Below are 72,089 nucleotides of genomic sequence, written 5' to 3'. Positions count from 1 at the left end.
CCCACCACTTTAATCATATCTTAGATCTTGTTCTGACTTATGGTATGGAAATAGAAGACTTAACAGTATTCCCTGAAAACTCCCTTCTGTCTGATCATTTCTTAATAACATTTACATTTACTCTGATGGACTACCCAGCAGTGGGGAATAAGTTTCATTACACTAGAAGTCTTTCAGAAAGCGCTGTAACTAGGTTTAAGGATATGATTCCTTCTTTATGTTCTCTAATGCCATATACCAACACAGTGCAGAGTAGCTACCTAAACTCTGTAAGTGAGATAGAGTATCTCGTCAATAGTTTTACATCCTCATTGAAGACAACTTTGGATGCTGTAGCTCCTCTAAAAAAGAGAGCTTTAAATCAGAAGTGCCTGACTCCGTGGTATAACTCACAAACTCGTAGCTTAAAGCAGATAACCCGTAAGTTGGAGAGGAAATGGCGTCTCACTAATTTAGAAGATCTTCACTTAGCCTGGAAAAAGAGTCTGTTGCTCTATAAAAAAGCCCTCCGTAAAGCTAGGACATCTTTCTACTCATCACTAATTGAAGAAAATAAGAACAACCCCAGGTTTCTTTTCAGCACTGTAGCCAGGCTGACAAAGAGTCAGAGCTCTATTGAGCTGAGTATTCCATTAACTTTAACTAGTAATGACTTCATGGCTTTCTTTGCTAACAAAATTTTAACTATTAGAGAAAAAATTACTCATAACCATCCCAAAGACGTATCGTTATCTTTGGCTGCTTTCAGTGATGCCTGTATTTGGTTAGACTCTTTCTCTCCGATTGTTCTGTCTGAGTTATTTTCATTAGTTACTTCATCCAAACCATCAACATGTTTATTAGACCCCATTCCTACCAGGCTGCTCAAGGAAGCCCTACCATTATTTAATGCTTCGATCTTAAATATGATCAATCTATCTTTGTTAGTTGGCTATGTACCACAGGCTTTTAAGGTGGCAGTAATTAAACCATTACTTAAAAAGCCATCACTTGACCCAGCTATCTTAGCTAATTATAGGCCAATCTCCAACCTTCCTTTTCTCTCAAAAATTCTTGAAAGGGTAGTTGTAAAACAGCTAACTGATCATCTGCAGAGGAATGGTCTATTTGAAGAGTTTCAGTCAGGTTTTAGAATTCATCATAGTACAGAAACAGCATTAGTGAAGGTTACAAATGATCTTCTTATGGCCTCGGACAGTGGACTCATCTCTGTGCTTGTTCTGTTAGACCTCAGTGCTGCTTTTGATACTGTTGACCATAAAATTTTATTACAGAGATTAGAGCATGCCATAGGTATTAAAGGCACTGCGCTGCGGTGGTTTGAATCATATTTGTCTAATAGATTACAATTTGTTCATGTAAATGGGGAATCTTCTTCACAGACTAAAGTTAATTATGGAGTTCCACAAGGTTCTGTGCTAGGACCAATTTTATTCACTTTATACATGCTTCCCTTAGGCAGTATTATTAGACGGTATTGCTTAAATTTTCATTGTTATGCAGATGATACCCAGCTTTATCTATCCATGAAGCCAGAGGACACACACCAATTAGCTAAACTGCAGGATTGTCTTACAGACATAAAGACATGGATGACCTCTAATTTCCTGCTTTTAAACTCAGATAAAACTGAAGTTATTGTACTTGGCCCCACAAATCTTAGAAACATGGTGTCTAACCAGATCCTTACTGTGGATGGCATTACCCTGACCTCTAGTAATACTGTGAGAAATCTTGGAGTCATTTTTCATCAGGATATGTCATTCAAAGCACATATTAAACAAATATGTAGGACTGCTTTTTTGCATTTACGCAATATCTCTAAAATGAGAAAGGTCTTGTCTCAGAGTGATGCTGAAAAACTAATTCATGCATTTATTTCCTCTAGGCTGGACTATTGTAATTCATTATTATCAGGTTGTCCTAAATGTTCCCTAAAAAGCCTTCAGTTAATTCAAAATGCTGCAGCTAGAGTACTGACGGGGACTAGAAGGAGAGAGCATATCTCACCCATATTGGCCTCTCTTCATTGGCTTCCTGTTAATTCTAGAATAGAATTTAAAATTCTTCTTCTTACTTATAAGGTTTTGAATAATCAGGTCCCATCTTATCTTAGGGACCTCGTAGTACCATATCACCCCAATAGAGCGCTTCGCTCTCAGACTGCAGGCTTACTTGTAGTTCCTAGGGTTTGTAAGAGTAGAATGGGAGGCAGAGCCTTCAGCTTTCAGGCTCCTCTCCTGTGGAACCAGCTCCCAATTCAGATCAGGGAGACAGACACCCTCTCTACTTTTAAGATTAGGCTTAAAACTTTCCTTTTTGCTAAAGCTTATAGTTAGGGCTGGATCAGGTGACCCTGAACCATCCCTTAGTTATGCTGCTATAGACGTAGACTGCTGGGGGGTTCCCATGATGCACTGTTTCTTTCTCTTTTTGCTCTGTATGCACCACTCTGCATTTAATCATTAGTGATCGATCTCTGCTCCCCTCCACAGCATGTCTTTTTCCTGGTTCTCTCCCTCAGCCCCAACCAGTCCCAGCAGAAGACTGCCCCTCCCTGAGCCTGGTTCTGCTGGAGGTTTCTTCCTGTTAAAAGGGAGTTTTTCCTTCCTTTGCCAAGTGCTTGCTCACAGGGGGTCGTTTTGACCGTTGGGGTTTTACATAATTATTGTATGGCCTTGCCTTACAATATAAAGCGCCTTGGGGCAACTGTTTGTTGTGATTTGGCGCTATATAAAAAAATTGATTGATTGATTGACCCCTCACAAAGTCTGCAAGAGGAAACAAATATTTCCTCACTGTCACATGTGACTTCACCAAATGGCTGGAATGTCTACCGGCTCCGAACGATACAGCCTTGACGATAGTCTATTTGTTGATGAATCACATCTTTTCACGATTTGGACTACCTATCCGCATAAACTCGGATAGAGGCACCCACTTCACCAGCGAAGTCATGCAACAGCTCTGGCAAGTGCTGGGGGTGAAGGCGAACTTCCACATCAGCCACCACCCTCAGTCATCAGGACAGGTGGAAAGGGCCAACCGAACTGTGGTGACCATCCTGCGCAAATATGTGGTAGACAACCACAGAGACTGGGATGTGAAACTTCCCCTGGTCCTCATGGCCATCCGGGCGACTCCTCACGAATCGACGGGATTCTCCCCTTTTCAAATGATGACAGGCCATCAAATGACGCTCCCCCTCCACCTGCTATACCAGCCAGGGGAGGCAAACATTGCGACAGCGTATACGGCTCAACAATACATGAATGACCTGACTGAACATCTGAAAGCCACCTTCTCCTTTGCTCAAAAACACTTGAACAAAAGCGCAGAAGGTCGAAAAGCCTACTATGACCAGAAGGCATCCCACCATGAGATACAAGTGGGGGACAAGGTTTGGTACTACTCATTCGGGCAACCCAGCCAGAAAACAACCAGGTTAACTCGCAGGTTGGACCGGACCATATTTGGTGACTGACAAACTCTCTGCCGTCGCATACCAAATCAAGGTCTAATCAATTAATGAATGTTTAAACTAAAAAGTACTTATACTTTGAAATAAGTGGTGCCCCGAGAAAAAATTATCCACAAGTGATAATTTTCAATATTCCAAAACATTATTATATTCATCCTGTGACTCTGTTCCCTACACGTCATATCGCATATCGGCAATTTGTGCGGTTGTGTTGGGGACATTTGGGAAGGCACAGAAGGGTGCCACTACCAGCTTGTGTTTTATCCAAAATAAGGAGTACTTTTCCATCACCATCATCCGACTACACTGGCTTCCAGTTTCCTCCTCTGGAGTGAGGGGTTGGGCTCATCGGTGGTACCTGGTCCGCTTGACAGCATCAGCCTCAGCTTTGTCCATTCACGTTGGCTGCTCAGTGGAGGAGGATCACTGTGGGGATTTCTGGTCGGTTTGGTGTTTTGCAGATCTGAAGAACCTCTTTTGTCACTCATACAGACTGAATAAAATGTTTTTTAACAAATTGTAAAACACTTCTCATTTGAATGAAACAATGTTAAACTTATGGAAAATTGTATTTTTATTAATTTTATCATGCTATATAAAAATATACAAATAACAATGTTTTTTTTTTTTTCTTCATTTTCCACATATCACATGTTGGATATGTGGCTAACTTTCTCACTGTGAATCCTCCTCTTTTCCACTAAGGAATATTCTGAACCTTGGTCTCTAATGCGTTGTCTGCTTTTGTTGTCTCCCTACATTTTCATTAAAATGAAGGGTTGCCACCAAAGTCCTAAAACAGAAGTTAAAACAACATTAATAAAAACATTGCTTATATACATTAAAAAATGCTGTTTGAAAGTTAGGGTGTTATTGAGATAACATAGACAACTTACCTGCAAAACTGACCCTGATATGAGAAGGAGACTCGATCACGAGTGGCATCGACTGACTGTGTTCACATGACACCTGAAAAACAAACAAACAAACAAACAGAACATTGACATTTTTGTGTTTTCCAAATATACGAGGGCTGTCAATAAAGTAACGGTCCTTTTTATTTTTTTCAAAAACTATATGGATTTCATTCATATGTTTTTACGTCAGACATGCTTGAACCCTCGTGCGCATGCGTGAGTTTTTCCACGCCTGTCGGTGACGTCATTCGCCTGTAAGCACTCCTTGTGGGAGGAGTCGTCCAGCCCCTCGTCGGAATTCCTTTGTCTGAGAAGTTGCTGAGAGACTGGCGCGTTGTTTGATCAAAATTTTTTCTAAACCTGTGAGACACATCGAAGTGGACACGGTTCGAAAAATTAAGCTGGTTTTCAGTGAAAATTTTAACGGCTGATGAGAGATTTTGAGGTGATTCTGTCGCTTTAAGGACTTCCCACGGTGCGAGACGTCGCTCAGCGCTCTCAGCCGCCGTCGTCAGCCTGTTCAAGCTGAAAACCTCCACATTTCAGGCTCTATTGATCCAGGACGTCGTGAGAGAACAGAGAAGTTTCAGAAGAAGTCAGTTTCAGCATTTTATCCGGATATTCCACTGTTAAAGGAGATTTTTTTAATGAAAGACGTGCGGACGGGTCCGCGCGTCGGCACGCGACGCTCCGCCACAGGAAAAACACCTCTGTTGAAAGCCTTAAGGACAAGTTGGAACATGTCCTGCTGTTAAACAATTTCTCATATACTCACTCCACTGAAAGCCATCAAAAGCCGCCTGGATTTACAACACAAAACACAAATGGTTATCAACACAGAGGTGTTTTTCCTGTGCCGCCGCACCGCGTCGGCTGCGTCCCGACGCGCGGATCCGTCCGCACGTCTTTCATTAAAAAAATCTCCTTTAACCGTGGAATATCCGGATAAAATGCTGAAACTGACTTCTTCTGAAACTTCTCTGTTCTCTCATGACATCCTGGATCAATAGAGCCTGAAATGTGGAGGTTTTCAGCTTGAACAGGCTGACGACGGCGGCTGAGAGCGCTGAGCGACGTCTCGCACCGTGGGAAGTCCTTAAAGCGACAGTATCACCTCAAAATCTCTCATCAGCCGTTAAAATTTTCACTGAAAACCAGCTTAATTTTTCGAACCGTGTCCACTTCGATGTGTCTCACAGGTTTAGAAAAAATTTTGATCAAACAAAGCGCCAGTCTCTCAGCAACTTCTCAGACAAAGGAATTCCGACGAGGGGCTGGACGACTCCTCCCACAAGGAGTGCTCACAGGCGAATGACGTCACCGACAGGCGTGGAAAAACTCACGCATGCGCACGAGGGTTCAAGCATGTCTGACGTAAAAACATATGAATGATATCCATATAGTTTTTGAAAAAAATAAAAAGGACCGTTGCTTTATTGACAGACCTCGTACATATTCATGTAAACTGAACAGCCTGTTTTTTGTTCAGACTTCTGTTTATTCAAATTAGATTAGATGTGATACAATATATGATTACAGATGTTCTGTATGTGTATTTTAGACAGGAAAGTCTCCATTCAGCATGAACATTTTTCTACAATATTATGCCCAGTGGTGGGCAAAGATAACCAAAAAATTAACTTCGATAACAGATAATCAGATAAATGAAAAGTTATCTTTGATAAAGATAAAATGATAAACCACCCAAAAATGTATCGGAAGTTACAAATAACCAATAACGTCCAGTATTGTCTCCAGTATCGTTGCAACTACTAATTTTTTTTCAATTTATTTCAATTTATTTTCATTTATATAGCGCCAAATCACAACAGAGTTGCCTCAAAGCGCTTCACACAGGTAAGGTCTAACCTTACCAACCCCCAGAGCAACAGTGGTAAGGAAAAACTCCCTCTGAGGAAGAAACCTCAAGCAGACCAGACTCAAAGGGGTGACCCTCTGCTTGGGCCATGCTACAAAACATAAATTACAGAACAATTCACAGAACAATTCACGGATGAATATACAAGAAATGCTATTGGCGCACAGGACAGGAGGATCGCCAACACGAACACAAATCCTATCTCTGAAACAGAGAAAAACAGAATCAGGCATCAGAAAGACAAGAAATACTGTATAATTTGTCAGCATTAAACAACAAGAAAAACAGAGAAATACTAAGGTGATCGCCAGCCACTAGCCCTAAACTTCACTAAAAGACCCAGAATTTAGGTAAAGTTGAGGCCGCGGCCTGCTCCAATTACTAATAAAATTAATTAAAAGAGTAAAAAGCGTAAAACAAAACTGTACCAGTATACTAGCCATATGAAAGGGAAAATAAGTGCGTCTTAAGTCTGGACTTGAAAGTCTCCACAGAATCTGACTGTTTTATTGACGCAGGGAGATCATTCCACAGAACAGGGGCACGATAAGAGAAAGCTCTGTGACCCGCAGACTTCTTATTCACCTTAGGGACACAAAGTAGACCTGCACCCTGAGAACGTAAAGTCCGGGCCGGTACGTAAGGTTTAATTAGGTCAGCTAGGTAGGAGGGTGCCAGTCCAGGAATAATTTTATAGGTTAGTAGCAGAACCTTAAAATCTGATCTCACTGGGACAGGAAGCCAGTGAAGGGATGCCAAAATGGGTGTAATGTGGTCGAACCTTCTGCTTCGTGTCAAAAGTCTGGCTGCAGCATTTCCAACCAATTGGATACCCCTCATGCTAGACTGTGGTAAACCAAAAAATAGAACATTGCAGTAGTCCAATCTAGAAGAGATAAATGCATGGATCAGGATCTCAGCATCAGCCATAGACAGGATGGGACGAATCTTCGCTATATTTTGCAGGTGGAAGAAAGCAGTCCTAGTAATATTTCTAATGTGGAGGCCAAAGGACAACGAAGGATCAAAAATTACCCCAAGGTTCCTCACTTTGTCAGTGTGATGTATGACACACGAGCCGAGGCTGAGCATTAACTGGTGAAATTGATGCCAATGTCTCACTGGACCAAGAACCATCATTTCAGTCTTACCAGAGTTTAAAAGTAGGAAGTTTCTAGACATCCAACTTCTCACTGCTGCAAGGCAATCTTCTAAGGATTTTATGTGAACAAGATTACCAGCAGTTATCGACATGTATAACTGAGTATCATCTGCATAGCAGTGAAAGGTAATCCCAAAATGCCGCAATATGTGCCCAAGGGGTGCTATATAAAGGGAGAAAAGCAGGGGGCCTAAGACAGACCCCTGTGGAACCCCAAATTTCATGTCACTACGTTTAGAGGTAGTGTTACTGTACAAAACACGACTGGTCAAGTATGACGTCAGCCATGCAAGGGCACTCCCAGTAATCCAAAAATGATTTTCCAGCCTATCAAGTAGAATATGATGATCCACTGTATCAAATGCAGCACTGAGATCTAACAGCAACAGAACCGTACTGGTGTCCGAATCCATTGTAAGCAGAAGATCATTCACTACTTTAGTGAGAGCCGTCTCTGTGGAATGATATTTTCTAAAAGCAGACTGCAGTAAGAGATTATTATCAGTAAGATAGTCTACGAGCTGCCGTGACACCACTTTTTCCAGAATTTTAGAGAAAAATGACAGATTTGATATCGGCCGATAGTTTGTCAATACACTAGGGTCAAGATTAGGTTTCTTAAGTAATGGTTTAATCACTGCAGATTTGAAGCATTTAAGAACAGATTCAGAAGTTAAAGAAAGATTAATCATTTCCAGCACAGTCGGCCCAAGCGTGGGCCACAGGTCCTTAAACAGTTTTGTTGGTATAGGATCAAATAAACAGGTTGTGCTTGTTGTTGACATTACGAGTTTTGTCAGCATGCCTAGTGAGATACTGTCAAATTCTGTAAATCTAGGTAATACCTCAGTAGTGGCGCCCACATCAACAGCAGGGTGTAGTGGCTAGATTAAGGCATGCCGGGATATGTTTAACCTGATGTCTTCCATTTTCTTCCCAAGGTAATCCAGGAAATCTTGTGCTGTAAAAGGAGAGCTAACTACAGGTGGTTGTCCATGCAAACGTGTTGCCACCGTGTCGAACAAGAACTTTGAGTTATGCTTGTTTTTGTTCATCAAATCAGAGTAGTAAGTCCGCTTTGTAGCCAATAATGCATGCTTATAGTCTAAGATAGCATCACGCCACGCAAGGTGAAATACTTCTAATTTTGAATGACGCCATTTCCGTTCTAGACCTCTTGCTTTATGCTTGAGGTCACGCAGATAATCACTGAACCAAGGTGACTGTGATTTGGGGGAGTGCGGTTTTAACACAGGTGGTGCAATCATGTCGAGTGTAGTTTTGAGCACTGAGTTTATCCACAAGTCTGTCTACTGACTTGTGGATAATAATGTGATGTAATAATGTAGATAATATTTGTCAAATGTGAAGCTAAGACATCAGGCATTCTAGCTTCGAGTTCAGTCTTAGTTGAGGAGTTGATGCATCGCCGTAAAGATATATAAGGTTGTTGTTCCACTAAACACGGCAGCGAAACTGTAAACTTAAGTGAGTGATCAGACACTGCTGATGTAAGAGGCATGATGTCAATATTCGTGACAGCAATACCACGTGCGAGAACCAGATCCAGGGTGTTTCCACTAATGTGCGTCGAATCCCGAATGCATTGCCAAAATCCTAATGCATCCACAATTTCCATAAATGATTTGCAAAGGGGATCAGAAGGCTTATTTATATGAATGTTAAAGTCACCAATGATCAGAATGTTATCTATACTAGTTGACAAGTTAGAGATGATGCACCAAATTCATCTAAGAATTCAGAATATGGGCCAGGAGGCCTATATACAGTGACAAGGTAATACGACTGATTTTTATTCTTCTGACCTTGGCAATGTGTAATATCCTGAGCAGAGCGGAGTATCAGATGCTCAAATGAGTGATATTTGTAACCCCTAACAGCTAATAAGCTAAACCTAGATTTATAAATAAGAGCAACACCCCCGCCTTGCTTCACATCACGAGGGACGTGACTAAATGTATATGCTGGTGGGCAGGCCTCATTTAAGGGGAGGACAGCTGTAGGTTTAAGCCAGGTTTCACATAGCCCAATCATATCTAAGTGGTGATCAATAATTAGATCATTGATCAACAATGATTTTGAGGACAGTGATCTTATGTTAATGAGACCCAGTCTAAGGACTTCAGTGGGGTTGACAGTTGAACTGTTTGGGTTTAGGGGTGGTTCCAGAGTAGCATATATAAGATGCCTTGAAGTAGGTTTAGGTTTAAGACATTCCACGTGCGTTGTCGGTAGCAGACACGAAATCTTTGCTATTGCTGGAACAACCACTGGGCCATCCTCAATTTCAACATCATCCAATATAGTTATGGGTATTAAGTTTGGAAAGCATATCCCTCTATGATTTTTATGGACACGACTACGGAAGCAGGCCACAGTCTCAACTTGTTGAATTTCCCAATCAGTACTTTTGTCTTTCAGCATCATACTCCCTGCTGAAAGCTCCAGTTTACTACATGGTTTCCAGCACAGATGCAACTGAAAGTAGTTTTTTTTAAAAAACAAAACAAAACAAAAAAAGCTCAACTCTCTTCCATCAGGCGGAGGTCTTGGAAAATAAAGCCCTGCTGAGTTATGGTTTGGTGTATAAATAAAATGAATACTGATAGAATAACTCCATTAATATCAATTCTGTCATTTGTACAAAGTTAAGATATAACATACGAGGTCTGTCAATAAAGTATAGGTCCTTTTTATTTTTTTCAAAAACTATATGGATTTCATTCATATGTTTTTACGTCAGACATGCTTGAACCCTCGTGCGCATGCGTGAGTTTTTCCACGCCTGTCTGTGACGTCATTCGCCTGTGAGCACTCCTTGTGGGAGGAGTCGTCCAGCCCCTCGTCGGAATTCCTTTGTCTGAGAAGTTGCTGAGAGACTGGTGCTTTGTTTGATCAAAATTTTTTCTAAACCTGTGAGACACATCGAAGTGGATACGGTTCGAAAAAGTAAGCTGGTTTTCAGGGAAAATTTTAACGGCTGATGAGAGATTTTCCCCTTCCCTTAGGCAGTATTATTAGACGGCATTACTTAAATTTTCATTATTACGCAGATGATACCCAGCTTTATCTATCCATGAAGCCAGAGGACACACACCAATTAGCTAAACTGCAGGATTGTCTTACAGACATAAAGACATGGATGACCTCTAATTTCCTGCTTTTAAACTCAGATAAAACTGAAGTTATTGTACTTGGCCCCACAAATCTTAGAAACATGGTGTCTAACCAGATCCTTACTCTGGATCAGTGTTGCCACAGTTACTTTGAAAAAGTAATCCAATTACTGATTACTGATTACTCCTTGAAAAAGTAACTTAGTTACTTTACTGATTACTCAATTGTAAAAGTAACTAAGTTAGATTACTAGTTACTTTTGTAGTTACTTTTCCCAGCTGCCGACAACAACCCTCTGCCACCTCAACATGACAATGATACCTGTTTTGCCAAAACTTACTTTATAGTCACCCTTTCTTGACTTCAATGAAAATAAATACTTGTTTTATAAAAAGTAAAATAAAGACCTCTTTCTTGACCTCATATTTAACTGTTGACAGCACTGTAACAGTAAAACTTGCAATTTCGAACCTACATTGTTTATAAATGTAACTATTAAATTCATTCTAGCATTTTTCTAACATTTAAATTCTCTCTAAATATTTTACTTGTCGAAATTAATATTATTTTAAGTAGTATTAGTAGTTAGTATTAGTAGTAAAAAAAGGCTTCAAAACTGGACCTTTAATCTAGGGGTGTTGTGGGGGAGCACATCCTTGCCCCACACCCACATTCCATCTGGATTCGCCCCTACTTTGGCGTTTGAGCACAAAGAATGGATAACATTTATTTATGCAGACAACGTGACCAGATTTACAGGTAAGAAAGTTTTATTGTGTTTTCACATCATGTGGTCCTCAGAAAGAGAGTTTAGGTGCATTTGAGTGGAAAATAGTGTTAGTTGTTGACGCGTCGCGGAGGATCAGCTGTTTTTAACGAGACGATACGGAGCGGCTCAACTCAGCTCTAAATAAAGGAGGAAAAAAAGTATAAAAATGTCTTTGTAAAGCTCAGTGCAGGTGTGCTGATCACCGCGCTTTAAGAGGAGACGACGAGTCGAGCAGCTGCAAAAAACCGTGGATGAAAAGCTCACAGTTCAGTCGAACCCCGACCTCCTGCCCATAGACCAAGTTTAATGCTGCTATCGACCCACAATGAAAAATAATAGTAACGCACAGTGACATGGAGAAGTAACTTTAATCTGATTACTGATTTGGAAAGATTAACGCGTTAGATTACTCGTTACTAAAAAAAGTGGTCAGATTAGAGTAAGTAACGCGTTACCGGCATCACTGCTCTGGATGGCATTACTCTGACCTCTAGTAATACTGTGAGAAATCTTGGAGTCATTTTTGATCAGGATATGTCATTCAAAGTGCATATTAAACAAATATGTAGGACTGCTTTTTTGCATTTACGCAATATCTCTAAAATTAGAAAGGTCTTGTCTCAGAGTGATGCTGAAAAACTAATTCATGCATTTATTTCCTCTAGGCTGGACTATTGTAATTCATTATTATCAGGTTGTCCTAAAAGTTCCCTGAAAAGCCTTCAGTTAATTCAAAATGCTGCAGCTAGAGTACTGACAGGGACTAGAAGGAGAGAGCATATCTCACCCGTGTTGGCCTCCCTTCATTGGCTTCCTGTTAATGCTAGAATAGAATTTAAAATTCTTCTTCTTACTTATAAGGTTTTGAATAATCAGGTCCCATCTTATCTTAGGGACCTCGTAGTACCATATTACCCCATTAGAGCGCTTCGCTCTCAGACTGCGGGCTTACTTGTAGTTCCTAGGGTTTGTAAGAGTAGAATGGGAGGCAGAGCCTTCAGCTTTCAGGCTCCTCTCCTGTGGAACCAGCTCCCAATTCAGATCAGGGAGACAGATACCCTCTCTACTTTTAAGATTAGGCTTAAAACTTTCCTTTTCGCTAAGGCTTATAGTTAGGGCTGGATCGGGTGACCCTGGACCATCCCTTGGTTATATTGCTTTAAACGTAGACTGTGGGGGGGTTCCCATGATGCACTGTTTCTTTCTCTTTTTGCTCCGTATGCATCACTCTGCATTTAATCATTAGTGATCGATCTCTTTTTCCTGGTTCTTTCCCTCAGCCCCAACCAGTCTCAGCAGAAGACTGCCCCTCCCTGAGCCTGGTTCTGCTGGAGGTTTCTTCCTGTTAAAAGGGAGTTTTTCCTTCCCACTGTGGCCAAGTGCTTGCTCATAGGGGGTCGTTTTGACCGTTGGGGTTTTTCATAATTATTGTATGGCCTTGCCTTGCAATGTGGAGCGCCTTGGGGCAACTGTTTGTTGTGATTTGGCGCTATATAAGAAAAAAGTTGAAGTTGAAGTTGAACACACCTGAGTCATTTTATGAGGTCATTAGTAGCACTCTGGAGAACGTGACTACATACTGAGGAGGTAATTCAGCCATTTGATTCAGATGTGTTGGACCAGGGACACATCTAAAAGGTGCAGGACACCGGCCCTTGAAGACTGGAGTTAAATAACCCTGCACTAGAGTTTAATGCTGTTGTCCTGATCAGAGTATCTCAAATGCATTCTCCTGTCGTGAACGTACTGAGATTACCGTACTGAGATTACCCTATCCTACCCATAATGCAATGCTGGGCACAGCATGCCCACACTAAAACCTTACACATTACTTTAAAACTAAAACATATATCTGATATTTTCATTTTATAAAACTTCAGAAGTGACGTTAATTTTAATAACTTGTACGAAATAAGTTTGGTTAAAATTTGAACCATAAGTTAAAAATGTATGCCTCTGGATGATTTGGGTGATATTAGCCACGTATCAGTATGGGCTTAAAATAAATTTTTTTTGTGTGTGTGTGTGTGTGTGGCTAGTTCTCCTTTGCCTGCAGAGGGTAGAGTAGTTCCTTCTAGAGCCAGCTCTCCTCTGTTTGCAGAGAGTAGAATTACACATCTGTTCACCTTTGTTTACCATGTTATCGGTCTAAACGTTATTGGACAAAAATTTATCGGAAGATAATTAGTCCAATAATGGATTTCAAAGTTATCGGAAAAGATAATCTGATAATGAAAACTTTATCTTCAATAATTATCTGTTATCAGAAGTGTGCCCACCACTGATTATGCCTGATAAAATTTGACAACAGGCATAGAAGTAAAATTTTCTTTTATTTAGAAATCTTTTTTCCCCCATCCCATGTGGGTCTACAGCTTTTCAGATAAAGATTTGCAATCATTTGCTTTGAATAAAATGTGAAGAATTAGCAATCACAAGAAACTGACTTATAAATGATTAAATATATACATAATGTACAGAAACTTTATTTTCAGTGATTTTAGAACAAATTCCTGAATTTAAGCATGCTGTGCTGCTGAAATAATTTTTTCATACACAAACACACCATACCCGGAATAAATGATCATTTATAAGAAAAGGTGGTGAGTGAACAAACCATTCTGTGTTTTGTAAGCGGCTTATATCCTCCTCGACAGCGTTGTTGTTATCATCCCCTGACAGCTGCGCTTCATCCTCGTCTTCTGTCGCATACAGCTGGAACATATAGGGTTGGAGCTCCTCATTATTTTCATCATTGCTTCGTTAATCAGAAACTTCCTCATCTTCTTCAAAAACAATCGATATGTCACTTAAATCTTCGCTATAATCGCTCACTATGCCTTCGCTGTCCGTGTCTGCTGTATTGATAAACAGATCCGCGCTTCGACACATTTACTCGCATGACATCACATCCGTCGCAGCGAAAAAGTAGGTCAACTCGGAGGTGGTAAATACAAATTCTCAGATGGGTAACGAAACGTCTAAATCCTTGTTCAGTGTAATTTTATGGTAAAAAACAAAGACGATATGTGGAAAAAGCTTTTTTATTCTTCAAGAATATGTAAAAACGTCATGGCGTGGCAGGGACCCTTTAAAAACAAACAGCTGCCCAACACAGTGCCCAGACTCACTGGAAGGCTGGATGCACTGTGGGGGCTTGCGCGTGAGTCAGGGGGGTTCTAAGAAAACAGCGTTTGCCGCCTATACAGGACCGCCTCAGCTCAGGGTTTAAGGGGGGGGAGGCACTGGGAGCACAGCAGGCTCCATCAGATGACGCTTGGGTAAAACGGGGCATCTCGGTCTCGCTACGGAGCTTTGGCAGACACCGCAGGACAGAGAAGGGTGTCCTCTTTCTCTTGTTTATAAATTAATAAAATTCAAATGACAAGGATCTGTTGAAAATGCTAATGAAAAGAGATAATGAATGTTTTTTCATTTGTTCAAAGGTAAGAATATTTCATGGGGTGAAATATGGAACATTACATTTTTCACAGAATTAAATATTCTTATCATTGCACTCATGAACATTTATTGTTTGTATATTATATAAAGGTTGAGCAGATCCTTGTCATTTTATTGGTGGGTTGTATGTCACGTGACATGGATTATCATACTGCAATTTACTGTACAACACTACTTTTTAGTGTGCTATTTTGGTTCTATATGAAATGTGCTATAACATGGCCTGACCACCACGCATGCTCACACTACTGTGGGTGGCATTTAGTTAAACATGGCGGAATTTGTTTTGCTGATGGACAACAATTTGAACGAGTTAATAGATGGTGCTAAAATATAAATAAACAAATCCACTACACTGTAAGCCGTAGGGAAGCATGAACAGCTGTTACGATGAAAAGGATGAAGTGAGGATGAAGAGCTGGATAAATTTCTGATCTGATTTTTTGCTGGATTGAGGAAAGCAGACGGCAGTCTGTACACGAAATCAGTTCACAGCATCAGGGATGACATCATCAGAATTGTTTTTGAACTGTCTGTTTTTGCACTTTAACTGAGAATAATTTTGGGCTCCTATTTAAAGTTTGTGTAGGACTGTTGATGGCAAAGGACCGGTGATGAACACCAAAATGTAAGTCCCTTTTCTGTTGTTTATAAATTAATAAAATATCAAATGACAAGGATCTATTTTAGCCGTGATATAAAACAAATAATGAAAGTTTTTTCATTAATTCAATGGAAAGAATATTTCATTCGGTGAAAGATGGACGGTTCTTTTCAACATAATATTCCCTCTTTCATCTCATGAAATATTTTTACCATTGAACTCATAAACATCCATTGTTTGCATAATGTACAATGATATTCATTTTCTGTTGAATTGTATATGAAATTAATTTTTCTTTACATATACTTGTGTTCCAAACTGTATATGTATGATTACTGTGAAAATATCAGATGCTTTCCCCGGTCTATAGTGACATCCTGTGGACAAATCTTCTTACTACCTCTTCTCTATGAGCTGGCTGAATGTCAGTTCCTCAGGAATTCAAATGTAACAAACACAACTGCAAAGAGTGCAAAGAGAGCACTCTGCAAAGCAGAGTGTGTTTCAGGATTAAAACTGTTACTGCAATATGCAGATTTCCACTCGTTATGGTAGTTTGTTCTGCTTGTGGTTTTGTGTCTGAGTGAAAAAGAGACAGAGGAGAGTTGAGAGAAATAAATTGCCACAATTAAAATAACGATCCAAGTTGTACATCTTCTTGGGCTGGTGGTGACTGTCGTCCCTTGATATCCTCTCTGGGCCCGTCACCTCTTTCCAGGACTGTGGATACTTTGCAATGAGGTAGATTCACTGAAATTCAAGGAGACATATTTCCCATCATTTTCCCTCCAGTACTTGTGTATTGATGTGTCTTGGGTCTGGTGTCCTGAGATGTGTACCTACAGTGAGGAAAATAAGTATTTGAACACCCTGCGGTTTTGTAAGTTCTCCCACTTAGAAATCATGGAGGGGTCTGAAATTTTTATTTTAGGTGCATGTCCACTGTGAGAGACATAATCTAAAAAAAAAAAAAAAAATGTACACAATGTATGATTTTTTTAATAATTTATTTGTATGTTACTGCTGCAAATAAGTATTTGATCACCTACCAACCAGCAAGAATTCTGGCTCACACAGACCTGTTAATTTTTCTTTAAGAAGCCCTCTTATTCTGCACTTTTTTACCTGTATTAATTGCACCTGTTTGAACTTGTTACCTGTATAAAAGACACCTGTTTACACACTCAATCAATCACACTCCAACCTGTCCACCATAGCCAAGACCAAAGAGCTGTCTAAGGACACCAGGGACAAAACTGTAGGCCTACACAAGGCTGGGATGGACTACAGGACAACAGGCAAGCAGCTTGGTAGAAGACAAGAACTGTTGTGATTATTTATTAGAAAGTGGAAGAAACACAAGATGACTGTCAATCTCCCTCGGTCTGGCCTGTTTGAAGTTCACCAGTGACCATCTGGATGATCCAGAGGAGGCATAGGAGAAGGTCATGTGGTCAGATGAGACCAGAATAAAGCTTTTTGGAATCAACTCCACTTACCATGTTTAGAGGATGAGAACAACCCCAAGAAAACCATCACAACCGTGAAGCATGGGGGTGGAAACATTATACTCTGGGGGTGCTCTTCTGCAAAGGGGACAGGACGACTGCACCGTATTGAAGGGAGGATGGATGGGGTCATGTATCACGAGATTTTGGCAAACAGCCTCCTTCCCTCAGTAAGAGCATTGAAGATGGGTCACGGCTGGGTCTTCCAGCATGACAATGACTCCAAACACACAGCCAGGGCAACTAAGGAGGGGCTCCGTAAGAAGCATTTCAAGGTCCTGGAGTGGCCTGGCCAGTCTCCAGACCTGAACTTAATAGAAAATCTTTGGAGGGAGCTGAAACTCCAAACCTGAAAGATCTAGAGAAGATCTGTATGGAGGAGTGGACCAAAATCCCTGCTGCAGTGTATGAAAACCTGGTCAGAAACTACAGGAAACGTTTGACCTCTGTAATTGCATACAAAGGCTATTGTACCAAATATTAACATTGATTTTCACAGGTGTTCAAATACTTATTTGCAGCAGCAACATGCAAATAAATTATTAAAAAAATCATACATTGTGATTTCCTGATTTTTTTTTTTTTTTTATATTGTTGTATAATAAATGTTATTGTGCTGTTTTGCACCTGTCTTAACGTAACCCTGAGTTGTTATTTAATTTTGTTTTAGCATGCTGGGATCATTCTGAACTGGGAGTGAAGAACTGCTTTTTTTTGTAATAGAGAAAATAACTTTCAGATGCCTGTTGATTAAAGAAATTATGTGCGCCAGGGAGGTTGAGTTGGCCACTCACCCTCCCTTCGCGGACACACTAGAAAAGAGGGAGTAGAACCATGCTTCAACAGAGTCTGCTGCGGGTTAACGTACGAACGCCCAGCCGGTTGACAGGCGCACTCTGCTGAAGGTGTTGGCTCTCCACCTTAAAGGCGTCACGGTAAGAGAAAAATGCGCTGCAACCACTTGTGTTTGATGTAACTGCTTTTGTGGGGAATAAATATACGCCTTTTTATTCTAGCAAAATGCAGTCTGTGTGATCATTTCTGTGTGCCGATCTGACCGAACCTTGTGTTTCAAAACATTTTTGGCGTTGTCGGCAGGATACGGTTACACTCAGACTACACACAGAAATGTCTTGCTTTAGATTGGGAAAGAGAGATGCGGAGGTGGCATCTCAGTAGGAAGAAGTGGTCCCGGGGTGGGATGGGATCACTTTTAAGGAAATAGGCCAGCTTCTACGGCGACGTGGGGGACGCCCTGGGCCGTGGACTGGAGCGATTCCCACCGCGACTCCGCCAGTTTTATGTGAAATGTTAAAACGGGTGGAGGTTAAAGAGAAAGCTCCGTTGGGAGGTATTCATGAAATGATGTGGATTTGTGCAGAAGCCTGGAAAGAGCGGGTTTTAACTTTAGATACAGTCCGCTCATCAGAATGTGCTAAATCACAAAAGGTGACAAGATTAGAACAACAAGTGAAGCAATTGGAAATTCAAGCCGAAGAAATAGACGGTGTACCAACTTCCTTCTTGGCTGAAAAATGTAAACAAAAAGGATTGAACGTGACTTGTGTGTCAGGGATGCGCCCTGATATGTTTGAATTGGCCTCATTGTTGAAAGAAATTGTGCAGGGAGAAAAGAAAGGAGTGAAACCTAGTGCCCCTCCCCTACAGGAGGAGGAGGAGGAGGACTCTGATGATGATCAGCTGCAAATAGCTGCAGTCCGGAAAGGAAAGAAAGACAAAAAGAAGGGGAAAAATAAAGAAAGGCGTTCTTGGAGCTTTGACCCTTGCGAGGAAGATTAGGATGATGGTCAAACTCTTGTGGCCCGCCGAGAATTAAAACAATGGTTCACAAGTGATATTAGACCCCATGTGTGATTGGAAATATTTTGGAAAAAATCAGTTCAAGTCACCTCGGCTTTAGTGGACACAGGAGCGGAGGCCTCATTGATTCATGGAAATCCAGAGAAAATGAAGGGACCTATAGTTCCCTTAACTGGATTAGGCGGACAATTGGTGTATGGAAAAAATATATCGATACCGCTTAAAATTGGAAATATGCCAATTAAAGTGTACACTGTAATAGTGACTCCAATTAATGAATGGATAAGTGGCATGGATATTTTAGCTGGAATGACTTTGCATTTAGAACAGGTTAAATTTCAATTTGGGATAGCAAACATAAGAATTCTGGTGGGAAAAGTAAAAATGAAACCTTTTCCCATTCCAGAGGCTACATGTGTGATTAATCAGAAACAATATCGTATTCCTGGAGGACAAGCAGAAATTACTGCAACCATAAAAGACTACTTGGAGGCAGGAGTTTTGAAACCAGTGACAACAAAATGGAATAATCCATTGTGGCCAGTCCGTAAATCGGATGGTACATGGAGAATGACTGTAGACTTTAGAGGTCTAAATAAACATACCCCGGCTTTGACTTCAGCTGTACCTGATGCTGTGAGTATAATTGAACGAGTGCAACATCATAGTGGTACGTGGTATGCTGTTATAGATTTGGCCAATGCATTCTTTACCATACCAATCCCAGAGGATAGGATGGAACAGTTTGCATTTACGTGGGAAGGACGGCAATATACATTCACAAGATTGCCACAAGGATATTTACACAGTCCCACTATTTGTCATAGAGTGGTGGCGGAGCATTTGGAACAGTTCCAGGTTCCAATAAGAATGATGATCTCACATTACATTGATGACATTATACTTCAAGGAGATACAGAAGCAGAAGTAGTGGAATATCTACCGAAATTAGTGACTCATATGAAATCATTTGGCTGGGAAATTAATCCAGCAAAGATTCAGGGACCAGCTCAAACAGTGAAATTCTTAGGAATAGTTTGGAATAAAGGAGAGAGGGAAATCACACAAAAAGCTAAAGAGAAAATAGCTAACTTTCCAGTACCTCACAGTAAGACAGATGCACAACGATATATTGGTTTATTTGGATTTTGGAGACATCATATTCCACATTTGGGACAGATTTTACAGCCTTTATATCGATGCACTAGAAAGAAAGAGGAGTTTGTATGGGGAGAGGAACAACAATGCTCATTTGATATGGCAAAGGAAGCCATACAGCAGGCTGTGTCCTTAGGAAAAATGCAATCAGGACCAGTAGAACTTCAAGTGTCTGCTCTAAATGATTATGCTAATTGGAGCTTATGGCAAAAACAAAACAGGATACGAAAACCTTTAGGATTCTGGTCGAAAAAACTCCCGGACGCAGGTATGCGTTATACACCTTTTGAAAAACAGCTTTTAGCATGTTATTGGGCGTTGATTGAAACTGAATCACAAACGGTGGGACATGAAGTAATGATGAGGACACAAATACCTATTCTCTCATGGGTGATGAGTAATCCCACCACTCACCGAATAGGGACAGCTCAGGAGGCTAGGGTGATAAAATGGAAATGGTATGTGTCAGAGCGTGTAAAACCAGGTGAAAAAGGGGTGTCATTGCTGCATGAACAAGTAGCTGATGCTCCTGAGGAAGATGAGGAACCTTTTGAAGTTCAACCATTGGAGGAATCTCCTGTTAAAGCAGGAAAAAGGTGGGATGATTTGTCAGATGATGAGAAAAGTCGAGCATGGTTTACTGATGGTTCCTGTCAATATCAAGCAGGAAAAAGGCGATGGAAAGCAGGAGCTTTTAACCCACAATTAGGTCAGTCTCTGGAAGAATTAGGAGAAGGAAAAAGCAGTCAGTGGGCGGAGTTGAAGGCCGTGCATATGGTGGTCATGCAGGGAGGACCACAGGGCCTCCATATTTATACAGACTCATGGTCAGTGACCCAAGGACTACTTACCTGGATGCCTACATGGCATGCCACTAATTGGAAAATACATTCTAAAGAAGTTTGGGGAAGAGAATTGTGGGAAGACATTTGGGAAAAGGCTAAAACAATTCCTATTACTGTGACGCATGTAGATGCACACACTAATGGACAAGACTCAGAAGCTTTATATAATAAAGCTGCAGATCAATTAGTAAAAGTAATGATTGAATTAAGACAATCCAGCCCAGGATTGGCTAGATGGGCTCATGTCAAAGCAGGATATTGGGGGGTTCAACGTACCCTAAAATGGGCCAGAGATCGAGGTATTGATCTAAAATTGGATGATGTGAAAACAGCAATCACTGAGTGTGAACAATGTCAACACCACCGGAAGGGTGTACCTCAACATTTGCATGGGCAGTTAAATCGTGGAAAAAGTCCTGGTCAAATTTGGCAGTTAGATTTTATTGGACCACTGCCCATGTCTAAGGGATGTAGACATGCATGCACTGCTGTAGATACATTTTCTGGGGTCTTGGTAGTGCATCCATGTAAATTTGCAAATCAAATGGCCACACTTAAGTGTTTGAAAATAATACAGCAGTATTATGGTTTGCCAGTACTCATTTTACAGGAAATAAAGTGAAAGAGTGGGCCCAAGAACATCATGTTGAATGGATTTATCATATTCCCTATTACCCGCAAGCGGCGGGGTTAATAGAGCGAATGAACGGGCTTCTTAAAGAGACCCTACGGAAGCTGTCAAAAGATCGCACTATGCGACATTGGAAACAGGACTTGACTACTGCTGTGGATCAGCTGAACAATCGACCTTTAGGGTCGGGATCCACACCCTTGATAAGAATGATTTCAGGAGAAATGATAGAGCATACTACAGAAAGCATCAAAATGTGGAAAATTGATCCACAAGCGGAACTACCTGTCAGAGCAACTCCAGGCTCAGCAGGACTAGACTTAAGAACATTGACTACTGTCACATTGGTACCTGATCAAATTCAAGTGGTAAAAACAGGGCTAGGCCTACAGTGTCCGAAGGGCACATATGGGCACATCCTGCCACGCAGTGGTCTATCACTTAAAGGGCTGACTATTCAGGCCAGAGTGATAGATGCAGATTATCAAGGTGAGATTGGAGTGGTTTGTCGATTATTTGGAGAACAACCCCTGATATTGAACAAAGGGGACAAAATTGCTAATAATTAAACCCTGTGAAATGGGGTTGGTACAGGAGATACCAAAACCCGTAGTAATAACTACACGAGGAACACAAGGTTTTGGTTCCTCAGATCAAGCAGGTGCCAAAGTTTGGGTGAAACAACCTAACGGACCGCCTAAGGCGGCAGAAATTATAGCTCAAGGGAATGATGCAACTGTTAGTATACTCTATCAGGGTGAAGAAAAATGGATAAATGTGCCTGTATCAAAGTGTTATGTAAGAGAAGACTAATCGTTGTCATTCTACCCGTAGTTACACTTGTGTTGTCTAGGCTCGGATTGATGCCCTGCTGGGAGTTGCTGATCGGGCGATCGAGGACCACAAGAGGCGGGCGTCGCTATGGCAACCAGTGGAAGCCCCGGGATTGGAGGTGTCGGCTGCTGGGTCATACTCCTCCTTGTAGGTGGTGCCATGGTCTCCAGCTGCTGGGGATGATGGAAGGAAACGAACTTGAAGAGATACCATTGTTCCAAACAGGATGGAAGAACTCCGCCAACAACAGAACGCAAGATGATTACACCTGCACCAGTAATTGCAAACTATGGCGATGTGTGAACTGTTTTGCCAGACACCATATACCAGTATTTACTATGGGATGTAATGTCACTCTTAATGCTAGAGTGAACATGTGTGTGTTTAATATGACAAGTAAATCGTGTAGTAATGTCAATGGAACCACCTGGACTATTAAACCGTGGAGTAAAGTAATGCTCAGTAATAGTACTGAAATTAAAGGGAGGAGATCATTCCTGTACATGCTGTGGGTACTACCAACAGAGGCTAAGGCAACACAAACCCAGGTTGCACCTTTGATTGATACTTGTACTTATTTGGCACAGGCCACAATAAAAACGAAGGTATATTGGCAAGTTACCTTTCCAAAAATTCCAATTTGCAGAAGACGTCGAAGGGCGTGGTATGACACTCTATTAGGAGGAACAGGAACTGTCCTGGGGGTGTCGAATACAGTAGATAATGAGGTAACTAGAACAATGCTATCTAATACTGGACAATATTCGTCTCAAGCGCTCCATCAGGTTGGAGAGTGGTTACCAACCACATTGGTGGGGCAATTACAAAATGCTAATTTATGGCAAAAAAGTTTTCAATGGCAATTGAAATTATGGAATTAAACTTATGATGCATTTAAGCAGGATTAAGGGTTCACAGCGTGCAGTGTTACAAAATGTATGCAAAATTTGCAGGGTAAATGCAACACAACACAAATGAGACGAATAATCCATGTCACATGACATACAAAGCACCAATCAAATGACAAGGATCCACTCAGCTGTTATATAAACAGGATAGTGCAGCCCCCTCCGATTGTCACAGCCACCTGTTGGTTTTCATGTGAATTTTTTTTTAAAGAAAGCTTTTTCAGACAGGATTTATTTAAATGACTGAGGTGGAAAATCCCCATTTAATAAAATAAATACCTTGTGTGCCAAAACTTGCACTGTACATGATGTCTCCAGCTGCAGTCACAGAAGCTTATAGCTTCTTCAGTGTTGTCTGGGTGTCTTGTCACTTGTCTCCTTGTGTGGTCCCTTTGTTTTTGCTCCACACAGATTTACCATAGTGTTTGTATTTCTTCATTACAGATATAAATAACGCCCAAACCATAACCATTGTCTTGGAAATGTTGATGTATCCAACCCGTCTTGTCTGAGGAAGACTGGATATAAAAGTGATGGTTTATATGTGTTAAATGAAAGGGTGCACTTACTTTTCACACTACCATTTTGGCTTTTTGATTTTTTTTTTAAATCATGATGTAAGGATTACTTTTCACTGAGTTTAAAGGGCATAATTTTAGAATTTTTAACAAAAAAACCCAAACAAACAAACAAACAAAAAAAAAAAACAAGTGAAAGCTCAAGGGGTTCAGAAACTTTTTAACAGCACTGTAAATAATGTTTAATTTAATAAAGCTAAATAAATATAAATGATCATTTATGATATTAATATTATTTGGACATTGCCAGTCGTGGGCAATTAAATTCCAGTCATGTGTACCCCCATCACTTGGTGTTGTGTTTGCTTCCTTCATCAGCTGCTTCAGATTATTTTGGCTCTCCAGATTTAACTACCATGTGTCTGTTTGAAGTGTCTGTGTCATATGAGCTTTCAGACACTGACAAAATGCTTTTCCTCTTAGCTGCATGTGTGGATTGATGCATGCCAGTGATCCTCTCTGATGTCAGGCTGAGATTGCTGCATTTCAGCTGGTTTTGGGCCTCACAAGACCAAACAGTGCGTTGCAGGCTGTCATGGTTGGTGCATGCACAGTTACTCCAACTGATTTTGCTTTCCTTTTTGAGGTGAACTTTGTTATGGACTTGCAGTGCCCTCTGCTGCTGAAACTGGAGGTGATGTTTTAGTTTTGTTAAAAATAAACATCTTAAACTGCTCTCAAGTCTGCTCCCTGCATTCAGGTTAACGTCCTGATCTGTGACACCTGGGCAATATTTTGATAATAATAGTGCGTTATGATCACAATTCGATCAGTCAGTTTTTTTCAACAGGACAAAGCACATACTATCACAAAATAATGAGACTCAGAAAAAAAATCATGTCAGCTGCACTTTAAGGAAAACAAACAAAAATAGAATGATCCATAAGATCTGTCTCGAAAGGATTTTTTCACACTGTGTAGCAACATTCCTGCAACACTAGTACTCCAGTGATTGTGATTGTGTTGTGTGTGTTGTTTCTGATGCAAAAGGTTGTCTGTTCAAGACCACTAGTGATGTGTTGGTCAGGGTTTTTAGCACCCACTTCACTCATCATGAGACGTAATCTGCACCATCTGACTCCAAAAAATATGCAGTGATTTTACCACAAAAAACCTGACCCACAGACGGGGGAAAAGCCCAATGGGTCTCAACACATTCTCTTTCCCTCTCTCTCTCCCTCTTTGTCTTTCACACACACACACACACACACACACACACACACACACACACACACACACACACACACACACACACACACACACACACACACACACACACACACACACACACACACACACACACAAAATGGCACCTTGAAAAAGGCTATAGGTTTTATTACTGCCAGCCTGTAAATGTATTATAATTAATAATTCATCATTATGATTGGGTGCAGAGAGATTTGTGAGCTGTAGGTTGTGGTACTTACAGACCATCAAGCAGTGCAGAGTGCACCCTCTGTGCAAAACACTATCATTCAGTTAAGTAAATTATTGACTTCCACATACTATGTTCCGTTCTACATAGGTGTTTTATGATGTGTATGTGAGGAATCAGTCGGGGAAGCCAAGAGACATTAAATAAATTTCCAACTGACAATGAATGTATCGCAGTCGTCGTGTGTGTGTGTTTTAATTCTAACATGGGTAAATGCACTGTGCTGTTAATATTCATGATGACCTTGTAACTGTTAGAATGTCCTAAGCAGTGGGTCACCCACCTAAGTCTGGCCTACTTGAGGTTTCATCAGAGGGCATTTTTCTTTACCACTGTCACCTGTGTGCTTACTCAGGGGGTTCCTAAGGTTGACCATACTTGTGTGAAGCGCCTTGAGGCAGCACTGTTGGTTTGGCGCTATACAAATGAATTGAGTTGAATGACATGGCCTGGCCTGTTGCCTATTTGCTGCGTAGCGGTTCAGTCTGAAGAGCGGTTCATCACTGCTGGGGAGCTGGTGGAAAACATTCATGTGAGAGGAGTCTAACAGCTCTGCACACATATCACACACAGTGCTGGGCAAGTTACTTCTAAAATGCAATATGTTCTAGATTGCTAGCTACTGTTATTTCAAAGTAATGTGTTACATGGCTCCTGCATTTTTGAGTTACTTTCACCAAAATAACTATGGAAGTAGGACTTTGCATTCTGAAATGCTAAAATGCAGTTTACTCAAATTCATACATTTAATGGTGGGCAAGGTAGTGCAGCATAATGATTGTGGGGCCTTAAATAAATAAATAAATAAATTGGCCCAGACCTTAAATATTCACACCTTCTCTATCGTCATTTTGCCAGACTTTGATCCATTGGGCTTCTGGCTGTAATTGTTACTTGTATTGCATCTTGAGCCTTCACTGCACCAGTTATATTAATTATACTGTTGTTAGTACCCTTAAACACAACAGAGCTAGTGCTCACTATAATGTAACCTAGAGCCTAATTGCATGAAAATTCAGTAAGGTATGTCTTCTATAATACAGTCCAATTCTAAGGTAGCACTCTACTAGTGTATACTAAGGTATATCTAAATATATATATATATATATATATATATATATATATATATATATATATATATATATATATATATATATATATAAAGAAGAGTAGAATAGAGTAGTTTAGAGCCACTTAGGTGCCTGGTCTTCAGAATCAGGAATGGTAGGTTGAAAACAGTGGCGGTCCTAGAGTGATTTACTCCCCGGGCGAAACCCCCTGCGTGCCCCCCGCGCACACTAACATGGCCACCACCTCCGCCCCACCACCCATGAAAACACTAACTTCGTCCAGAACACCCACAATCCCACAAATTAACTCACAACAGGTATTTTTAAGAACAAATTTCCGGTTTTAATGACTACTGCAATAACAAGCACAAAGAAATTGGCACAGTCTAATGTGTCATCATCCATGGACTTATCTGCAATGATCATCTCAAAAGTTTGAAGGAGGCATCATAATTGTTTGCCACAGTGCTCACTATCCGTGATGTGAAATTCCATCAATTAGGAGCATTTCTGGGCAACCTTGAGCAGCCTGTAGACTCAAGAAAAGACATCCTCTTTGTGGATTTTGCGAAAAATGTGGCAAACCCAGAGAGTGATGCAAAAAATATTCTGCACTCAGATAAGCATTTAGCCCCCTGAGACAGAACCAGATTCAGTCTGTGTGCATAGCAATGCACAAACATTGCACTGGGGGCTATTGCTTTAACTTTGGCCTGCAAACCATTGAGAGCTAAAGCCATGACAGCAGCCATGGCTTCTTCATAAGGAAGACTATCAAATGGCCTCACCAAAATCTGGTCCACAACATTCAAATTGTCTGCCATTATGTGCAGCTTGCTACCTAGCTAGCTCACTAGCTGGGACTGGCGCGAGGCTAATGTGAAGTGTGTCCGCCTGTGAGTACTTTGTGATGGTGGAGGAGCTCAGCAGCACCTGCTGCTCAGTAGGGACAGAAACTGCGATAGAAGTCAGAAAGAGTGATAGAAGTCAGTCTCCAAACACAAACAGCTACAAAAAAAACAAAACAAAACACCAGAAATAGAAGCTCGATATGTCGCTAGTCATTTTTAACAAAGAAAATGCCACTAAGAGGATTAGGAAAGTCTCCGGTTCAACTCAGAATAGAATGAAAATTAAAAAATGCTCCCACGGATGTTTACACCAAAATATCGCTGATTCGCTCATTTCGCTGTCAATCAAAAAGGGATTCAGCCTCAGACAAATCATCCAATCATCATGCAGAAGCTGAATGTCCGGGCCAGCCGAGGCCAGCCCACTGCCCCATAGACCCCCAGAGACACTGAGCGTTTGATGGGCGGGACAAAGCCCAGCATTTATCCAATGACTTGTCTCGTTTCGCTGCATGCTTTGTGTCGCTATTGAAGTCTGTGGACGCTCAGCGTCCACACTGTTTAAAGCACTGTGAAGCTGCGGGAATGAGTGAGAGAGGAAAGCCACCATGGGACGGGAGGGGAAGGTGGGGGCGCCGCTCTGCCGTAACGTAACCACGAACCCCCCCTGTCAGGACAACCCCCCCCACCCCGTTTTTTTTTTTTTTTGCCCGTTTTTTTTTTTTTTTTCCGCACAGTCGTACCGCCCCCCACTGCGATGCCACCCCGGGCGGCTGCCCGGTCGGCGCACCTCCAGGACTGCCCCTGGTTGAAAAGCTTTTTTATGCCATGGGAACTCTCCCTACCCACCTAAGCGGCTCAAGAAAATGGACAGCATGTATATAAGTGATATTCACACAATAAGGGTAATACACAATATATACAAGAAATATAGTTACTACACAGTGATGAGAACAGTTCTGCTAATCCGCTAACCAGTAATTATTGAAGATAATGTTTTCATTATCGGATTAGCTTTTCAGATAACTTTGAAAGCCATCGTTCTGCTAATCCACTAACCGCTAATTATCAAAGATAATGTTTTCATTATCGGATTAGCTTTTCAGATAACTTTGAAAACCATCATCAGATCAATTATCTTCCAATAAGTTTTGGTCCAATAATTTTCAGCTGATATTTTTGCAGACATATCTATCCTCTACAAGCAAAGAAGAGCTAGTTCTAGAATAAACTGCTCTATCCTCCGTAGGCATAAGAAAACTGGTCATAGAAGGGAAGAGAGAAACAAAGAAAGAGGTATATAAAAAAAAAAGCTCATTCTTTTTTTTTTGACCCCATAGCGGTACACTGGCAATATCACCCAAGTCATCCAGAGGCATAGAGTTTTATCTTATGCTTAAAATTTTAACCAAACTAATTTCAGACAAAGTATTTAAATTAACGTCACGTCTGAAGTTTTATAAAGTGAAAATATCAGATACATGTTTTAGTTTTAAAGTATTGGACTAATTTTAAAGGTTTTAGTGTGGACATGGTGTGTGCGCAGTGCATTCTGGGTAAATGTTCACGACAGGAGAAATGCATTTGAGACGCTCTGATCAGGCTCCACACGGTCAACAGCATTAAACTCTTTGTATATTGTGCCTAAAACTATTGTGAATATATTCTCTGGGTTTATAGACGTTCATGTGTTTGTTTTATGTAAAAATGCCAGAAGAAGCTCTGGTTGCTTCCTCCAAAAGCAGAAAAGTCTGCTCAATTGTGATTCAGGCCGTGTGATATAACCGATGTCAAAATGCATAGAACACTGCTATCTACTGGTGACAGGTTATATCACAGTGTTGTCGACCGCAGGATTTTAAAATTATCTGTAGGTTTCCAAAACCTGAGAAGACCACACACGTGGAGATAAAAAAAATCATAGATCTGACAGGTTTAGTTGTACAGTGTGTGGTGTCAGCTACATGCTAAAAACAACACACACAGATTTCACACACGAACGTTCCCAGGTCAAACACCTCACTTTCTGATGTCACATTTAGCTCCTTGCGTTCTTCTTAACACATCACACATGGCAGGAATATCTGATAAGATTATATTTGATGTTGGGGCGTCCTTAAGATTGCCGGAAGGGGAAGATCGGTCTGATATCAGCCTAATTATCTTTCCATGTGAACCAGGCTTGACGTTATGACGCCTCACAGAGCAACTGATTGATCTGTTATAACACCTCACCGAGCTGCTAACTGATCGGACGTTATGACGCCTCATGGAGCGACTGATTGATGCGTTATGACATGTTTTCAGTACTATTTGATTTCTTTGTGCGACTGACATCATTATTCAAGCATTCAAACGGTGATTCCTAATGCAACACAATTCCAACCACACACGAGAAAGTTTTTGGACAGTTCTTGTTATTGAAAGAAACCTTGTCTCCCTAACCGGATAGAGTTGTGATGTCATCATGCATGCGCTTTGGTGCTGTCTAGTAGGATCTTGGAAATTTCTTTCTTTTTTTATACAAATGAAAAAAATGACATATTTTACAAAAGCACATTTATTTGTAAACACCAACACATGTTACATTGATTCACTTGTGTTGGTTTTTACATAGAATGAATGAATCAACCAATCAGTATGAGTGGAGGCTTAGTTTACCCATAATCCCCTGTGGGCATCTGTGTGTTAATGTTCAAATCTGCATTATTTTAAAATGAACAGATAGGTGTTATATATCACTTTGTACATTTTAATAGTTAATGTATTAATGTAGTTATTCTATCTGGAATAATTTTATTTATAAAACAAAACCATAATTCAAACCTGCTTTCCATTTCAAGACCTGTACCTCATTGCTGGACCACTGTATTTTTTTAGGATAAATAATGCTTTCCTACAGCAAGGGGCAGAATGTACAAAGACAGAAGCAGTGCCTCATTGGCTGTTTGGGTTTGTGATCTCCATTGGTTCTATTAGAAGCTTTAGCAGTGTTTAAACTCAAAATCAGCTTCTTAGTAGCTGAGAGCATATTTGAGGTAAAATTGGAAGTTATTGTTTAGCTGTAGTTTCCAATAAGTTTTTTGACAGTTTATCGATTTAGCACGAAAAAAAGATAACTTTTCAGTTAGCTGATTACCAATTATCGAAGCTAACTTTTTGGTTAGCTGTGCCCACCACTGTTACTACATAATATTACAGGAGATAGCTTCTAAAATCTAAATATTAATACAGGAGAAGATTGTAGTATACGTATACCTAGTCTGTAGATGAGTAGTAAAATTAAATTACAGCTAGTAGGCTAAGCTATAAATATGGCTATTTTATTATAGAAACAGAAGCTATGATGTAATATGTTTTAGGCATCTAGCTAAAGTTCACCCTACTAGCTTACTATAGGAAGACAAATTACATACTCTATGTGCTATCTAATGGAAACTCCAAACTTAGATACTATCTGTTGATATCTATTAAAGAACCCATAAACTAAAACGTCATTAAACATGTACACCATGTAAAATAAAAGTGTAAATCACAAAAGTAAGCTAACTACAGTGGTGGGCACAGTTCCTATAATCCGATAACAGATAATTATCGAAGATAATGTTTTCATTATCGGATTATCATTTTAGATAACTTTAAAAACCATTATCGGACTAATTATCTTCCGATGAATTGTCATCCGAAAACTTTTAGACCAATAACGTAGGAAACCAAGCTGAACAGCAGCAAACATTTTTAAAATTTAAAATCAGTTGAGACCTACCTGTTGAAAGTTTCCTGAGAAATGTATAGTTCTACCCTCTACAAACAGAAGCAAGCTAGTTCCAGGAGAAACCACTCTACCCTCTGCAGGCAAAAAAAACTGATCACAAAAAAAAAAAAATTTCCTTTAACACCATACTGAGACGCTGGCAATATCACCCAAGTCATCCAGAGGCATACATTTTTAACTTATGGATCAAATTTTAACCAAACTAATTTTGGACAAGTTATTTAAAATTACTGTCATGCCTGAAGTTTTATAAAGTGAAAACATCAGATATATGTTTTAGTTTTAAAGTAATGTGCTAATTTTTAAGGTTTTGTGAGCACATGCTGTACCCAGCAGTGCATTATGGGTAATCTCAGTACGTTTACGACATTTCAGACACTCCGTTCAGGCTCCACGGACAGCAGCATTAAACTCTAGTGCCTAAAACTATATTCTCTGGGTTTATAGACGTTGTTGTATTTGCATTTGTTAAATTCCATGCATCTTAAATGTAGCAGACACGAATTATCTGGAATTTTGTTTTGGCAAGTTTTCAAGGCCTCTACTGCTATCTACTGGCCAGTAGTATCTGCCCTAAGTACTAAGCATCTGGGCACCAGTAGATGGCAGTGTTCTATTTACGAGGTCTGTCAATAAAGTATAGGTCCTTTTTATTTTTTTTTCAAAAACTATATGGATTTCATTCATATGTTTTTACGTCAGACATGCTTGAACCCTCGTACGCATGCGTGAGTTTTTCCACGCCTGTCGGTGACGTCATTTGCCTGTGAGCACTCCTTGTGGGAGGAGTCGTCCAGCCCCTCGTCGGAATTCCTTTGTCTGAGAAGTTGCTGAGAGACTGGTGCTTTGTTTGATCAAAATTTTTTCTAAACCTGTTAGACACATCGAAGTGGACACGGTTCGAAAACTTAAGCTGGTTTTCAGTGAAAATTTTAACGGCTGATGAGAGATTTTAAGGTGATACTGTCGCTTTAAGGACTTCCCACGGTGCGAGACGTCGCGCAGTGCTCTCAGGTGCCGTCGTCAGCCTGTTTCAAGCTGAAAACCTCCACATTTCAGGCTCTATTGATCCAGGATGTCGTGAGAGAACAGAGAAGTTTCAGATGAAGTCGGTTTCAGCATTTTATCCGGATATTCCACTGTTAAAGGAGATTTACGTCACCTTTAAGTCACCGACAGGCGTGGAAAAACTCACGCATGCACACGAGGGTTCAAGCATGTCTGACGTAAAAACATATGAATGACATCCATATAGTTTTTGAAAAAAATAAAAAGGACCTATACTTTATTGACAGCCCTCGTATTTTGACCCCGGTTATATCATATGGTTGTCAAATCAACTTTTTGGCTTTGCAAATGGCTTTTTTTTTATATTGATTAATATTGAATCAGTGTGTAACTTTGCAAAAACAATGTCGGACTCTGTAGTTTTCTCTGGGCCCCTCCCCAATCGGACCGGGAGTGACATGTTTAGCCACATGTTCTCCCTGAATTGCTGGCTGTCTGAGTGGTGTCCAAAAAAATGAGGTGGGCTTCATAGATAATTGGCAAAGTTTCTGGGGCAAACCTGGTCTTATTAGGAGAGACGGCATCCATCCCACTTTGGATTGAGCAGCTCTCATCTCTAGAAATCTGGCCAATTTTATTAAACCCTCCAAATCGTGACTATCCAGGGTTGGGACCAGGAAGCAGAGTTGTAGTCTTACACACCTCTCTGCAGCTTCTCTCCCCCTGCCATCCTCCCAGTACCCCATTCCCGTAGAGACGGTGCCTGCTCCTAGACCACCAATAATCAGTAAAAATCTATTTAAGCATAAAAATTCAAAAAGAAAAAATAATATAGCACCTTCAACTGCACCACAGACTAAAACAGTTAAATGTGGTCTATTAAACATTAGGTCTCTCTCTTCTAAGTCCCTGTTAGTAAATGATATAATAATTGATCAACATATTGATTTAATCTGCCTAACAGAAACCTGGTTACAGCAGGATGATTATGTTAGTTTAAATGAGTCAACACCCCCGAGTCACACTAACTGTCAGAATGCTCGAAGCACAGGTCGAGGAGGAGGAGTAGCAGCAATCTTCCACTCCAGCTTATTAATTAATCAAAAACCCAGACAGAGCTTTAATTAATTTGAAAGCTTGACTCTTAGTCTTGTCCATCCAAATTGGAAGTCTCAAAAACCAGTTTTATTTGTTATTATCTATCGTCCACCTGGTCGTTACTGTGAGTTTCTCTGTGAATTTTCAGACCATTTGTCTGACTTAGTGCTTAGCTCAGATAAGATAATTATAGTGGGTGATTTTAACATCCATATAGATGCTGAGAATGACAGCCTCAACACTGCATTTAATCTTTTATTAGACTCACTTGGCTTCGCTCAAAATGTAAATGAGCCCACCCACCATTTTAACCGCACTTTAGATCTTGTTCTGACATATGGCATAGAAATTGAAGACTTAACAGTATTCCCTGAAAACACCCTGTTGTCTGATAATTTCTTAATAACATTTACATTTACTTTAATGGACTACCCAGCAGTGGGGAATAAGTTTCATTACAGTAGAAGTCTTTCTGAAAGCGGTGTAACTAGGTTTAAGGATATGACTCCTTCCTTGTTATGTTCTTCAATGCCGTATACCAACACAGTGCAGAGTAGCTACCTAAACTCTGAGTGAGATAAATTATCATGTCAATAGCTTTACATCCTCATTGAGCACAATTTTGGATGCTGTAGCTCCTCTGAAAAAGAGAGCCTTAAATCAGAAATGCTTGACTCCGTGGTATAACCCACAAACTCGGAGCTTAAAGCAGATAACCCGTAAGTTGGAGAGGAAATGGCATCTCATTAATTTAGAAGATCTTCATTTAGCCTGGAAAAAGAGTCTGTTGCTCTATAAAAAAGCCCTCCGTAAAGCTAGGACAGCTTACTACTCATCATTAATTGAAGAAAATAAGAACAACCCCAGGTTTCTTTTCAGCACTGTAGCCAGGCTGACAAAGAGTCAGAGCTCTATTGAGCTGAGTATTCCTTTAACTTTAACTAGTAATGACTTCATGACTTTCTTTGCAAATAAAATTTTAACTATTACATAAAAAATTATTCATAACCATCCCAAAGACATATGTTTATGTTCGGCTGCCTTCAGTAATGCTGGTATTTGGCTAGACTCTTTCTCTCCAGTTGTTCTGTCTGAGTTATTTTCATTAGTTACTTCCTCCAAACCATCAACATGTCTATTAGACCCCATTCTTACCAGGCTGCTCAAGGAAGCCCTACCACTAGTTAATGCTTCGATCTTAAATATGATCAATCTATCTTTATTAGTTGGCTATGTACCACAGGCTTTTAAGGTGGCAGTAATTAAACCATTACTTAAAAAGCCATCACTTGACCCAGCTATCTTAGCTAATTATAGGCCAATCTCCAACCTTCCTTTTCTCTCAAAAATTCTTGAAAGGGTAGTTGTAAAACAGCTAACTGATCATCTGCAGAGGAATGGTCTATTTGATGAGTTTCAGTCAGGTTTCAGAATTCATCATAGTACAGAAACAGCATTAGTGAAGGTTACAAATGATCTTCTTATGGCCTCAGACAGTGGACTCATCTCTGTGCTTGTCTGTTAGACCTCAGTGCAGCTTTTGATGCTGTTGACCATAAAATTTTATTACAGAGATTAGAGCATGCCATAGGTATTAAAGGCACAGTGGTTTGAATCATATTACAATTTGTTCATGTAAATGGGGAGTCTTCTTCACAGACTAAGGTTAATTATGGAGTTCCACAAGGTTCTGTGCTAGGACCAATTTTATTCACTTTATACATGCTTCCCTTAGGCAGTGTTATAAGAAAGCATTGCTTAAATTTTCATTGTTACGCAGATGATACCCAGCTTTATCTATCCATGAAGCCAGAGGACACACACCAATTAGCTAAACTGCAGGATTGTCTTTCAGACATAAAGACATGGATGACCTCTAATTTCCTGCTTTTAAATTCAGATAAAACTGAAGTTATTGTACTTGGCCCCACAAATCTTAGAAACATGGTGTCTAACCAGATCCTTACTCTGGATGGCATTACCCTGACCTCCAGTAATACTGTGAGAAATCTTGGAGTCATTTTTGATCAGGATATGTCCTTCAATGCGCATATTAAGCAAATATGTAGGACAGCTTTTTTGCATTTGCGCAATATCTCTAAAATTAGAAAGGTCTTGTCTCAGAGTGATGCTGAAAAGCTAATTCATGCATTTATTTCTTCTAGGATGGACTACTGTAATTCATTATTATCAGGTTGTCCTAAAAGTTCCCTGAAAAGCCTTCAGTTAATTCAAAATGCTGCAGCTAGAGTACTGACAGGGACTAGAAGGCGAGAGCATATTTCACCCATATTGGCCTTTCTTCATTGGCTCCCTGTTAATTCCAGAATATAATTTAAAATTCTTCTTCTTACTTATAAGGTTTTGAATAATCAGGTCCCATCTTATCTTAGGGACCTCTTAGTACCATATCACCCCAATAGAGCGCTTCGCTCTGTCTGCAGGCTTACTTGTAGTTCCTAGGGTTTGTAAGAGTAGAATGGGAGGCAGAGCCTTCAGCTTTCAGGCTCCTCTCCTGTGGAACCAGCTCCCAATTCGAATTAGGGAGAAAGACACCCTCTCTACTTTTAAGATTAAGCTTAAAACTTTCCTTTTTGAAAAAGCTTATAGTTAGGGCTGGATCTTGTGACCCTGAACCATCCCTTAGTTATGCTGCTATAGACTTAGACTGCTGGGGGGTTTCCCATGATACACCCAGTGTTTCTTTTTATTCACCTCTTTTTGCTCTGTATGCACCACTCTGCTTTTAATCATTAGTGATTGATCTCTGCTCTCTTCCACAGCATGTCTTTTTCCTGGTTCTCTCCCTCAGCCCCAACCAGTCCCAGCAGAAGACTGCCCCTCCCTGAGCCTGGTTCTGCTGGAGGTTTCTTCCTGTTAAAAGGGAATTTTTCCTTCCCACTGTCGCCAAGTGCTTGCTCATAGGGGGTCGTTTTGACCGTTGGGGTTTTTCTGTAAATATTGTATGGCTTTTGCCTTACAATATAAAGTGCCTTCGGGCAACTGTTTGTTGTGATTTGGCGCTATATAAATAAAATTGATTTGATTTGATTTTTTTACAAATTAAGTTTAAAAACAAAACAACAACAGCAACAGCAAAAAACATTACAAGACAGCTCTGCGGTGTTTACACATGCACAGTGCGTGCGTTTGGATGCTTGTAGCTCTTCAGGAGCAGGATACAGAATAATATCAAACATGTTTGATTTTCATCTGACCATACGATAGGCGATCAGGAGGTGGCCGTGAGATGTTGAACGCAGCTTGTTACTCCATGTACACTACTTGATGCAGGACGCGCGATTAACCTGAAACTTGGTCCAAAAATTTCTCACACAAATGAAAAATCATCTGAAAAAGGGCCAAAACTCGCACAGTGTAAAGCCAACATTTATGTGTCAACACAATATTGAGTACACATTTTACAACATCATAAAACGTGTGCACATTCTCTCCACATGCAAAATATTTTGCGATGACACTTCCAGGGCTCCATAAAAATGCCTGTTTTTACAAATAAAAAATGGAATATTTTACAAAAGCACATTTATCTGTAAACATCAACACATGACACACGTCACATTAACGTGTTGGTTTACATAATGAATGACTGAATCAATCAGTGTTTAGCAGAGGCACTTTTACCCAGAATCCTTTGCGATCTGTGTTTGTTACAAAACCTCAGAATTAGTGCATTATTCAACATTAAAAGATATATGTTATATTTTAACTTTGTACAAATGACAGAATTGACATTAATGGAGTTATTCTGTCAGTATTCACACAAAACCATAAGTCAGGATGCCTTTATTTTTCAAGACCTCTGCCTGACCGGAGCATTGTGATTGGTAGAGAGTTGGTTTTGTGGCTGCTCTCAGGATGCTGTAATGCTGTAGCCATGGAGCTTCCAGCAGGGGGCAGCATGTTCAAACATAACAATGCTGACTCATCGTTTGGGTCTTTAGTCGGTTTTTATGCTTCCAACAGCGATCATGGTGTTAAAACTCAAATTCTGCTTGTTAGCAGTTGCAAATGTACCAGAGACAATACTGGAAGTTATCGGTTATCTGTAACTTCCGATACATTTTTGGGTGGTTCATCGGTTTATCTTTATCAAAGATAACTTTTCAGTTATCTGATTATCTGTTATCAAAGTTAATTTTTTGATTATCTGTGCCCACCACTGGTTGAGCACCTACCTGTTAAGTGTTTCGTAGCAGATGTGTAGTTCTACCTTCTGAAAACAGAGGAGAGCTACTTCTTGAAGAAACTGCTCTATCCTCTGCAGGCAAAGGAGAACTAGTCACCCCCCCCCCCCAAAAAAAACCCCACAAACAACAACGACAAAAAAACTAATTTTTTTTAACACCATACTGATATGCGGGCAGTATCACCCAAGTCATCCAGAGGCATACATTTTTAACTTATGGTTCAAATTTTAATCAAACTAATTTCGGACAAGTTATTTAAATTAATGTCACGTCTGAAGTTTTATAAAGTGAAAATATCAGATATATGTTTTAGTTTTAAAGTAATTCACTAATTTTTAAGGTTTTAGTGTGGACATGCTGGGTCCAGGTGCATTACAGGTATGATCTCAGTACGTTCACGACATGAGAAATGCATTTTAGACACTCTGATCAGGCTCCACAGACAACAGCATTAAACTCTAGTGCCTAAAAGTCTCATGAATATATTCTCTGGGTTTATAGATGTTATTGTGTTTGCATTTATTAAATTCCATGCATCTCAAATGTAGCAGAGTATGAGACGCAGTTTTCAAGGTCTCTACCGCCATCTACTGGCCAGTACTGTTCATGGCAGTATTCACCCTGAAGCTGGTCTGACATTTTTAATCACTGTACTCAGTTCCAGCTCAAACTGTACCACAGAACCGCACGGTGTAAACGTTCAGAGCACACGATGTTGTTCTCACACACATTGTACATTCAAAAACCACACATCAGACTCGTGTTTCCAGAAGCAAAATGTAAACAGAAGCTTTTTTTCAAACTTAATTTACAAAAACTCTCGATGGGAGACATCAAAGTTTAAAAAAAACAAAAAACGTTACAAGACAGGTACATGCACAGTGCAAGAGGTTGGATGCTTGTAGCGCTTCAGCAGTGGGATACCCTCACGACGGCCGACCAGAATATCAAACAGTTTTGATTTTCATCTGACCATATGATCACCGATCAGGAGGTAGTCGTGAGATGTTAAACGCAGCTCATTACTCCATGTATACTATATGATGCAGGATGTGCGATTAACATGAAACTCGGTGCGATCCAAAAAATTATTGCACGTATGAAAAATCAGCTGAAAAAGGGCCAAAACGTGCACCAGTAGATCATGGCAGTGTTCTATTTATTTTGACACCGGTTATATCAAATGGTTATCTAATTACAACTTGGCTTTTTTTTTTTTTTTTTTTGAAAATGCCTTTTTTTTTTTTACAAATAAAAAATAGCATATTTTACAAAAGCACATTTATCTGTAAACACCAACACATGACACATCTCACATTAACGTGTTGTTTACATAGAATGAATGAGTCAACCAATCAGTGTTAGCAGAGGCACATTTTATCCAGAATGCCATCTGTCTGTGTTTGTTACAAAACTTCAGAATTAGTGCATTATTCAACATTAAAAGATATATGTTAACTTTGCACAAATGACAGAATTGACATTAATGGAGTTATTCTATCAGTATTCATTTTATTTATACACCAAACCATAAGTCAGCATTGCTTTATTTTCCAAGACCTCCACCTGAAGGAATTGTTGTGATTGAGTAGAGAGTTGAGCTTTATGGCTCCTCTCAGCTTATTTCTGTGCTGGAAGCCATGTAGTAAACTGGAGCTTCCAGCAGGGAGCAGGATGCTCAAAGACAGAAGTGCTCACTCATTATGAGCACTCACTTACTCGTCGCTATTAATGCTTCCAGAAGCAATGGTAGTGTTAAAACTCAAAATCAGCTTGTTAGTATTTGCAAGTGTACCAGAGACAATACTGGAGTTTATCGATTATCTGCAACTTCCGATGCATTTTTGGGTGGTTTATTGTTTTAATTTTATCAAAGATAACTTTTCAGTTATCTGATTATCTGTGCCCACCACTGGCTACCTATAGCTACATAAGCTACTGTTAAATTAGCAATTAATTGGCCAAATGTACCCTGCTAGCCAACAAGGCCAAACAAAGCCGGCAACTAGTGCACAAAGTAAAATAGCGCAGTTTAATCCTACAGTAACGGTATTAACAAATACATATAACAACAAATGTAAACAAAAGTGTGTATTAATATGAGCTTACCATACAGAACAGAACAGAAAAGAATATATTGTTAGCTATGATAAACAGTGCTGCATCCGGCTTGATAAGTTAAAGTAGCTGTTAGGTTTAACTAATTGTACCCCACTCCTCCATTTTTAATCACTAATATAATAATATTAAAAAAAGAACAAGAAAAAGGACATTTGTATGTATACACAACCATAAAGCGTGCTGAAATTTATATGGCGACAAGATATAAGTACCTTAGTGAAAGGATACTGAGGTGGAACCCCTCCTGGCTAAAGAGAGCTCGGGGCTCGTAGCTGCAGCGACATGTAGGCCAGGTTAGCCTTTAACTAGCTCAATGGAGAGGGATAAATTTCAGGTCAGTTAACATTGACAGTAGTAGGCCTAATCACTTAGGTAGTAAACTATTTGTAAGAAAATGAAACGAAAACAAAACCCTAAAAATGAAGTCTGCTAAAATGACGTATAACTGGCATATATATATATATATATATATATATATATAAGGCGAATGAGGCCTAGGCAGGTTATTAGATCATTAATAGCTAGTAGTCTAAGCTGTAATTATAGCTATGTTACTATATAAACAGAAGCTAAGATATAATATGTCTAGGTTTCTATCTAAGTTCATCCTAATTGTTAGGTTATGGCTAGCTACTATAGGCAGACAATTTCAATCTTCTACATGCTTTCTAATGGAAATCCCAAACTTAGATACTATCTCTTGATATCTATTAAAAACCTTTTAAACTGAAGAACCAATTTGTCATACAGAAACCTCTGTTTAACTAATCTACTCGTAAGTTTATGATGTCTAGTGGAAAAACTTTAGTAATTATCACAAATTTGACCAATTCTGACTAGTTGGGAGGTATAAACACCGTACGTGGGTTTACTTGGTATGTTACTACTCATATAAAGAAATTTTACAATATGAAAGTTAAAATCATCCTATTTGTCAAAAACTGCTGTTTTAAACCGTCTATCGATAATGCTCAACTCTATATCCAAGTATGAGAGTTTGTTATTGTTTTCTGTAGTTGGATTTCTTGACCAACAGACTTCAGAATGTCAGGATGGGGAACCTGACATCTAGCACCATAACGATGAACACGGGCACACTGCAAGGGTGTGTGATCAGTCTGGCACTCTTCACTCTCTTCACCCAGGACTGTAGCCCAGCAACCGGCCCTCAATTGGGCCAGATACTGGCCTCTCTCTCCTAACCTGTGATTGGTTGGTGGCCGAGATGCTGGAGTCAGGCCATGTGTCAGCTTCACATTGATGTGGCGTGAGTGCTGCTCTCCTATTGGTTGTTTAGGAGAGGGAATCCCAGCTCTGCTCTCCTATTGATCGTTTAGGAGTGGGAACTCTCACTCCAAAATGGAGGCCAGTATCCAGCCCAATTCATAGCCAGGCCGGTTGTCGGGATACCAGGACTGTGCCCCCACTCACTCCTCTAACACCCTGATAAAATTTGCTGATGACAAGCCTTGGGCCTTATCAGGGACAGCAATGAGCCCTGGTACATGGAGGAAGTCAAACACCTGAGAATGGTATGCAGACAAAGACCTGAGCCTCAATACCACCAAAACCAAGGAGGTCATCATACACTTCAGGAGGACGAGGAGAATCTTACAGTCTCCACTACACATCAGCGGAGAAGCGGTGGAAAGGGTGGACTCAATCAGGTTCCTTGGTACCCACATCACCAAGGATTTGACATGGACATTACACACCCACCAACCTCGTGAAAAAAAAACCAGCAGAGCATATTATTCTTGAAGAAGCTGAAGCAGGCTGGTCTGGCTCCACAGCTGCTCAGGAACCTCTACAGAAGCACCATCGAGAGCATTCTCTGCATGTGTCATCTACAAGGATAACAGCGCCATGGGGGAAGAGGTACCACACTATAAGCACACAGAGTAATAGGCTAAGGAACAGCTTTTTCCCCAGAGCTGCAGCCTCCATCATCCACCCTGTCCCCCTCCCACAAACACAAACATTCAGTAACAGATATCAACATGTGCAATAAATAATACATATCTGTTTACATATCTAAAACTATCCTATCTCACTAAGTATTAAGCACCTTAATAATTTATTAAGCACCTTTTGTTAATTTAAGAAGGTGTTGCCGTCCTGTGAAGCTATTTGTTGTTTTTTAAAGCTGCTGTTGTGTTGTTTTTTGTGTATAGCTGTCTGGAAAGTGCCTCCAGAATTTCATTGAAGAAATGCAATGAGAATAAATATCTATTCTATTCTATTCTATTCTATTCTATTCAAGATGTTCGCAGCACAAAGCTGGCATGCTGTGAACTTACCAAGTGCACTTGGATGATTAGTTCTCAGCTTTAACTCATTTAAGTCCAACTTCACAAAAACTGACATAGAGGGTAAACTTAGCCTGCAACTGGTAAGTAATAAAACACAGGTCAAACAGAGAAACCGTATTAGGCCTATATGCTAAACTACAGTGCATCTGGAAATTACAAAGCTTCACTTTTTCCACATTTTGTTATGTTATTGTTGTGTGGGCCGCTGAAGAGGAGGTACTGCTGGCCCACCACCACCAGAGGGCGCCCTGCCTGGAGTGCGGGCTCCAGGCACCAGAGGGCGCTGCCGCCGACGAAGGCTGCCAGGGTGACAGCTGTCACCCATTACTGGACACAGCTGACTGCACTCAGGACGGAGGTATATCAGCAGGACAGCGTCTCCACCTCAGTGCCGAGATATCGCCTTGAGCCTAAGGTAATCTTCTCTGCAGCTTCTTTAAGTATAATCCTATAATACTTGTTAAACCTTTCAGGACAGCTGACTACCGAAAGCCGAGTGATCGGATAAGTACTCACCTTCCTGCTTATTGTGACAAGAGGTGGAGGCGGCTTGCCCCTCTCATCTACTGGGTGCGGTCGCATCCCAACCTGTGTGTTTGTGTTCTTTCCCGCCAGCAGTACCGGATCCGACGAGCGAAGGCAGTGGCCACCTGGGAATTCGGGACTTGGCGGTTCCAGTACTTCTGGGTTTCGGTGGCAGAGGAAATCTGGGTGGTTCCGGTTCGACTAGGACGGACGTCTCCTACCTTCGGGCCTGCCCACAAGACACCAGCAGATTTCGGCTTACACCTCCAAATTGTGAATTATTGTATCAGTTGTGCTAATTTCACAACAGTAAAACTTGTTCTTACCTTTTTCCATTGTCCGTTCATTGCGCCCCCTGTTGTGGGTCCGTGTACCTACACTTTCACAACAGTTATAGCCTTATTCCAAAATGGAGTAAATATTTTTTTTCCCCCTCAGTTCTGCTCGCAACACATGAAATGACAACATGAAAATGTTGTTTTTTTTGTTTTGTTTTTTTGCAAATTTATTAGAAATAATAATAATAAAAAAAAAGTAAGAAAGCACGCATACATAAGTATTAACACCCTTTACTCAATACTTTGTTAATGGCCCTTTGGCTGAAATTACAGCTTCAGGTCTTCTTGAATATGATGCCACAAGCTTGGTGGACCTATCTATGGGCAGTTTTGCCCATTCCTCTTTGCAGCACCTCTCAAGCTCCATCAGGTTGGTTGGGGAGTGTCGGTGCACAGACATTTTCAGATCTCTCCAGAGATGTTCAATCAGATTCAGAACTGGGTTTTAGCTGGGCTACTCAAAGACATTCACAGAGTTGTCCTGAAACCACTCCTTTGAAATCTTGGCTGTGTGTTTAGAGTCGTTGTCCTGCTGAAAGATGAACTGTCGCCCCAGTCTGAGGTCAAGAGCACTCTGGTGTAGATATTTTCATCCAGGATGTCTCTGTACATTGCTGCATTCATCTTTCCATCAATCCTGACTAGTCTCCCAGTTCCTGCCATTGAACAACATCCCCACAGCATGATGCTGCCACCACCATGCTTCACTGTTGGAGTGGTACCTGGTTTCCTCCAAACATGATACCTGGCGTTCACGCCAAAGAGTTAAATCTTTGTCTCATCAGATCAGAGAATTTTGTTTCTCATGGTCTGAGAGTCCTTCAGGTGCCTTTTGACAAACTCCAGGTGGCCTGCCATGTGCCTTTTACTAAGGAGTGGCTTCTGTCTGCTCACTCTACCATACAGGCCTGATTGGTGGATTGCTGCAGAGATGGTTGTCCTTCTGGAAGGTTCTCCTCTCTCCACAGAGGAATGCTGGAGGTTCTTGGTTACCTCTTTGATTAAGGCCCTTTTCCCCAATCACTCCGTTTAGTCGGGCAGCCAGCTGTAGTAAGAGTCCTGTTGGATCTGAACTTCTTCCATTTATGGATGATGGAGGCCACTGTAGTCATTGGGACCTTCTAAGCAGCAGAAATGTTTCTGTATCCTTCCCCAGATTTGTGCCTTGAGACAATCCTGTCTCAGAGGTCTACAGGGGACAAAATTAATTTCATGTATTTTGGATTAAGGCTGTAACATAAAATAATGGGGAAAAAGTGAAGCACTGTGAATAATTTCTGGATGCACTGTATGTGGCAATACAACAAATAAAACATTACCATAGTCAGTTCTGGAAGATGCAAAGGGCTGAATCATATCTAATTTCTAATTCTATTTCTATCCTGTTTTAACTGTAAAATTATTTTGTGCACATCTGTTCTTGTTGGCTCCTCATTGTATTATGGAAGATTTCAACATTTCTTTAAGGTAAGGTTGTCATCCCAGGGCTGATTGTCATGAGTCCCGCAAGTCATTTTATTGCATGTTTAAATGCTCAAATCTGCATTCTGATGAGTTTTTGAGAAATGATGGCCTAAAGATGATTGTAATAACATCAGGTAGGTTGGAAAATTAATGGTGAAAGGATTGCACTCATATAGTACTTTGATGCTCACAGTGCTTCACAGTGATGCATCACATTCACTCACACACAATCACACACACTGGTGTCAGGGTTCTGCATTCAAGGCGTTCAACTTCACACCAACTTTAATTTGGGGATTAAAGTCCTTGCCCAAGGGAATGTGGTGATTTTCTGGTCTGATGGTGAATATTTAAGAGGATGGAAACTGCATAAACACACACACACACACACTGAACTTGTAACCGTGTGTACATGCAAAGAGGATTAAGAAAGGGATTACGAGAATGACTGCCTCTTCCTGCTCCATGTTTACCGGCCAGTCTTCCAGTTGCCAACATGTGGCTGTGCCCTGTGACTGCTGGAGGCCACTGGATACCTGTGTGTGTGTGTGTCTGTGTGTGGTCTGAAAGTATAGTTTCTGTGATGATTTTACTCTACCAATAATGATGTGCTGTGGTGTATTATATTTTTCATGACAGTGCAGCAGACAAAACCTTTATCAGTGTATTTCATTCAGCAAGTGATTTCTGAAATATTTGGTGGATCATCGCGTGTTCAGAAAGATGTGTGATTGTTCTAGATCCGATGCGACAAGCATCCCCCTATTCGCCCTATTGAGATATCCCATAATTCCTTGCGCCCCAGAAAGTCGGTGCAGTCAAAACAGCACAGATAATCCACATGACAACAATTAGAAATGAACTTTATACTACCAAAATGTATTTTTATGCTTTTCATCACATTAATGCTCAGGGTCTCACGACTGCTACATGAGACCCTGAAAATGTGCTAAAACAAATACTCTAAACATTCCATGTTTGCTACGTTTAACCTGCGTGGAAATCATAAACACAAACTGAACTTCAGACATTTCTGTATATTACTCTAGAACAAACAGGATAAACAGTGCTGTAAAGGACAATAAGCAGGACATTAAAGAGCAAAATTCACTTTCCCCCAGAAAGACATGAACAGGAAGTGATTGCAGCTCACAGCGATTCCCATTGAAAATAACAAACAACCTGAGCTTCTCGTGTGTTTACATAAAACAAACACCAATAACAACATCTAACCCAGATAATATATTCATAAGAGTTTTAAGCATAATATACAAAGAGTTTTATGTTGCGATGTTAATGCTGTTGTCCGTGTGCAGCGGTTAAAGTCCAACCTCATCAGCCAAACTGACTCAGTGCAGTTCTCAATGTTAATGACATCTTGTAGCGCGACAAACTCTCTGAAGTTTTGCGGGATTTGAAACCTCTATAGGGCGAACGGCAAGCAATTTCTGTGGAACTGGAGGTGACACTTCACATCAAGAAGTGCAGTCTTGTTTACAGTAGTATTACTTGTTTGACAACAAATGTCTTCCACATAGATGAAGAACATTGCTGAGAATTTGCAGTTGCCAGAATGGACATGTCAGGTGGCATCTTCAGATTCTGGACCACAAAATACAAGTGGACTTCAGCAGCTGTGGTGTTTTGGTGTTTAAACAAAATGTTTTGATTCTTTGGTTTGATGGGTTTTCTATCATAATAAAATAGAGGAGGCTGAATGCCTTCGTTTGCAGTTTGCTGAGCAGTTCCTTGTAGCGACATGGCCTCAATTCGCCCTAATTAAATAAATACATTAATGCTGTCTCAACAAAAACCTGAGTTTGGAACTGCAGACAAAAGACTGTGTTTTCCCTCTTAGTTGAGAAATTCCTAAGTCATCTGGAGATCTTAAGATAAGCTTGGAGCCATCCCCCATGGGCCAGCACTGGGATTCACAGCAAAACAAAACTGTAATTCAAAGTTCTTCAAGGGGGAGCCATTGCCTTTTTATCAGTGAATGGCTTAACGTCAGAATCTGAATTTCTCAAGGCAAGGAAAACCCAAATTTTATGACCACACACTCAGGCCAGACCCTATTTGACTTAAACTAATTCTGCTTTCAGCATTGAAGTAATCCTACAATCAAATTGGTTATTACCTAAAGCCAATATTTTAATTGAAACAATTCTACAACCGAATTAATAAATTCTTAATTTCTGAATTTAATTCATCCATCCATCCATCCATTTTCTTCCGCTTTATCCGGAGTCGGGTCGTGGGGGCAGCAGCTCAAGCAAAGCCGCCCAGACCTCCCGATCCACACACACCTCCCCCAGCTCCTCCGGGGGAACCCCAAGGCGTTCCCAAGCCAGCCAAGAGATGTCGTCCCTCCAGCGTGTCCTAGGTCTTCCCCGGGGTCTCCTCCCAATGGGACCTGCCCAGAACACCTCTCCAGTGAGGCGTCCAGGGGTCATCCGGAAAAGATGCCCGAGCCACCTCAACTGACTCCTTTCAATGTGGAGGAGCAGCGGCTCGACTCCGAGCTCCTCCCAAGTGACCGAGCTCCTCACCCTATCTCTAAGGGAGCGCCCAGCCACCCTGCGGAGGAAACTCATCTCGGCCACTTGTACTCGCAATCTCGTTCTTTCAGTCATTAGCCAAATCTCATGACCATAGGTGACGATCGGAACGTAGATCGATCGGTAAATCGAGAGCTTTGCCCTCCTACTCAGCTCTCCCTTCACCACGACGGTCCGATACAGTGACCACATCACTGCAGATGCTGCACCGATCCGTCTATTGATCTCACGCTCCATCTGTCCCTCACTCATGAACAAGACCCCAAGATACTCCTCCACTTGAGGCAAGGACACTCCACCGACCTCAAGACGCCAAAGCACCTTTTTCCGGTCGAGAACCATGGCCTTGGATTTGGAGGTGCTGATTTTCATCCCAGACACTTCACACTCGGCTGCAAACCGCCCCAGTGCACGTTGAAGGTCCTGATTTGACGAAGCCAACAGAACCACATCATCCGCAAACAGCAGAGACGAGATTCTGTGGTTCCCAAATCAGACCCCCTCTATGCCCTGGCCGCGTCTAGAAATTCTGTCCATAAAAATAATGAACAGAACTGGTGACAAAGGGCAGCCCTGGCGGAGGCCAACGTGCACTGGAAACAGGTTTGACTAACTACCGGCAATGCGAACCAAGCTCCTGCTGCGGTTGTACAGGGACCGGATAGCCCTTAGCAAAGGACCCCGGACCCCGTACTCCCAGAGCACCCCCCACAGGGTGCCCCGAGGGACACGGTTGAACGCCTTCTCCAGATCCACAAAACACATGTGGACTGGTTGGGCGAACTCCCATGAACCCTCGAGCACCCGATGAAGCGTGTAGAGCTGGTCCAGTGTGCTGTGACCAGGACGAAAACCACACTGCTCCTCCTGAATCCGAGGTTCGACCATCGGTCGAATTCTCCTCTCCAGTACTCTGGAATAGACCTTACCGGGGAGGCTGAGGAGTGTGATCCCCCTATAGTTGGAACACACCCTCTGGTCCCCCTTCTTAAAAAGAGGGACCACCACCCCAGTCTGCCAATCCAGAGACACTGTCCCCGATCGCCACGCGATGTTGCAGAGGCGTGTCAGCCAAGACAGTCCCACAACATCCAGAGACTTAAGGTACTCAGGACGGACATCATCCACCCCAGGAGCCTTGCCACCAAGGAGCTTTCTAACCACCTCGGTGACTTCGGCCTGGGTAATGGATGAGTCCGCCTCTGAGTCCCCAGTCTCTGCTTCCTCTTTGGAAGACGTGACGATGGGATTGAAGAGATCCTCAAAGTATTCCTTCCACCACCCGACAACATCCCCAGTCAGGGTCAACAGCTCCCCACCCACACCGTAAACAGTGCTGGTGGAGAGCTGCTTCCGCCTCCTGAGGCGCCGGACGGTTTGCCATTCGAGGCCAACCGATAGTCCTCCTCCATGGCCTCCCCGAACTCCTCCCAGACCCGGGTTTTTGCCTCTGTGACCGCACGGGCTGCGGCAGGCTTGGCCTGCCCGTACCTGTCAGCTGCCTCCGGGGTCCCACCTACCAACAAAGATAAGTAGGGCTCCTTCTTCAGCTTGACGGCATCCCTTACTTCCAGCATCCACCAACGGGTTCGGGGATTGCCGCCGCGACAGGCACCAGAGACCTTGTGACCACAGCTACGAGCGGCCACATCAACAATGGAGGTGGAGAACATGGTCCACTCGGACTCCATGTCTCCAACCTCCCCCGGGATCTGGGAGAAGCTCTCCCGGAGGTGGGAGTTGAAGACCTCGCTGACAGAGGGTTCCGCCAGTCGTTCCCAGCAAACCCTCACGATACGTTTGGGCCTGCCAGGTCTGACCGGCTTCCTCCACTCCCAGCGGATCCAACTCACCATCAGGTGGTGATCGGTCGACAGCTCTGCCCCTCTCTTCACTTGAGTGTCCAAGACACATGGCCAAAGGTCAGATGATACGACTACAAAGTCGATCATCAACCTCCGGCTCAGGGTGTCCTGGTGCCACGTGCACTTATGGACACCCTTGTGCTTGAACATGGTGTTCGTGATGGACAAACTGTGACTAGCACAGAAGTCCAACAACTAAACACCACTCGGGTTCAGATCGGGGAGGCCGTGCTTCCCAATCACCTCCCTCCAGGTCTCACTGTCGCCGCCCACATGGGCGTTGAAATCCCCCAGGAGAACAATGGAGTCCCCAGTTGGAGCGCTATCTAGTACCCCTCCCAGGGACTCCAAGAAGGTCGGGTACTCTGCACTGCCACTCGGCCCGTAGGCTGAGACAATGGTGAGAGACCTGTCCCTGACCTGAAGGCGTAGGGACGCGACCCTCTCGTTCACTGGAGTAAACTCCAACAATGGCGACTGAGCTTGGGAGCAATAAGCAATGCGACCCCAGCTCTCCGCCTCTCCCCGTGGGCAATGCCAGAAAAATGAAGCGTCCAGCCCCTCTCCAGGAGTTGGGTACCAAGCTGTGAGTGGAGGTGAGCCCGACTATCTCTAGTCGGTATCTCTCAACCTCCCGCACAAGCTCAGGCTCCTTCCCCCCCAGCGAGGTGACATTCCATGTCCCAACAGCCAGGGGCTGTGAGCATGGACCGGGCCGCCGGGCCACCCGCACTCGACCGCCACCCAATCCTCTCTGCACCCGACCCCCATGGCCCCCTCTGCAGGTGGTGAACCCACAGGAGGGTGGGCCCACGTCCCTCTTCCGGGCTGAGCCCAGCCGGGCTCCACGGGCTAAGGCCCGACCACCAGGTGCTCGCGCGTGAGCCCCACCCCAGGCCTGGCTCCAGGGTGGGGCCCCGGCTCTGCCATACCGGGCGACGTCTCGGTCCTTGATTTTTTTACTGGTCATGGAGGTTCTGAACTGCCCTTAGTCTGACCCGTCACCTAGGACCTGTTTGCCTTGGGAGACCCTACAAGGGGCACAAAGCCCCCGACAACATAACTCCTAGGATCATCCGGGTACGCAAACTCCCCCACCACTATAAGGTGGCAGCTAGAGGGGGATTCTTTGAATTGAATTCAAAGAAACTTTAATTAATTAAAAACACAAATTATTCAAACTTTTAATTTAACTAATTAAAGTGTTGATTTTCAGATACTACAAATTAAAGGAAACACTCCTTTACCTTTTCAGATTTCAAAATCTCTTTTGAAACAAATTTGAAAATCACTTACAGCGAATCAATTTCTCTGTACATAACTGTAACAGGTATTTTGTAACAGGAAACTACTTAACTGAAATGCTAGGAAGATTAACCTTAACGGCTTTTGCCAAACTAAAGCATGTTGAGTCTCTGTTACCACAGTCTGTTTCTCAATTCCAGGAGCAGAAGGAGGAGAACCAGCGATTGAAACAGAGACTAGATGAGGCCGAAAGATCTTTGATCCTTGCTGAACATCGCATCAAAGACGAAAAGGTAACCGTCACAGTACTCAGTGATGAGATCTATGCCCTGGAAGAAACTACCAGTGAATGCAATGAGACAATCACTGACTTACATGGCGAACTTGAGCAGGCACATTGTGAAATTACAACCCTGCAAAACGAGACCAAAACATGCAGAGAAGTACTGGCTCTTGAGAAATCAAAGAACCAGGAACTTTGCAAACAACGTCTTGACACAGACCTTTGTCTGACAGAAACCCACCAACAGCTGGAGCTCAAGAGCGAAGAATTGTTCTCACTAAGACGAGACCTGGAAAATTCTCACATGAAACACTTCAGACACCACAAATACCTGGAGAGAGAAAAACTCCAATTCCTCTACACAGGTACACACCGAGGACTTTTCCCACCTCCCTTCATGGAAACAGGCACTTATCCTCCAGAAAACTTTGACAGGTATCGTGAGACTCTTGAGAGCTCACCTCACGATCCCCCTCCACACACTCAGCCTCTTTCAGTTCTCACCGATTGAGAGCTTGATAAGATCGCACAAAACATAACTCGCTTTGAGCCAAGTCCTGATGGCTCCCTGGATACTGGTGCTTACTTGAACGACATCAAATACTCTCTCAGAAGATTTCCTCAAGCAACCAGTGACAACTTTATTTATCTTGTCAGAAGAACTTCTAGCCACGAGGTTAGCAGGTTCATTGAATGTCAACCTGAAGCGGTAAGACAAGACATTCAAAAGTTTTGTATGGCACTGGAGAAATAATTCTCTGACCACACAGCTCAGACAGGCTTAGCAGCCGCAATGAAAGTCAAACAGGGGAGAAAAGAATCTCCTCACCTGTATTACAACCATCTGCTGTGTGCATACTTTGGTACATGCAATGAGCCATGCATGGATGAAGAGCTCAGCTTCAAAACCTTGTTTGTTGAAAACCTTCACCCTGTCACACGTTACCATCTAGGAATCCTTGGGGATCCTAAGGAAGCCAACATTCAATATTTGCATGATCTTGCTTTGAAAGGTTTCATAAAGCAACAGAAAAGAGACTCTAAAACCACTGAACATCATTCAGTTTTGAGTGTTAACACTCGACTGTCAGCCCTTGAGCTCAAAGGCACCCCCCTGTGGTCCACCTAATCTCAGCACAGGCTCTACACCAAGCTCTCCTAAACAGAAACAGAAATCTACTCGATGCACACAAAGCATTCGAGGCAGACCACATCCACAATGACCGTGGTCCCCCAAAAATATTCAGTACTTTGGATCGAAGACCGATCCAAACTCACAGACACAACATGGACAGTTTGCACCCAGACGTCGGGAGAAATCCACATACTGGAAAAGACAAAATGATAACCCACACCAAAGCAGGACTTCCCCTGCAGATGAACATGAAAACTCTGCGGTGAGGCAGAAAAGTCTAAGCATCCTACGAGACATCATCTATGACCTGAAGGATGAGAACCATCAACAAAGGGCTGATGTGCTATCCATCACCTGTATGGTTCCACCTTCACACGTAGCAGCAGCATTCCCTCAGTCTCGCACAACTCAGGAATGTCACAGACTGAATCAGACACAGATCCCGAGTCCTAGACTCGAAGCTCAAGACCAAACATCGCAAAAAGGTCATCCTCACTCCTCCAGCAATGCTCGTGGAGACAAGGTCAACCTCAAGGAGAAAACATGTGCTCACCCAGACGGGGTCAGCATAAATAAACCAGGCCAACCAAAGTTTTTGTGCAACCTGTCAGAAAATGACAGAACACGAAAGCTATACCTGCCTGTCACACTTGAAAATTCCTTCCAGCAGGAAGCCCTCATTGACACCGCTGTCGATGTCACAGTTATGTCAGCCAAACTCTAACAAACTGCAGGCTGAGACTAACAGTAACCTTACACACTCACCTTGCTCAGTTAAGATACAATCTTACACTGACCAAGACACAACGATGTCATCCATGGCCCGCATCCACCTGTCGGTGGGGCCCATGAGTTTTGTCCATCCAGTCTGTATATCACAACTGGATACTTTTCCACTCCTTCTCGGCAAAGACTTCTTTGACTGAATTGAACCTCTTATAGATTTCAAACGGTTGAAACTTTGGGCTCAGGTGCAGCAACCGCTTCCCCTGAAACCACTACAACCGACTGACCACTTGAGGTGCTACGCACCTAGACCACCTAACCAAAAACCAGTAGACCGACCTGGGCGTTCCTTCCCTGTAGGGCCGGATCTCACCTGGTGTGTGACAAAATCTCCACTGACGTGGACCAATTTAAAATCAGCAGAGATCACAGAGAAACTCTCTCCAAACTAACTGCTGTGATAGAAGAAATTGCTGCTACTGTGGGACAGTAGGGGTATGCCACAGTTGTTGACTAACTCAAACAAATTAAAATAAATCTGGTTGTGTCGAAGTGCACCCCAAACTTCTGCGATATTCGTCGCACCCACAAAGCTATTAGTACCACGAAAAACGACAGCGGATAACTACATTTGTAAATCTCTAAACTTACAGAGCATCACAGACATTATACTCCAACAGAGTGCTTTTGTATATAAAATTAACAGTAAGAAACAGCTATGCTGACTTAATAACATTTCAAAACCCTGAATCATGTGTGAATATACCAAATGAAATGCTCAAATTCAGTTAACAAATCAGTTAATTTCATCTTAACTTTACATTTATTACTTGAATTTATTTCCTTGAAATAAATTAGCATGTATTTAATTTTACATTTCTTTAAATCTACTTAATTTGTGTGGTAAAATGTCCTTCAAAATAGTGGAAAAAGACTAAATATGCCTATTATTTTTAGTTAGATGCACCAAGATCATTAAGTATCCAAATGACTTCACAGCTTTTAATTTACCCAATATTCTTAGGCGTAAAAATGTTTCTCCAAAACTGAGTAGGACGCATTAATATTTCTACACTGAATTGAGCCACCCATCCAATCCAGTGGGGGGTGAACACTATCTAACTCAAACTTTACTCAATTCTAATTTGATTCCAACCAGGATAACTTCACTAAGGTTGAGATCTTTTGTACCAGGTAGACCTGGACCAATTTAAAATTTCAAATTCAACTAACATGCATGTCCTTAATTGTGAGGGGAAGCCGTAACAACCAGACGGACCCACACAAATACGAGGAGAATCTGCAAGCTCCAAATTCTACAAACTAATCTTAAAACCATTTAATTAGCATTATGATGAGAAATTTAAAGCAACCTTCAAATGCAATTGAAACAAATAATAGGGTAAATGATGCAGACCTACAGAGTCTCCAAACTGCTGAAACAGGCTGAACCCTGAACAGCTTCCAAGAAAATGCTCTTTGAAGCTTTCCAATGTAGAAACAAAATGCTTTTCTTTCTTTAGTTTATTTGAGCCACTTTGTGCCTATGACATCAGCCTTTACTGCTGACATTGCCTGCAAGGACCTCTTCCACCATAAGCCACCGATGACTCTTTTCAGCCAGCTTCTTCCTTGTGATGAAGGAATCGGACATCATCCATTCCTCCACCAAATGGGGGGATATGTAGCGCCATGGCCTCGATTCGTTCTAATTAAATAAATACATTAATGCTGTCTTAACAAAAACCTGACTTTAGAACTGCAGACAAAAGACTGTGTTTTCCCTCTCAGTTGAGAAATTCCTAAGTCATCTGGAGATGTTAAGATAAGCTTGGAGAAATCCCTCATGGGCCAACACTGGGATTCACAGCAAAAAACAAAACAAAACAAAACTGTAATTCAAAGTTCTTCAAAGGGGAGCCCTTGAATTTTATCAGTGAATTTTCGGTCATTATGGATTACATGACATTATAATGGCTTCACGTCTGAATCTGAGTTTGTCCAGGCCAGGAGAACACAAATTTTATGACCTCACGCTAAGGCCAGACCCTCTCAAGACTGCAAGACGATATCCCTTCCACAACACAGGGTCATAAAACTTTTTCTTGATAACAGGTATTATTTTTAGGTTTAAGTGAAGAAAGAAATTCTTTTAAAATAAAAGAATTGCATCAGTATTTATTTTATTCATATCTAAAAAACTTCTAATGGTGTTTGTATTGATTAATCAAACAAAATGCTTTGCACATAATCATTCCATTTAATTGATATGTGTTCTTTAACTGATGTGTGATCTTTCTGCTTTATTAATATTGTTGATGGTGAAATATTCTGGTTTATCCAAAGGATGTGTCTGACTATTAATAATGTGTATCCATTGTCCAGTGTCTCAGAACAGATAATATATCAAAATAGTTAATGTGTTTAAATAATTGAATCATTTGTGTCTGCACTGTGACCACATGAAGCTTTTTGTAAAGTTACACACCCTAAATGGGTGGAGTTTGGTGATGTCAGTCCCCTTTAAAAAGTTAGAACAGAGTCTTGCGCTCTCTCTGCTGCCCTTCTACTCTTCTCCCTGCTCTCCTTTCTGTCTTCTTTGTTAAGCGCTTAATTTTTATTCTTGGGCCAAGGCCCCATTGCTAAGCTAAGCTAAAGCTACCACGTGGCATTCATTCTTTGTTCATTTTTGATCATTTTAACAAAGTTTTAAACTGATGCTGTAAGGTGCGTCAAGTTTTTTGAATGTTTAAGAGAACTTCCAAGCTGAACTTTTCAAATTAATAGTGAATTTACAGACAAGCGACTCTCCTTTTCTGTCAGCTATTTTGTTTTTTCAACGCTTTTAAAGTTTTACTTGTTTCTAAATTCACAAAGAATTTTAATCTGGCTCCAACAAACTTTTTAAAAGCTACCAGAAACCATTTTCAACAAACACCTTCCGCTTCTGGGTTCCTGCAAGCTGACAATGGTGCTGATTTCAACCATCAGCCATCCTGTCGGTAAAGCCTACACAAGCCTTTGGGATCACCTGGGGAGACCGCCGAGTTAACCCCTTGACCCAAGTGAGCACCATGGACGGACGGACGGACGGATGGATTCCTCCAAACCACCATCTCCATGGACCAGCTAAGTGACCCAGTGAAAGGTTCCAGAAAAAGGCTTTGTTGTTAATGGATACAAAGTGGCTCCTCCTTATTATTATTCTCTATTGAGCCGAGTATTCCTTTAACTTTAACTAGTAATGACTTCATGACTTTCTTTGCTAAAAAAAATGTAACTGTTAGACAAAAAATTACTCATAACCAGTGATGGGAATAACGGCGTTACTTTTTTCAGTAACGATTAATCTAACTAATTACTCTGACTGTCACTATAACGCCGTTACCACTACCGACACCCCGTTACTGCACGTTACTGAAGCCACTCAATAATCTTTTTTTTTTTTTACTTCACGCATACAGACACAGGACTCTCAGGCGCAAGTGTGTGTGTCTTGTCAGTGTGTGTGTGTGTGTGTGTGTGTGTGTGAGTGACAAAGGAGGGGAGGGTGAGATAACCGCCTAAGCAATGATGATTGGCTAAGGTATAGTAAGATTACGTCTTCAGCCAATCAGAGAAACTAGGCGGGTGGGTGTTTCGAGCGCATGCATAGTGGAGGGTGTTTACAACGCATAGCGAGAGATGGCGAGTGAGGAGGATTCAAGTGTGAAGACAGCGTTTGCCAGATGGAAATACAGACACTACTTTAACCACGTTGAGGTCAAAGGTAAAAATGTACACGTCGAGTGTACATTATGTCCCCGAGCAAAAACTTTGTCCACGTCTTGTGTAAGCAACTCCAACCTACTGAAACACCTGTCGATGGCTCACGCTTCCGCTAAACTAGTGGCCCAAGAAGACCAAGACACAGGTAGCAGGGCTGGTGTTAACGTGGGGTCCGCTAACAAAGGGCACAGTGAAGGACCCTCACTGTGTAAGCAGCAAAAGCTTGATTTTTGTGCTTCAGCTCCCCAAAATCTAACGCAGACAGAGCTCTATGACTTGATAGGGAGATATATTGTGGAGAACATGCTGCCGATGTCAACAGTGGAGTCAGACTCCTTCAGGGCTCTGATAGGGAAAATACCGAGAAAAGGAGGCGTCGGCCCGGCTTGTAGAAAGACATTTTCGAAATAAATTGATGCCGAATATGTTGAAATGAATGCTGAGCTCAAAAAAGAATTTGAACAGCTGGAATATTTGGCAACTACTGCAGACATATGGACTGCACACAATAAAAGCTACCTTGGCGTAACTGCACACTGGATACATCCACCAACAAACATGGAACGAAAAAAGCTGCCCTGGCATGCCGACGGTTTAAGGGCCGTCATACACACGAGAGTATCGCCACAGAGCTTGACAACATCCACTCATCATATGGCATTTCACACAAAATAACAGCAACTGTCACTGACAATGGCTCAAATTTCATTAAGGCTTTTAAGAGGTATCAGTCAGTCAAGGAGGATGACTCTGGGGATGAGGAAGATGATGAGGTGACTTTTGTTGACATGAATGATGTCTTGCAAAGCCATGTTGATGAGGATGACGATGTGATTAATTTACCACCACACTACAGGTGTGCATCACACACACTGAACCTTGTGTCTTGTTCTGACATTGAGAAGTGGATTCTCTCCAGACCAGAGAAGGCAGTTTACAGGAGTGCAACTGCAAAATGCACAGCCTTGTGGAATAAGGCCAGCCGTTCCACAGTGGCTGCAGAGACTGTAGAGGATGTGGTTGCAAAGAAGCTGATAGTGCCTTGCAGTACCAGATGGAATTCTTTTTATGAAGCCTTAGCTAGGATCTGTGAGATTCCCATAGTCGACCTCAACACCATCTCATCCAAGTTCGGCTTGAAAGCAATCACAGAAAAAGAGCATCAGCTCCTGAAGGAATATTGCATTGCGATGAAGCCGCTGACAGTCGCCCTAGATATCCTCCAGGGAGAGGACAACTGCTACCACGGCATGCTGCTACCTACCCTGGAGACCTTGATGATGAAAACCCTTGAGCTGAAGAGTGGACTCCAAATACTTGTGAACCTTCCAGAGGCAATTGTCGAGGTAAGAACTACATTTCTGTCTAATACATCCATACGTTGTGAAAATGAATAATATAGAGTATATATTGTACTCATAATGTGTGTGTGTGTGTGTGTGTGTTTGTATAGACAGTCAGTCATATGTTCTTTGCTTTATGTCATTTCAGGCGATAAAAACAAGATTTACAGAGGTGCTGGAGAGCGACAGTGCTCTTCTGGCTGCTGTGACTCTGCCCAGGTTCAAGTTACGTTGGCTGCGAACACAAGAAAGAAAGGACAAGGCCAAAGCAGAGCTGCTGGCGGTATGTCGTGCAAGTCTAAGAAATGAAGACCAGCAAAAAGGTACAAGCACCACCACACCCACATGTACCAGCTCAACTGTTGAGGATGCGTTCTTCTCCTTTGATGATGAGGACGACACTTCTGCTACTGCGGAAAGTCAAGTCGCAGATTATTTGAAATCAGGAGCCCAAGGGATGGACTCACTTCATGGATTTCCTCTTATAAAGAGAATTTCCCTGAAGTATAATGCTGCCACTCCATCCAGTGCTCCAGTGGAGAGACTGTTTAGCCTGGGGAAGCTGGTCTTCACCCCAAAGAGGAACAGACTCTCTGACCTCAAATTTGAGAAGCTGCTTCTCCTACGATACAACCACTGGTTTAAGGGCTAAAATGTTGAGATGACTGGGTTGGGTGGATGGATGGAGAGAGGAATGCGTGCATGTTTAGAGTTGGATTTAACAAATGCATGAACATTTTCAGTTCAATTTAAAAAGCACTCCTGTTAAGCTATTTACTTTCTTTAAGAAACAAAATTGAAGCACTTTATGTCCATCTGTTGGCTATAGTTGTGTACTAATTCTGGTAAGTTAGAGTTGCAGTAAATGAAAACCTTTGTGCAGGTCTTTGCTGTTGGTGAGACGACTGGGTTGGCTGGTTGGATAAATGATTGCATACATGCAAGATGAATGAATGCATGTTATGGACTTTAAGTTGGATTTAACAAATCTATATACATTTTCAATTCAGTTTAAATGAGCCTCTGTTAAATTGTGTACTTTTCTTTTTAAAAACATATTTTGAGAACTGTATGTCCATCCGTTGTCTATAGTTTGCGTTGAGTTGCAATAAATGCAAAGCTCTGTGAATGTACTTGTCTTTGCTGTCCTGCTCTCTATGCATCTGGCTTATGAAACACACTCTGAGAAGGGGGGGAAGGGGGCTAAGAGGCGGGTAACGCAATAGTTACTTTTAGTGGTAACTAGTTACTTTTATAGTGGAGTAACTCAGTTAGTAACTCAGTTACTTTTTGGGAGAAGTAACTAGTAACTATAACTAATTACTTTTTCAAAGTAACGTGCCCAACACTGCTCATAACCATCCCAAAGACATATTGTTATCTTTGGCTGCTTTCAGTGATGCTGGTATTTGGTTAGACTCTTTCTCTCCTATTGTTCTGTCTGAGTTATTTTCATTAGTTACTTCATCCAAACCATCAACATGTCTATTAGACCCCATTCCTACCAGGCTGCTCAAGGAAGCCCTACCATTAATTAATGCTTGGATCTTAAATATGATCAATCTATCTTTATTAGTTGGCTATGTACCACAGGCTTTTAAGGTGGCAGTAATTAAACCATTACTTAAAAAGCCATCACTTGACCCAGCTATCTTAGCTAATTATAGGCCAATCTCCAACCTTCCTTTTCTCTCAAAAATTCTTGAAAGGGTGGTTGTAAAACAGCTAACTGATCATCTGCAGAGGAATGGTCTATTTGAAGAGTTTCAGTCAGGTTTTAGAATTCATCATAGTACAGAAACAGCATTAGTGAAGGTTACAAATGATCTTCTTATGGCCTCAGACAGTGGACTCATCTCTGTGCTTGTTCTGTTAGACCTCAGTGCTGCTTTTGATACTGTTGACCATAAAATTTTATTACAGAGATTAGAGCATGCCATAGGTATTAAAGGCACTGCGCTGCGGTGGTTTGAATCATATTTATCTAATAGATTACAATTTGTTCATGTAAATGGGGAATCTTCTTCACAGACTAAGGTTAATTATGGAGTTCCACAAGGTTTTGTGCTAGGACCAATTTTATTCACTTTATACATGCTTCCCTTAGGCAGTATTATTAGAAAGCATTGCTTAAATTTTCATTGTTACACAGATGATACCCAGCTTTATCTATCCATGAAGCCAGAGGACACACACCAATTAGTTAAACTGCAGGAATGTCTTACAGACATAAAGACATGGATGACCTCTAATTTCCTGCTTTTAAATTCAGATAAAACTGAAGTTATTGTACTTGGCCCCACAAATCTTAGAAACATGGTGTGTAACCAGATCCTTACTTGGATGGCATTACCTGACCTCTAGTAGTACTGTGAGAAATCTTGGAGTCATTTTTGATCAGGATATGTCCTTCAATGCGCATATTAAGCAAATATGTATGGCTGCTTTTTTGCATTTGCGCAACATCTCTAAAATTAGAAAGGTCTTGTCTCAGAGTGATGCTGAAAAGCTAATTCATGCATTTATTTCCTCTAGGCTGGACTATTGTAATTCATTATTATCAGATTGTCCTAAAAGTTCCCTGAAAAGCCTTCAGTTAATTCAAAATGCTGCAGCTAGAGTACTGACGGGGACTAGAAGGAGAGAGCATATTTCACCCATATTGGCCTCTCTTCATTGGCTTCCTGTTAATTCTAGAATAGAATTTCAAATTCTTCTTCTTACTTATAAGGTTTTGAATAATCAGGTCCCATCTTATCTTAGGGACCTCATAGTACCATATCACCCCAATAGAGCCCTTGCTCTCAGACTGCAGGCTTACTTGTAGTTCCTAGGGTTTTTAAGAGTAGAATGGGAGGCAGAGCCTGGATCAGGTGACCCTGAACCATCCCTTAATTATGCTGCTATAGACTTAGACTGCTGGGGGGTTCCCATGATGCACTGAGTGTTTCTTTCTCCTTTTGCTCTGTATGCACCATTCTGCATTTAATCATTAGTGATTGATCTCTGCTCCCCTCCACAGCATGTCTTTTTCCTGGTTCTCTCCCTCAGCCCCAACCAGTCCCAAAAGAAGACTGCCCCTCCTGAGCCTGGTTCTGCTGGAGGTTTCTTCCTGTTAAAAGGGAGTTTTTCCTTCCCACTGTCGCCAAGTGCTTGCTCACAGGGGGTCGTTTTGACCGTTGGGGTTTTTCCGTAATTATTGTATCGCTTTTGCCTTACAATATAAAGCGCCTTGGCGCAAGTGTTTGTTGTGATTTGGCTCTATATCAATGAAATTGATTTGATTTGATTTGATTCTTCCTTTTAAGCATATTCATATGTTTGTTTAATATTTTTCTTAATAATTGGCTTCAAATTTCATCTCTAAATTTGAATCTTTTCTTATTTTATTGTACTGTTACAAGTATTATTATTATTGCTTATCCTTGCACATGCTGTTTGATGAACATTTTCCTCTACTTGCACCCATCTTGTGTGTTCTTTTAAGAGCTGATGTAACGTGAATTTCTCCTCTGTGAGATCAATAAAGTTTTATCTTATCTTGTCTTAATCAGATTTATTTACTTAAAGTCTTTAAGCTCTATCTCTCCTTCTCTTCCAACATCTCATGAGTAAGCAGGAATTGTGTCCATAAATGAACTTATTTAATCACTGTCCACGAAAATGCCAGTAAACTTCATTACTTGTAAATAAATTGTAAATATTTCTGCTGTGTTTCATTTTGTGTTCAGAAGGAAATCTTTGGTTAATTGTATTGGGAATTCATGACTTTCAGATCAGAGACTGATTTAATTAAATTGAGACTGATAAATTAATGAATGTTTAAATTAAAGTACCTATGCTATAAATAGGTGCCCCGAGTAATAATTAAATAATAAGTATTAAAGCCTAAATTATTAATTATTTTGGTGACTCATCAGATGGGCCTAATCCGATCTAATTAATTCTGGGAGTTTAACTGCTTATTCACTACATTCTTATGGTGCTCGCGTGTGACGTTTTATTTAGTAATTAGTTTACATCTTTATGGTCCCCCGTTGCCAGGCCTGTATAATTGTAAATTACATTACATTATTTTGGTGCTCCCATGTGGAGGCTCTAATAAATAAATTGCTACAATCTTTATGGTTCCCTGTGTGGAGGATCTAATAAATAAATAAAAAAAATACATTTTGTTACAGCTTTATGGTTCCCCATGTGGAGGCTCTAATAAATAAATAAATAAATAAATAAATAAAATACATTTCGTTATATCCTGAAGACTGACGAGGTCAAGAATGTGTGGACTAACAATGTCAACAGCCTGTGATCTCCAGAAATACCAGGGTGTGTGTTGTAGAGATTATGCAATAATGACATTGCACATTGAATTAGCATGCATTTTCCCAAATTATTTGGCATATCATTTCAGAGTAGTCATGAATGTGATTATTGTGTATGCTATATAGTTTGTCACATGCTGTATAATGTTGAGGGACTAAGTTGTAAACAGTATATAGTAAAAATAGACAAATCAGTTTTGAAGAATTGATAACCCTTGGTCTTTTTCTTTTTTAATGTTAGATGATACAGATGGAAGTCTGACTGAGATAGTAAAGACACAAAATGTTGAGAGAAGACACTTGTAATATAGTCAGTCCAAAACTGTAAGGTATTCTTCCATGCAATTATTATGATTATTATGAGATATACTAAGATTATTATGTCCACCAAGGACATAATAAAATCATTGGCTTATATTTATTTATTTGTCTGGCTTTTAGCAGGATTACGTCAAAACTACTGCACAGATTTTGATGAAGGTTTCACCACAGATAGATGTGAGGTCATGGAAGACTCTATTGAAGCTTGGAGGTGATGTGGATCCAGATCTGGATTGTGGATTCAGTTTCACTTTATATAGGCTTTGAAGGATTACTGAAGCCCCATCACACATAGCAAGAATGTGCAGGAATCAGCCCGACATGGCAAACATTGCCATAAATGGACACAGTTGGGAGGGGAAGAGGTGTGGTCAGCAGTGTCAGAACGCATCCTGATTACCTCGTCCACACCTGCAGGATGGCAACTGAAGCACATGTAGACAACAGGTAGATGACACAGACTGCTGTCAGATGGCCATAAAAGACTGCCCGATGTCCACATGTCTGGATGGCAAATATGGGAGGGTGATTCTTAGACTACGGGCACTTTTATGTCCCTTGATCATATTTTATGAAAAAAAGAAAAAAGAGGAAATTTCACACTTTTATAGTTATCTTTACAATGAAAGTGTTTGAAGACATTTGTCCTTTTTCACCTTTTTTCAGCATCATTATATGCAAATATTGCCGTTTTGTGCTTGTCCCACACCCAGACTTATGATCTTCAATGACAAAAATGAATAGTAAACAAACGTTTTTTCTAATGTTTTAAAATATCTCTGAATAAAATATCAGTAAAATAATCAAAACATAATTGGGGTATTCAATGTCATACAACTGTTGTGATTTTTTTAAACAAAATGTAGTTGTCCCACACTATTGCCGTAATTTCCACCACAACAATAATGTCCCTTTAAAAAGTTTGTATGAAATATTGTGTGGGTAGTTTCTATGGAGATAAACAGTAACATCAGAGCACATGTATATAGCGCCAAATCACAACAAACAGTTGCCCCAAGGCACTTTATATTGTAAGGCAATGGTGTGGTGGAAATTACATTTACAAGGCCAATAGTGCCCGTGGTTAAAGAATCACCCGGGACCGGAGTGGGAGGGAGCGCTGAACATTGGAGTACAGCCAACGTATGTACCGGACTCACGCCATACTCAGTCATACAATCACATCTGCGCTCGTTCTCCACTTCCCAGCGCCAGTGACCTTGTGTGTGTGTGCATAGAGCAGAGGTGCTGGACTGCTGACATGATCATTGGGTGTGTGTCTGTGTGTGTGGTCACAACAGCTGAATGAGCACCTATGTGTACGCGTGTGCGTGCAGGGGGGCGCATGTGCACACCATTGCCAGCTGCTGGACACTGCTGGCAGTGGGTCATGCTGTCCCATGCATCAGACACAGCCTTTCCAGGGAACTTTAATTTGTTTTTTGTGTTTTGGCTCACTTCAGCAGCACAATGCAACTCTGGACACGGCGATGGTTGGATTATCACATGGGATTGATTATTCCAGTACACAGCAGCAGAGCGAGAGGATTTTAACCACAGGCTACGGTCTTGGCTCCACGTCCACACTGCCCTGTGAAACACTCCTGGGCCGTTGTTGGAGGTAAGATTCATGTTTGTTAATGGTGTCATGGCCTGACACTACAGTTCCACATCATATCTCGTACAGAATTAAAAGGTGATCAAATATTACAGCCGTGAGATCCATTCAGATCCAAGCCTGATGCGTGCAATGACGCGTTACTGCACATGAGATCATGCAGAGGCACAGCTGCCCGTGATACATAGAGGTATGATGGAGACAATACTTCACATTATTTACATCACCCATGGGAAGGAATGAACAAATATCTGTACTGAAAGGTCTGTTGTGGATATAACAAGCTGTTCAGAGTTGCGGCAGCGTGTGTACAGTAGCACATGGTGCTTTCTGTTTGATAGCTGCTGTTCACATTCATTGTACATGATGGTGCCACATACATATATCAACACTTCCTTTGCACTCTGGGGGGCATGTGCAGATCATGCTGGCAGTTTGCTGTGCCAAATCCATCTCGAGGTTCCCTCGTACTCACTCAAATCGGTTCGGTCCTGTTTTGCTGCCAACAGAATATGTAAATTGCGGTCAGATGACCCCTCAGACTGCACATGGACCGCCGTCAGATAGGTGTCCCAACTTGATGGTGCCCGGAGGGTTTTGAACATGTGCATCACACTTGGGGCTGCCAGCCGATTTTGACCAACTGTGTGGACAGATGGCTGTCAGAACATTTTCGAACTGCAACTGGACACTTTTCGGATGTGGGCTGAATTGTCATTCTGATGCTATTTGGCCTCATTCTGGGTATTTGTGACGGGGGTATGAGAGCAGTTTTACGTCAAAACTACTGAATGGATTTTGACGAAATTTGCACCACAGATAGAAATTGCAGCATGGAAGACTGAATTTTCGAAGTAATCCTGAAATGGATCCAGATTCTGGATCAAGATTTCACTTTATATAGGCTTTGAAGGATTACGTCAAAACTACTTCACAGATTCTCAACAAATTTGCACCACAAATAGTGTTTTTATTTTTATCAGATCATCTTCTATTGTGGATTATGATGTTCACTGTGGACAGCTCTCACTCTCAATTCAGCTCCACCTAAACCAGGTGGTGGATTGGCATGCCAGTATTTGAAGGAAAATAATTCTGCTTGAATTGTATTTTTGTGTTTAATTAATGCATTATATTGTATGATGGCATGGTTCAGGTGATTAAGCCCCAACGCAATGAGCACACAGGTGATTTGCAAGTGTCTTTTTTTGTACAAGATCTTCAGAATAGTAACGGAGGGTGTTGTAAATCCTTGCAATATTTTGATTGGGGCAGCAGAGGGCACTGCTGTTACAAATGGAGGATGGCAAGTGACAGGCAAGTTAAAAAGCCACAGTCTTTCATGACAAACATGGTCATCACAACTGAAACAGCTAAGGATAAGACACAGGAAGAAAACTAACAAAAGGAAGCTGGGGGTGTCAAAATAAAACAGGAAGTTGGTCAAATTCACTGGAAATTAATAAATACATAAATGAAAAGCAAACAAGTAGTTGAATGGGCTCATGGAAATTACTTATAAACTAGGACTGCAAGCAGTCATATACGGGCCCTCGTGTCTGCGTCACCACCTCTCCAGGCTAGCACAATTCCTGTTCAGAGGCAAACCCTCATCACACGTGAAGTTTCAAGTCAGTCAGACAAAGCATGAAGGAGTTATCACGACTTTATGTTCTATGGCGAATGGTCATAATGGTGGTGCCATAGCGGCGACACCCTTCGACATAGACAAAGGCTTCTGATACCTTTTGATCAGTATCGTTTCTAGATGATCTGAAAGAAAGAACGTGCATTGGACAAAATCTCTAGAAGTAATTCATTCAAATAGAACGTGTGGAAATCAGGTGCAAGAGACTTTTTTGTAGGTCTATGCAAGTCACACATGTACCAATTTTCATCTCCCTAATCCAAAAAAAAAAAAAACCCTAAGGGGAGGGGTTTCAGAATGTTGCAAGGGGGCACTATAGAGGCATTTTGTCCCGACCATGGGTGACGCTCTCCACAATTTCTTTTATACTCACTGGGCTGGTAAGCATTGAAAGCCGAGATAGGCATGTCCCAACTTGTCCCCTGGCACTCCGAAACGGAGGTGTTCCTTTGTCTCGCTTGATCAGCGAATCGGTCCTGACGCACAAAGCCTCTGTGCGGATTTCCATGACAAAATCTCTTGTTAAAAGTGAAATCTGCCAGAAAATGGCTGATGTCCAGCTCTTGTGATAACTAGAGAAATTGCTCACGACGGTCCCAGCTCCACACAGCCATCCGTTTAGAAATGATGTGGTGTTTTCTGCCTCTCGATGGCGGCTCAGAGCGCGGCGCACCGTGCGCCATTGTGGGGCGTCCTTAAAGCTGTAGTAACAGTCCTTATTCTCTGTGAAGCCCGTAAAATTTTCACCGAAAGCCAGATAAATTTTTCGAATGGTTTCCAGCTGCTTGTCTCCTCTAACAGTTTCTGAAATCCGACGAGGGGGCTGGACCACTCCTCCCACAAGGCGTGCTCACAGGTGAATGACGCAACCGACAGGCATGGAAAAACTCACGCATGCGCATGAAGGTTCAAGCTTGGCTGACGTAAAAACATATGAATCAAATCCATATGGTTTTTGAAAAAAATAATAAGGTCGGATACTTTTCTAATAGACCTCGTATATTCAAATATTCCCACAGCACATCATTTGCTAAATTCTGGAATACTGTGGGTGCATTGGTAAGGCCAAAAAGCATGGCTAAATACTCATAGTGATCAGAAGGGGTGTTAAAAGTGGTTTTCCACTCACCTTGTTTAATCCTAACTAGGGGAGGTCATGGTCTAGTGGTTAAGGCATTGGGCTTGAGACCAGAAGATCCTCTGTTCAATCAATCAGTCAATCAATCAATTTTTTTATATAGCGCCAAATCACAACAAACAGTTGCCCCAAGGCGCTTTATATTGTAAGGCAAGGCCATACAATAATTATGTAAAACCCTAACGGTCAAAACGACCCCCTGTGAGCAAGCACTTGGCTACAGTGGGAAGGAAAAACTCCCTTTTAACAGGAAGAAACCTCCAGCAGAACCAGGCTCAGGGAGGGGCAGTCTTCTGCTGGGACTGGTTGGGGCTGAGGGAGAGAACCAGGAAAAAGACATGCTGTGGAGGGGAGCAGAGATCGATCACTAATGATTAAATGCAGAGTGGTGCATACAGAGCAAAAAGAGAAAGAAACAGTGCATCATGGGAACCCCCCAGCAGTCTACGTCTATAGCAGCATAACTAAGGGATGGTTCAGGGTCACCTGATCCAGCCCTAACTATAAGCTTTAGCAAAAAGGAAAGTTTTAAGCCTAATCTTAAAAGTAGAGAGGGTGTCTGTCTCCCTGATCTGAATTGGGAGCTGGTTCCACAGGAGAGGAGCCTGAAAGCTGAAGGCTCTGCCTCCCATTCTACTCTTACAAACCCTAGGAACTACAAGTAAGCCTGCAGTCTGAGAGTGAAGCGCTCTATTGGGGTGATATGGTACTACGAGGTCCCTAAGATAAGATGGGACCTGATTATTCAAAACCTTATAAGTAAGAAGAAGAATTTTAAATTCTATTCTAGAATTAACAGGAAGCCAATGAAGAGAGGCCAATATGGGTGAGATATGCTCTCTCCTTCTAGTCCCCGTCAGTACTCTAGCTGCAGCATTTTGAATTAACTGAAGGCTTTTTAGGGAACTTTTAGGACAACCTGATAATAATGAATTACAATAGTCCAGCCTAGAGGAAATAAATGCATGAATTAGTTTTTCAGCATCACTCTGAGACAAGACCTTTCTGATTTTAGAGATATTGCGTAAATGCAAAAAAGCAGTCCTACATATTTGTTTAATATGCGCTTTGAATGACATATCCTGATCAAAAATGACTCCAAGATTTCTCACAGTATTACTAGAGGTCAGGGTAATGCCATCCAGAGTAAGGATCTGGTTAGACACCATGTTTCTAAGATTTGTGGGGCCAAGTACAATAACTTCAGTTTTATCTGAGTTTAAAAGCAGGAAATTAGAGGTCATCCATGTCTTTATGTCTGTAAGACAATCCTGCAGTTTAGCTAATTGGTGTGTGTCCTCTGGCTTCATGGATAGATAAAGCTGGGTATCATCTGCGTAGCAATGAAAATTTAAGCAATACCGTCTAATAATACTGCCTAAGGGAAGCATGTATAAAGTGAATAAAATTGGTCCTAGCACAGAACCTTGTAGAACTCCATAATTAACTTTAGTCTGTGACGAAGATTCCCCATTTACATGAACAAATTGTAATCTATTAGACAAATATGATTCAATCCACCGCAGCGCAGTGCCTTTAATACCTATGGCATGCTCTAATCTCTGTAATAAAATTTTATGGTCAACAGTATCAAAAGCAGCACTGAGGTCTAACAGAACAAGCACAGAGATGAGTCCACTGTCTGAGGCCATAAGAAGATCATTTGTAACCTTCACTAATGCTGTTTCTGTACTATGATGAATTCTAAAACCTGACTGAAACTCTTCAAATAGACCATTCCTCTGCAGATGATCAGTTAGCTGTTTTACAACTACCCTTTCAAGAATTTTTGAGAGAAAAGGAAGGTTGGAGATTGGCCTATAATTAGCTAAGATAGCTGGGTCAAGTGATGGCTTTTTAAGTAATGGTTTAATTACTGCCACCTTAAAAGCCTGTGGTACATAGCCAACTAACAAAGATAGATTGATCATATTTAAGATCGAAGCATTAAATAATGGTAGGGCTTCCTTGAGCAGCCTGGTAGGAATGGGGTCTAATAAACATGTTGATGGTTTGGATGAAGTAACTAATGAAAATAACTCAGACAGAACAATCGGAGAGAAAGAGTCTAACCAAATACCGGCATCACTGAAAGCAGCCAAAGATAACGATACGTCTTTGGGATGGTTATGAGTAATTTTTTCTCTAATAGTTAAAATTTTGTTAGCAAAGAAAGTCATGAAGTCATTACTAGTTAAAGTTAATGGAATACTCAGCTCAATAGAGCTCTGACTCTTTGTCAGCCTGGCTACAGTGCTGAAAAGAAACCTGGGGTTGTTCTTATTTTCTTCAATTAGTGATGAGTAGAAAGATGTCCTAGCTTTACGGAGGGCTTTTTTATAGAGCAACAGACTCTTTTTCCAGGCTAAGTGAAGATCTTCTAAATTAGTGAGACGCCATTTCCTCTCCAACTTACGGGTTATCTGCTTTAAGCTACGAGTTTGTGAGTTATACCACGGAGTCAGGCACTTCTGATTTAAAGCTCTCTTTTTCAGAGGAGCTACAGCATCCAAAGTTGTCTTCAATGAGGATGTAAAACTATTGACGAGATACTCTATCTCACTTACAGAGTTTAGGTAGCTACTCTGCACTGTGTTGGTATATGGCATTAGAGAACATAACGAAGGAATCATATCCTTAAACCTAGTTACAGCGCTTTCTGAAAGACTTCTAGTGTAATGAAACTTATTCCCCACTGCTGGGTAGTCCATCAGAGTAAATAAATGTTATTAAGAAATGATCAGACAGAAGGGAGTTTTCAGGGAATACTGTTAAGTCTTCTATTTCCATACCATAAGTCAGAACAAGATCTAAGATATGATTAAAGTGGTGGGTGGACTCATTTACTTTTTGAGCAAAGCCAATAGAGTCTAATAATAGATTAAATGCAGTGTTGAGGCTGTCATTCTCAGCATCTGTGTGGATGTTAAAATCGCCCACTATAATTATCTTATCTGAGCTAAGCACTAAGTCAGACAAAAGGTCTGAAAATTCACAGAGAAACTCACAGTAACGACCAGGTGGACGATAGATAATAACAAATAAAACTGGTTTTTGGGACTTCCAATTTGGATGGACAAGACTAAGAGTCAAGCTTTCAAATGAATTAAAGCTCTGTCTGGGTTTTTGATTAATTAATAAGCTGGAATGGAAGATTGCTGCTAATCCTCCGCCCCGGCCCGTGCTACGAGCATTCTGACAGTTAGTGTGACTCGGGGGTGTTGACTCATTTAAACTAACATATTCATCCTGCTGTAACCAGGTTTCTGTAAGGCAGAATAAATCAATATGTTGATCAATTATTATATCATTTACCGACAGGGACTTAGAAGAGAGAGACCTAATGTTTAGTAGACCACATTTAACTGTTTTAGTCTGTTGAAGGTGCTATATTATTTTTTCTTTTTGAATTTTTATGCTTAAATAGATTTTTGCTGGTTATTGGTAGTCTGGGAGCAGGCACCGTCTCTACGGGGATGGGGTAATGAGGGGATGGCAGGGGGAGAGAAGCTGCAGAGAGGTGTGTAAGACTACAACTCTGCTTCCTGGTCCCAACCCTGGATAGTCACGGTTTGGAGGATTTAAGAAAATTGGCCAGATTTCTAGAAATGAGAGCTGCTCCATCCAAAGTGGGATGGATGCCGTCTCTCCTAACAAGACCAGGTTTTCCCCAGAAGCTTTGCCAATTATCTATGAAGCCCACCTCATTTTTTGGACACCACTCAGACAGCCAGCAATTCAAGGAGAACATGCGGCTAAACATGTCACTCACGGTCTGATTGGGGAGGGGCCCAGAGAAAACTACAGAGTCCGACATTGTTTTTGCAAAGTTACACACCGATTTAATGTTAATTTTAATGACCTCCGATTGGCGTAACCGGGTGTCATTACTGCCGACGTGAATTACAATCTTACCAAATTTACGCTTAGCCTTAGCCAGCAGTTTCAAATTTCCTTCAATGTCGCCTGCTCTGGCCCCCGGAAGACAATTGACTATGGTTGCTGGTGTCGCCAACTTCACATTTCGCAAAACAGAGTCGCCAATAACCAGAGTTTGATCCTCGGCAGGTGTGTCGTCGAGTGGGGAAAAACGGTTAGAGATGTGAACGGGTTGGCGGTGTACACGGGGCTTCTGTTTAGGGCTACGCTTCCTCCTCACAGTCATCCAGTCAGCCTGCTTTCCCGGCTGCTCGGGATCTGCCAGGGGGTAACTAACGGCGGCTAAGCTACCTTGGTCCGCACCGACTACAGGGGCCTGGCTAGCTGTAGAATTTTCCACGGTGCGGAGCCGAGTCTCCAATTCGCCCAGCCTGGCCTCCAAAGCTACGAATAAGCTACACTTATTACAAGTACCGTTACTGCTAAAGGAGGCCGAGGAATAACTAAACATTTCACACCCAGAGCAGAAACGTGCGGGAGAGACAGGAGAAGCCGCCATGCTAAATCGGCTAAGAGCTAGTAGCTACGCTAAGCTAGCGGATTCCTAAAAACACGCAAAGTGAATAATGTGTAAATAATTTAGAGGTGATTCAGCAGAAGGAGTGCTTTAGTTAAGGCACGTAAAGATTACACTGGGAAACAAATCGTAATCTAGATAACTAGATCAATCTGACTGCGCAGATTAAACAGCTAACAGATACAGAAAAACACCGCTGTGCTCCGGAACAGGAAGTGATACAATACCGCAGTGAGAGCCAACCACCAGTGTTCAAATCCCAGCCTGACTAGAAAATCACTAAGGGCCCTTTAATCTTTAATCCCCTATTGCTCCCAGTGTGTAATGAGCGCCTTGTATGGCAGCAGCCTCACATTGGGTGAATGTGAAGCATTATTTCTAAAGCGCTTTGAGCGTCTGATGCAGATGGAAAAGCGCTATATAAATGCAGTCCATTTACCATTTGTAGATGGTAAGCGTTGCGGAGATTGAGTTTGGTGAAGATTTTGGCCCCTTCTAATAACTCGAACGCGGAAGAGATGAGTGGCACAGGATAATGGTTCTTAACTGTAATGTTGTTCAGCCCACAATAATCAATACATGGGCGCAGCATTTTATCTTTTTTTCTCAACAAAAAAGAACCCCGCCCCTGTGGGTGACGATGATGGTCTAATCAATCCCGCTGCCAGAGACTCATGTATGTGTTCATTCATGGTGTTGCGTTCAGATGCAGACAGAGAAAAAAGCTTTCCTCGAGGAGGGCTTGCCCCAGGGAGAAGCTCAATGGCACAATCGTATTCCCGATGAGGAGGCAGAGATTTGACTTTGGTTTTGCTGAATACGGGAGCCAAATCATGGTAGCATGGCAGCACCCCTGCCGAATCAGGGTTGGAATCTCGCTGAGAATGAGCGGGCTTTAACAAGCAGAACTTTTCACAGGTTGGCCCCCAAGAAACAATCTCTCCTCATACCAGTTGAAATTAGGACTGTGTTGTTGCAGCCAGAGGTGCCCCAGGATTATCGGGTGAGTCATCAATCAATCAATCAATCAATTTTTTTTATATAGCGCCAAATCACAACAAACAGTTGCCCCAAGGCGCTTTATATTGTAAGGCAAGGCCATACAATAATTATGTAAAACCCCAACGGTCAAAACGACCCCCTGTGAGCAAGCACTTGGCTACAGTGGGAAGGAAAAACTCCCTTTTAACAGGAAGAAACCTCCAGCAGAACCAGGCTCAGGGAGGGGCAGTCTTCTGCTGGGACTGGTTGGGGCTGAGGGAGAGAACCAAGAAAAAGACATGCTGTGGAGGGGAGCAGAGATCGATCACTAATGATTAAATGCAGAGTGGTGCATACAGAGCAAAAAGAGAAAGAAACAGTGCATCATGGGAACCCCCCAGCAGTCTACGTCTATAGCAGCATAACTAAGGGATGGTTCAGGGTCACCTGATCCAGCCCTAACTATAAGCTTTAGCAAAAAGGAAAGTTTTAAGCCTAATCTTAAAAGTAGAGAGGGTGTCTGTCTCCCTGATCTGAATTGGGAGCTGGTTCCACAGGAGAGGAGCCTGAAAGCTGAAGGCTCTGCCTCCCATTCTACTCTTACAAACCCTAGGAACTACAAGTAAGCCTGCAGTCTGAGAGCGAAGCGCTCTATTGGGGTGATATGGTACTACGAGGTCCCTAAGATAAGATGGGACCTGATTATTCAAAACCTTATAAGTAAGAAGAAGAATTTTAAATTCTATTCTAGAATTAACAGGAAGCCAATGAAGAGAGGC

At 41.5% G+C, this 72,089-nt stretch overlaps 1 long non-coding RNA gene across 2 annotated transcripts; it reads right to left on the bottom strand.

Annotated features, from left to right (window-relative positions):
* Positions 1-36,229: 36,229 nt before the first annotated feature.
* LOC117520022 lies at positions 36,230-62,705 on the bottom strand. Of its 2 annotated transcripts, XR_004563513.1 has the most exons (5): positions 62,689-62,705; positions 58,046-58,177; positions 51,736-51,741; positions 49,411-49,415; positions 36,230-36,240 (listed from the first exon to the last, which is right to left on the bottom strand). It is a non-coding gene; the product is annotated as an uncharacterized LOC117520022 (long non-coding RNA). The 2 variants fall into 2 exon arrangements; XR_004563511.1 differs by lacking the exon at positions 36,230-36,240 and having other exon boundaries at positions 49,390-49,415.
* Between the last annotated feature and the right edge of the window lie 9,384 nt (positions 62,706-72,089).

The sequence above is a fragment of the Thalassophryne amazonica genome, chromosome 1 (genome assembly GCF_902500255.1).
Source record: "Thalassophryne amazonica chromosome 1, fThaAma1.1, whole genome shotgun sequence".
Lineage (NCBI taxonomy): Eukaryota > Metazoa > Chordata > Actinopteri > Batrachoidiformes > Batrachoididae > Thalassophryne > Thalassophryne amazonica.
The sequence above is the reverse complement of the archived record's forward strand: the minus strand, read 5'-3'. Positions and strand labels throughout refer to the sequence as shown.